Consider the following 71,174-nt stretch of genomic DNA (forward strand, 5'->3'; position numbering starts at 1 on the left):
CATAAATCCTACATTCAAAGCAGTATCCGTGTTGTTAATTTTGCAATGTAATTCAATAGTCATCATAACAATTTGGGTTAAACGAATAGGCTTCATTCCATTAATTTTTTAAAATTTATATATTTTTCGGAAAAGATTTTCAATCAACAAAACCTTACACCATTAAAATCTAAAACAAACGAAACTTAGGGAAGGCTTTCTTGAATCTCTTTCGTACATCCGTGACCACATTCGATTTCTTTCTGTGTTTAACTCGGTTTCAAATGGTATATTGCAGTTAATTGTAAATAGACAACCAAAGCCGATCGTGTGACAAAAAGCATCTCAATTTGGGGCATCTTTCCTACGTTAAACCTTTTAACAGAAGCAAGTAATGTGGGGAGCTAGCGACCAATGATAATTTTTCGCGTTGAAACCATTGTGGAAATCCAAAGGCGGTGCCAATAATGGTACCCGGCCAACACCAGAAGGACGGCCGAACAATGGCTAGGGGCGGACTAACTAGATCTCTAGGGGAGGCCATGCATATTCCCACTCGTTTCGATGCGCACATTTGAGTCGATTTGCCAATGACTGAAATACGAGACGATTGCCGGATCGTCACTTATGATTTGCCGAGTCAGGTTACCAGTTTGGCTGGTAACACATTGTGAAATTCTCCGTTGACTGAAAAACAAACCAAAACAAACAGGATCAACCAGCCAGGCAACTCAAGCGCGATGGAGGAAAACTGTACACTGGTCGTGCGAGGTTGACAAATGGGAAAAAATGTATCGAAAAGCGCCCCCGAAGAAAATGCGAAAAAAACAAACACAAATGGCGGCACGGTAGTGTCGTAGGTTCACAAGACGGCGTGTATTTTGTTTGTCTCTCGTTTCGTTCTATTTAAAAAAATGCATCCTCAAGGTCGCGGTCCGGCGGCCGCGTGCGCTACGTTGATTAGCATTTCGGCGCCACAACCTGACCGAAACGTCAGCGGCCGATGGTGGCCGTGTGGTTTTGTATGGCATTGTTTTGGAGGCTTTCTCGGAGGTCACCTCGGTCTGCGAGGTAACTGAGAGAACGTGGCAAAACACAATCGAAATACGAAAAAGATGGAAAAACATAATCGAAACCAAAGAATAAACATAAAAATAAAACACTTTTCCTAAATGGATCCGTTCGTGTTCGATGATGAAGCGTGAAAAGCGTGATTGCCTGGCAGTTATGTGAGCAGGTTCGTCGCTTAGCAAACCGCAAACCGGTGGTTCGGCGACTTACATCTCTTTAGCTATCGTTTTGGGGCGGAAAGGCTGCCAAGGGTACGAAGTGGCGTTTCGATGGCGCTCCGTCCGTCCTAGAAGAGTCCGTTCGTGTAACGGCGCTGCTGTTGGTAGGTGGCCAGGGTGTTCTGGGGCGGCAGGTACGTCGGGGCGCAGAACGTCTTGGTGACGGCGGGCAGCGTGACGGTGCTCGTCTTGTAGACCGTCTGATACTGTAGCTCGTCGCGCTGCACCTGCGTTTCGGTGACGTAGACCGTCTGCACGCCACCGGGCTGCGTGTACACGGAGCTGACGGTGCGCGTTACGGCCGGAAGCGTAACGGTGCTGTAGATGGTCTGGGGAGGCAGTGGAACGGCCGGGAGCGTGACGGTGCGCGTATCGGTGACCGTCTGGTAGACCGGGGTGGCCGTGGTGTACACGGATGTGCTGGTGCGCGTGACCGGTGGCAGCTGGACGGTGGAGTAGATGGTCTGAGCAGGAAGCGTTACCGGAGGGAGCGTTACGGTATCGCGCACTGTGCTAACGGCAGTGCTGGTGCGCGTTACGACGTTCGTTTCAGTGCGCGTTACTGGAGGCAGCTGGACGGTGGAGTAGATGGTCTGCGCCGGGAGGGTCACTGGGGGCAGCGTGACGGTGCGGTAGTCCTGGACCGTCTGGATGACGGGTGTGGTCGTGGTGTAGACGGAGGTTTCGGTGCGTGTGACCGGTGGCAGCTGGACGGTCGAGTAGATGACTTGCGGAGGAAGCGTTACCGGGGGCTGTGTAACGGTACGCGTGTCCGTAACGGTCTGGTAGACGGGCGTTGCCGTTACTACGGTGCTAGTGTACGTCGACACTACCGGCGGAAGCGTGACCGTGTTGTACACCGTGCTGGGTGGCAGCAGCGGTGGTGTTACGGTGTAGGTGGCCGTACTGGTAAGCGTCTGGTAGACGGGTACGGTAGCTGTGTAGGTGGACGTGATGTAGACCGACGACACAACCGTCTGTTCATCGCCGTACACCGGCGCTGTAACGGTTTCCGTGTAACGCTGGTAGTCGGTTTCCGTCTGGGTGACGTAGACCGTCGAGGGGAGGGCACAGTCCGGCTTCGGGTAGAAGTATCCATTGAACTGCTCGGCCCGAGCACAGGCCAACACGGCCAGCAGAAGAAGACACACTTTCTGCTGCAAAAGAAACAGAAAATAGACATGAAGCAACCCACAAGGACATTAGTCATCGGATAAGAAAGTAGCACAGAATCTATAATATTGAGATTCCGAAAAATTCAGAAAAGCAAAAAGCAGGTTAGGCTGTCTGCCTGCAATCCTTTTATTGGTCAAAACAAAAAATCGGCACCGTCTGCAATAGAAGACGTCACCGAACGAGTCACGGCATCCGAAGGAAAAGGTGTAGCATCTATTAGCATAATAGTGTTGCAATATTAAGGCGAGCGTTATTTTATCAATAGTCACGATGCGGCTGCGTTCGCCTCGTTAGGCTTCGAGATGAATCGCTGAATGTGCGGACGGATTGAACTGCTTGGAAAATGCCACCAAACGGCAAAATGGACTGATATCAATAAATCATTTCCTACGCGATTCTGTTGAAAGCAAGTCTCATCTTCATAAACAGCGCCAATACCGATTAACACCGACTTCTCCCGCGACCTTGGCCGTGGATTATCAGCAGGCAGGGGCATAGTTCGGTAGCGATACACTTTCGAAGCTGAAGCGGTCTATAACGAGCGCCCTTTTTTTTTTTTTTGGTGGCAAACGCAGGTGTCCCTAGGAGTATTGACCAAGACGAATATTCAAATGATGCTTGCTGGTGCCTCTCAGGCATTCGGTTGGATGCCTTGGGGCGTAATCGAAAAGCCAAAGGTACTTTCATCAATGATGAGGATGATCACCATCATCATCATTAGTCAAATCGAAAGCGGAACGGATGGAAATAAAGGTTAATGGTTTCGAAAAGTTTGTTTCAACATTTCTTATGAATGAAAAAATGCGACTAGATTTCGAGAAATGTAAACCAAGTTAAGGTTACGATGTAATCGATCAAGTTAGGGGCACAATAAAAGAAAAAAAAAACATGATCATTGGTAAAACCGGATATAAACGCCTTATTGTAATATGGTAACAATTCCAAGTTTGACTATTTATGAAATTTCTAAAATTTGCTGGCAATGTTGTTCGTTTTCAATTTTAAAGCACATTTTTCATTTAAAATTGTACGTTTCATCAAAAAGTTATGTTTGTTTGAAAATTGTAAGCCTGTTTTTCTTCGATAGTTGTTTGTCTTTCGAAAGAAGGCCGTATCGTATTAAAATCACAATTCAATTTAGGGTCACTTCACTTAATACAAAATTGATTATTACGACCTTTTCACCACATCGCATTGGTTTCACTTTCTGTTGGTGCTTTATGACATATGGTTGGGAAATCAAACCATCCTTGGTATTCGATTACTTCTCCAATCCTGCCCGAAAACGATACCTTATGCAACCAACCCCCGTGAGGTCACTGTATCACCACGCTCGGGAACTTTTGAAAATTTGCAACTTCACTTCGAAAACCGTTCCGTTCACAGCACCGCTCGAATAAGTCGTGCAAACAACGTCGTCCACGGGGCTTCGACGACTTCGACTCACCATTATCGGGCAGATATGATTGCTTAATCCAAGCGACTCCAAATCTCAAAACTGTCAGTACACAAGCGCTGGTTGGAAAACTCTCCGGTATGTTCGTAGAGCTTCCCGGATCCGGCTCACTTTCGGTAGGCTACACTTTCGGTTTCGATACGCCGCGGGTATCCTTTTGATTTTGGATCCTTTGATCGATTTTCGGTTCGAGGCACAGCTAGCCAGGCCGAACGTAAGACTGATCGCCCCCGGTCTACCGGTCGATCTTTTTATATGATGAGAGTTTGCAGAGATGAAGATCGACGTCGACGACGCCGACGACGAACGGATGACGACGTCAACGATCGGTGGCTTTTCGTCGTGGTCCACGCGCGCACGCGCAGAGTGCGAATCTAGCTGTATTCTTCGTTTCGGTTGCTTCTTATTTCCCTCATCTCACGCGGCGTGCTTTTTTCGGGGGAAGCCCGTGGTCGGGTTGGGTCGGCGCCCAGAGAAGAAGTGTCGCGAGAGTGGAACATCATCCGCAGGACGCAGGTGGGGTGCTTTTGGGCTGTCCAAACAGTAGACTTTGGGCAAGAAATGTTGGTTCTTTTTTGTCGGAAAAGAAGTGATCGCCGAATCTCGTCCCATCTCGGTCACGCACCCCTGCGCACCCCATACCAAGTGGACATCGGTTGTGACGCTTCTGGATGTCTTGGGCATTATTATAATCTAGCTTTTTTCTTCAATCGGATCCACCTGGCAGCGACAGGGTTGGCCACGAAAACGGTAGAGGATGCGGCCCTGTCCGAAAAGGGGGGGTGATGGTTTTTATGTGGGAATATTTCGTTCTTTACGGACTTCTTTCGTTTAAAACTGCTGTGTGCATTTTTCATCATAACCGTTTTCGCTCATTCGGCTTCGCAGCCGTCTCGTCTGCTCGTAAACAGTTTTCATCATCGTCCTCAGTGAAATAATCGAAAGACACACGTCACGGAATCGTGCCCCGGAGATGATCCGTTTAGCGCGCCTGGTATCCTACAACCTTTACAACCTGAACTCGCGACCCTGATTCGCATCTGACGGGCACCGAGAGTTTGGCGCGAGAAGAAATTAGCTCACACTCCTTAGCCGCACTCTGTGCGACAATGATTTGTGCATCATCTTTTTCTTCTTTTGTTTTGACCGAGGGGCAGAAGCGCGAAATGGTGAGAATACGCGGTTTCTGCGGTTGACAAATGGAGAAAGATTGTGCCCAGTAAAACGGTCAAACGGGTTCGATAACATAACTAAAGAGCTGACAAAAGTGTTCTGTTTAAGATGCAGAAGACAATTGGTTGTTAACAGTAGCACACGTTGTTCTCTTATCGCTGATCTATTGTTTCAGCAAATGAGTTTGTTGATTTGTTCATTTAAAAAATATGTTTTCCTACACTCCGAACTAGCGGAGTGATGAAGAGCTACATTCGAAAATAAAATTCATAAAAAAATAGTAATAAAATGTACTAAAAAGTAAAATAACATACTACTAAACATGTACCAAACATATCAGAAAAACGGTCGAAGTTACAGATTTTTAATGAAGAAGTTGTCAAATTGATCACTCCAAAGAATTTGGCTGTAGTTCCGTTTTTTTGATTCGATAATATCCCTTGTTTTTGCTTGACGTTATATTCAAACGTTATCTAGATATTTGAGAACGAAATTTAAAACCGTTAAACTGATCATCCGTTGGGTCCGAAACAGTGTAAAAAAAAACAACTCTAAAATAGTATGTCTTTGAAAAATACTTTCATTTTAGAAACAAAATTGCAACTTAACGGTAAAATACGGAATTGATTTCAGGTACAGGTATATGACAGGAATGATCGTTCTCTTCATGAGAATATTTGTTGATCGGTATTGAGAGGCCTTTCAATTTTTCGGTTACTCTTCGGTTTGCTTTTGATGTTATCACCTTCTTTTTTACTCGAATATACACCCATATTGAGATATGTTTGCCTTTAGCTTCCAGCATGATCATGTCAGAAATTTTCTGTCCTTCATCGTCAGTTATTTTATGCAATGTTGATATTTGTTCGACCAGTTGTGCGACAGGCTTGCTTGAATCAAGCCTTTTATCATTCAAATGAGAAATAAAGCGAAGCGAATGAACGACTCCAATGTTGAGCAAATATTTCAGTTTAACTTTTGCGTGGAAAGCTGTTTTCCAAAATGACCGCAACGACTGTCAAGTGGCTTCGGTCAAAAGCGCCAAAATACCCTTGATGAAAATTTAAAACAATGGGTAACTTTAAGGCAACTTTCGGTCTGATTTATCAGGCTGGGAACGATCTGCGAGCACGAGGCAGTCAGGCCGGTCCCTGACGCTAACTCTGCATTTGCGTTCGTGGTGGCATTTTCCCTACCATACTTAAAGGCGAGCGATGAGCCCTTTGGTCAGCCGAAGGAAAAACCTTCAAACCCTCCACGGTGTATCAATTATATCTTCATCAAGGCAAACCCAAGCGGTAAGCGGAGGGCAGCCTCGGTCGGGGCATCTTCCGAGCTGCAGCAGACGGTGCAGATTTTCACGGTATGGCAATTGAAAGGGCGACAGGGGCGGAGGTTCCCTCGACCACACAGTGGGTGAACCGCATGTGTATGGGAGGTCAATAGTGTTATGTGATGGATTTAACTTTCATTACACTTGTTTGTTGTTGAACGGGAGACTTACCAATTGAATAGAGTTTTCAAGAAAAGGTTTCACTGAACATTGGTTTTTCTTAATATAAAAAAAAAAATTAATTAATACTTGGTGCAGACGGTTATAGAAATCAGTTAATACGACTAAAAATAAAAGTTCATAATTTACAAAACTGTTAAAATAATCTTTACTTACTCCTTACCTTCACCATCTTGAGTTGAATTAAAAACCATACATTTCGTGATAAACTACACGTTACTATAGCAATCCGATCATGTAACGCCAATCTATTTAATAAGGGCTGCACTGCATAACATGTACTCCCCTTAATCATCTTATAAAAATACGGCTAGAGTTCGTGAATGCACCTTCTTCAGCGAACATTCTACAGAATTCCCACGAAAATTTGAGAAATGGTTTTTCCACTCATATCCGCATTGTGTTCGCACAGTGGATCACCGGGGAACCACCGAAACCGATGCTATGGACTCATCGTTTCGAGAGCGAGAAGGCACACGAGTGAAACGGAGCTAGTTAGGATACCGTAAAAAATCATGTTAAACTAAACTATGGCATATATGCCACCACTCCTCGATCGTATGCCGCGCCGATGGAGATGGCATGCTGGCTTGGAGGACCATTAGCGATTATAATTAGTTTGCCATACAAACATGGGGCGAGCGTAGCGCGCGTGCGACCACAAATCTCCACACTGGCGACAAGGCTGGCCGGTAGTCATCGCTCTTCGGCCTCCTCCCGATGGCGTCCATCGTTCGAGTCGATGATAATGGGAAACTAATTTTCATGGCCTACGTGGACGGGCGGGGAAGCTTCCAGTGGTGTGTGAGGATGACTCGGTAGTAGAAACCGTGGACTACTAGATACTGACCGCTTAGTTCCTAACTAGTAGCTCTATTTTCAATAAAAGTCTGATTAGTTAACGTTGCGCAAGGATGTTTTCGTGCGAGGGATTAGGTTAATGTTTGGCAGCCAATATAGACCGTAAGGATGTTACAGGACGCTAAAGCTGTTGGAATCGGGGTGACAGATTACTGAACATTTAGATTATTCCTCGCGTGCCAAAGGGTGTCTGCTACGTGCCTGCCATTTGAACCTGTTCATAAGTTGGAATGTTCCATGAACTCAGGAAGCCTGAAGAGCTGCTGCTTGTGGACGCACGAGGTGACGGATGGGGCTTTTGGTTAGCTGCGCATGACCTTTAGGCCGAGATGCATGAGGCAGCAACCCGCGGAAGACGCTGCCGAGGTCGAGGCAACTGAAGACTGCAGGCTTATCTGCCCACAGCGATCATCAGCACTCAACATTTGGTTCACCCGAAATCTTCGGCAAACGCTTGTTTGATCACCTGAAGTGTTTAAAAAGCCCTGGCGATTAAGTGGGACGTTGGCGTTCGACGGGGTTTTATCTTTTTTTCTACTCAACGCCGCGTGGCGGTTAGTTTGTGTAGCTTCCTCCTCCTAAGTACGTCTTATGCAAGGCGGTAGCTGCATTAGTAATTGAAGATCGTCAAACCCCTCCGCTATCACCTGCGGATGACTTTGCAGATGCGTCGAGCCACGAGCGGCACATTCTGGATTGAAAAGCGAAACATTGTAAACCGCCCGAGTGCGGTCCTTCCTCATCCGTTAAACGATACCCGTTACGGTGCGTTACGCTATTTCTAGCGTTCTCCCCTCCCCTGACCGATGCTAATGAAAGTCAAGGTCGGGATCATTATTATGCGATAATTTTTTGGCATGAATACATCTTCGCGCGCAAATATTGACCCGCGTCCACGTACGGTGTATTCCGCGTCGGAGTGGCTAAGAGAAGCGAAAGGCAGCGCAGTTGAGGCACCTTTACCGGTACGGTAGCGATTGGACTGGGCAAATAAATCGACATCGCGATGGTAAGCAAGATGGTTCGGTTTTTCTTGGAATTTACCTACCGCGGCATCTCCGAACGCGTTTCGGACTGGATGGATGGGGGGATCTTGGGGAATCGGCCACACGCTCATCTGTTGATCCGCTGACCTCGGGGACCTTGAGCTGAAGTTAGCACCGGTTGCAAGCGAGTTGCAAATTGAGCATATCCTTGTTACCGTTCCTGTACCTGATATTGCAGCCCACTGCGGCCTATGGCTGTGGGCTTGGCCTCCACAATACTTAACACCAAACGTCATCTAAATGACGTACCAAAGCAGTAGTGTGAGTTTATGTTTAGCTATTTTCGCTGTGGCCTGTGATAGGAAAGGATTGCAACAATGTTGCTCTTTCCCGATCATCCCGGATGTAGTCCCAGGGTGAGTTTTATCATGCTTGTTCGATGTAGAACACAATTTTTCACTCAATTTTTTCATACAGTCGTTAGAAGAAGTGGAAGATTTAAGGAGACAGCTTCGGGGCGACCCTTTGATCGCCTCCGAAAACAACATCAATCATCAAGTTAGTACCCATCTTAACTTTCAGTCTGAATCGATCCCGTTAAGTCTTCCCTACCGTCCTTCGGTTACGTTTTCTCCCTACCCTTGTGGTTGAAGCGCACACGGAATCACTGTCGAGTCGCTCAAGGAACTTCAAAACCAGATAGAAAAACGAAACAAGCAATACTGGCGATGTATAAAAGGGCGTTCGGATTGTTGAAAATTCCCTCAATCAATTCCCTCCCCGGGGGCCAACCGCAATGTCTTCATGCTGGTGGCACTTGTGAACAAGTACACCGCGTGTGACCTTTAGACGAAAATTAGTAATTTCATTAGGCGTTCAGGCGTTTTGGGGCTACAAGTACAATCAATCACACAGGTCCACAGCGGTCGAACTGGAAGGCCAAGGAAGGCACCAGGTGCAACGTTCTCGTTCAATGTTTGTCTAGGTGTCGAGGCGTCGCATAGAGAATAGGTTAGGTATGGTGTTTTTTTTCGTTTTAGGAAATCTGGTTTCTTCTTCACCCGCCCATATAAAATTACCCACTACAAGGGCAAATTACTTTGACATTTCGATTTCCCCACCATCGGTGCGCCGGGGTGTTTGCGCATCATCTGAGGCGTTAAGATTTTAAGAATGATTTATTTAATATTTGCAAACCACAAACAAGGACGCGCGCGCGCCCGCATTCTGCAGGCACTTTTCATTAGCTTTTCAGCTTGTAATCCCTGGAACAGCTTCGAGCCAGTGGGTTGACAAAGTTGGCGAATTATAATGCAAAAGAATATTCATAATTCATATCGAAATCCGGGAAGCATCCGGCTATCTCTTTGATGGGCGTCATCCGGATGAATGCCCGTCAATTCATTCGTTGAATCCGCGCAAGTCCTCAGTCTTTCGAGTTTCGGCTGAAGGGTTTCGGAGGTGTTAAAACATGCATGTATAACCCTTACGCTTCTGATCAAAAGTTGTATCAATGTATTCAATTTATTTTTTAGCATGCATCTGAAGTTTTTGAGAACATACATTATTAACTGCTAAAATGGTTAAATTTTTGATGTCATCAACACTAAAGATGAAGAAGCATACAAATATTTTCACGATTATACGAGTATTCTGTTCTAACCATTAACTTTTTGTTAAGATGATGTTTAATTAAAAAAATAACATGCTCTAAATTGAATGTAAATAAATACTGAATTAAATCAGCATTTGGTCACAAAATAAAAAGGAAGGAAACGTATACAGTAAATAGTAAGGGGTAAATGAATAAAGTAAATAATCATTCAAACTGTATACAGTATAGATTGACTATAGTCAATATTTACGCTGCAAAAATTAATCGATCTTCTTGATCTTATTTTCTTTTCAAACTTTAGTTATATTTACCATAAGAAATATTTTTATTTATGTTTTGACTTTTTCATATTGCTCTATTACTATGCTTTTAAGAAAACATTTTAGTATAACAAGTGACGAGTGTGCTTAGGAAGGTATCTACTCTCGTGGAGGTTTTTAATTAATATTGAATTTAAATGATTCAATGCGTGCATGCGTGAACCGTCGCAAACATAAGGGTTAACGTTGAAGTTGGCAATGGCGTCCATCCTGAACGACGTGTGGATTTTTCGCGGAAAACCCATTGTGCAGAAATTCCCCTCCCCAAGAAGTAACCGGAAGCCGAATAGAGGCGAGAAGCAGAGTGCAAACAAACGATCAATCCGCACCCGGCGATGCCGACTTCTTTGCGGGTCTACTCGATCTACTCTCTTGACATTTTGGGGAATGATTACCTATGTGCGTGTGTGTGTGTTTGGTAAGAAGAATTTGAACGCTCGTATCCGTGACGAACGGGGCATGACATTTTGATACGTGGTTTCGGCGCTGGGAGGATGCAGGCAAACGGATTTCAAAATGGGATTTGCACTGCCTCATCCTTGGTGCTCTTCGGTGACGAACCGTGACGCATACGGCGATCGGAAATAACTAGGAAGCCAGGGGTTCGGACTGGGGGATCAAAGGTGTTCTGTCTTCTCCTCGGTCCTTTGTTATTCATACAAACCGCGAATAAGTGGTAAAACGACCAAAAATGGAATACAACGAAATTTAGCAGAGCGCACAAGAACACTAGACTGGATGCTTACCGTGCGGATCGCGTTTGAATCCGGGTTGCTCATTTGCAGGAATATTTAGCAAACCGGATCCCAGCGCCAATTTTTCAGAGCGAACGCGAAAACTCACCCTCGCAAAGAAGCACGAGTGGACTGAAAAATGAAGACATTTGTGCGACTGTCTGTCGTTTGAAGCGACGTTCGAAGGGAGGCCGGGCACTGGTTTCCTTCTTACGTACGCCCAAGGCCGTCCCACTGTCATCGATGTGTGTCTATTTATTTGGGTTGCATTTTGTGTGCGCTTCTTCAAACGAGCAAAGCAAAGAAAGGCGGAGTGAGGCTGCAGACGGTGCGCTTCGGGGATAAACGTATGGAATGAGATTGCCATCATCATAGACGTTCCTTTGGTCCTGGAGCGCCGTTTACGTTTATCTTTTTAATAAAAACGTTTTGTTATCTATTGCCAATGTATGCTTGAGAAAAGGCTTGCCATTAGCGTTAGGTTTTGTGAACATTGCTTTGAAGTTATTGAGTAAAGAATAAAATCATCTAAAGTAGGTTTCCTAGCATTTTCCAATATGTCAACTCCTCTAGTGAAGAAGATTTTTCATTTTGCTAAACTGATTTGTACAATGATTTTTTGTTTACTTTTTGCTCACTGAGACTCATTTCGTGGATTATAAAAGACAAGATATTTCGTAATATAATAAATTTAATTCATCAACCTTTGTACGGGATGATAATGCATATATCGAATGAAGTACAAAAGAAAACAACAGTAGATTAGATATGTTACAAACTTAACTGACTGTGCTCATTCATGAACTAAAAAGGGGTTGCTATACACGCTAAAATACGGTAAACTCGAAACAGTTCATTTGACAATTTATTTAGTGGTCGAGAAAAGAGTTATGCGTACAAGATTCGAAAGAACATTTATTTAATCCCAATAAAACATGCTATACCACAGAAGAAGAAGACCACAGAATTTAGGTAGTCACACATTCAAGCAAGAAACAATTTCAATAGTCCTATCTCCTATTATCATATCATCTTAACTCTTTTCACCATTCTTGCTATGAAACATCATATAGAAGCTGGATGTTTTGATCAGAATGATACTTCATCATAAAATATAACTTTTCTAACTTACAATCCAAATAAAATAAAAATAAAAATATTAAAGGTACAACAGGACTCTGTAAAATAAATCAGTCCCACAAGTTCAGCTGCAATTGGACTAGATTGAATGATAGTCTTTTTCGAAAAAATCTTGTTGGTTCGCATGCATAATGGAGGCTGCATCATGTTGTATTGTTCTTTTATAGCTATGATGTTTGAATTTCGCAGGATTTCAGATGCGCCACATTCGTTCCGTGTATAAATGCATCAAACATTTGATTTCTGCCATTATCACCGATCCTTTGGCAAACTGTTTAACAACTGTTTAGGAAATGTGATCAAGGCGACCGCCTTTTTGTGCTGGGAATGTCCTACTTTCGCCTCCAACACTCGGTCGCACTCTTCGCTTGTTCTTACCCCGTGGTCGCCCTACCCCAGGCTGGTCTGTGTTACGTAGTGTTTGGCAGATTGGGACACCGGTCCATTGCGATCGGAAAGGAATTGCCCAAAAACATACAACGTTTGGCTGAACATCACTCGAAGAGGGCCAGCTTGTTTGTGCAGCTAATTGTCACTTCGGGGTAGGTTTCGACCAACCGTGTCTCCCGGTGGCCGGGAAGTGGCAGTGGCCACTTGCGGGCGATGCGTCCGGCGCGGCCGTATATAAAGTCTAACGGTATATCAGGGCCCGGTATCACATCCGAACGGACCTCAAGTCGAAGACGAGTCCGAGTACGTGTTGCCGAGCGTTCGTCTGTGGCTAGAGCGTGTTCGTATATCCGACGTAAATCGTGCAGGTCCGGTTCCGTCGCCAAGCCCGCGAAGCTACGTATATCCGGAAGGTGCTAATTTGGCCGCTAATTGTGCCGTAATCGGTTGAAAAGCGAAATTGAATACGTAATCAGGCGCGTACGAGCTGTTATCGCAAGCCGTATGATGGTGGTAAGTGGTGTGTTCTTGGCGCCCGGGCGACGTTCTACAAAGGATCGGTCTGTTTGTGTTCTGTTTCAGCGTAACGCCGTGTGGTTGGTGCTGCTTGTGGTCGGTGCGGCGGTGGCCGAGCCGCAGGAAGGTTACTTTTACCCGCGTCCGACGCCTCAGTGCCTGCCGCAGGTGTTCACCGAGACGGTGACGGACTACGCCACCGAAACGCTGAACCACTTCTTCACGGACGTCAACACGGTGTACCTGACGGACTATCTGACCTCGACCGTGGTCAATCCGGTCCTCATCACCTCGACCGAGTACTCCGTGTCGACGTTGCTGGTGCCGCAGGTTGAGTACATCACCGAAACGACCACCCTCGTCCTCCAGCCGAGCCCGGTCGTGCAGTACGTGACGGAAACCTTCGTCTCCACCGTGTTCGCCCAGAGTGACTTCAGCGGAGCCGTACAGCCGGTCCCGGTGGGTAACACCTACCTGCCACCGTCGGGTCCTCCCGAGCCGAACCCGGTGCTGATTAACCATGGCATCAACCAGCTCCAGCAGCCGCCACCATTTATTCCGCCACCACGCGTATCGCTGCCCCCGGTGCTGGACCATCCCGTAACGCACGAACCGTTCCTTCCGCTCGACGTGAGCTCCGGTGGCCAACGCACGCTCGGAGAGCCGGTCGAAGAGCACGCGTTCGGAAGCGGAGTTTATTCACTGCCCAACGTTGGGGCCGTGCCGCCTGCATTCGATAACGGTGGCTATCGCTACAAGCGAAAGCTTAACCTGCAAGCTTCGGAAGGACCGTCTTCGACGACGGTTGCTACGAAAACGGACAAATCGGTGTGAGGTGTTAAATGTTGTCCACCTTGCCTACCTTAAGGCGCTTTTCCCACTGAAATTGATCTAAGCCCGTTAGATGTTTAAGACGTTTGAGCTCGTTAGATGTTGGTTCGCGTAGGCTATGTTTTTGTAAGTAAAACTCGTTCGCAATAAATACTCAACTCAGATTGTACCAATTGAGTGACAACTGTTTTAGAAAAATACCTTCCACACGCATAAGTGGTGAAAAATGTCGAATTTTATCTCTGTTTCATTTATGCAACATGATTTTGTCTAGTTCGCGAATGCTCAGGTGCGATCAAACTGACCGCTAACTCTCCAATGTTATGTTTTATACACTCGTTGACTTATTTAAGATATTTTTTGTCTTTCGAAACACATCCCCATGTTTTAGATACTTCTTCTTCTTCTTCTTATGTGGCGCTACAACCCCTGAGCGGTCTTGGCCTAACGAAGCTCCATCCGAAATCGCTCACGGTCGTTCGCCACTCTGGTCCAATTCCGTATCCCGGCTTTATTGGCGGCTTCGTCTACGCCATCCTTCCACATCAATTCAGGCCTACCACGCTTCCTCTGTCCTTAGGGACAGCCTAAAAGGACTTTATGGTCTGTGTCGTCCGGTGCCATTCTCATGACATGATCAACCCACCGGAGCCTGGCGAGTCTAAATCGCTGTACGACAGTGAGGTCTCCATACGGCTCGTCATTATATAACCTCCTCCATTGTCCCTCCTCACATACGGGGCCAAAAGTCCTTCTTAGCTACTTCACTGATTGAAAAAACATGACTAATTTAATAATTGTATTTCAACGAAAAACTATATTTTTACATTCCACAGTTCCTAGTTCCAAACATTCCATATCCATGCTCTGTTCGATCATTACTCATTGCGTTATGCTGTTCCATTACGTTATGCCGTAAGCATTGCGAAGAATTATTTTAAAGGTGCACTTTTTAATCGTCGTATAGAGACATCAATTTTCTTTACCCAAATATTAAAATATTTTAGATGTATTCCAACTTTCGGTTTCTTCGTACGGAACCATACAGTGTAAGTTTTTCTATGCAAGAAACTTACATATTTCTCAAAACGATTTCAAACGTGATATTATGTGGGAGTGTAAATTCAGTACTTCTGACGTTGAGTTATTTAAAAATACAATTTGATAAAGTATTTCAAACTAGGCTTAGTAGGCAGCGCACGAGCGCATGGATAATTTTCCTAAAAGTGAAATCACATTTTTCAATTGTTCTTCTTTGAAGATAAAATCGTTTTATTCGTGAAATCATAATGCACATCACACGCACACACTCACACACATACACATATAAACATGCTAAAGTGATACACAACCATTGCTGGTACTACGTTAGTCTGCGCTTTCGTGCAGCCGAATGGTAAGTGTCAGTCTAAGCGTTTGTTTTGTATAAATTGTTCTTCGATTTCCCGCATCGGGTGGGGGCAGGGGACGGAAACATTCCCCGGCGGAGAGGGGTTGAAACAATTCCATTGATCAAGCTTCTTCTCTAGGGGCTTCTTATGTACATTAACGGTTTGGGCCTACGAACTAATCACTGGCCAGGTGAGCGTTACGGAACTACTACTAGGAGTGCTTATAACGCATCACCTCACCACCGTGAGGGACGGACGTATGAGTATTTGTTATCATTTGTTGTTCTCTACTTCGGGGAGTCGACAAAGTCGACATCGCATCGGTTACCGGTCCTTAGGCGTTCCAGTCCAGATCGTTACGTTCTTGAGCCTGCGGTGGGAGCACAAATCTTTTCAGCTCGGGGACGTTGGCGTACGCGGGAGAAAACGAATTGGCGGCCACGGTCTGCTGTACGGGTAGGTAGAGCCCGGTGGGCGTGCAAAGGATCTTAGTGTGGACGTACAATTCCGTTTTCGTAACGGTCTTCGCCGGCGTGTCTGTAACCGGAAGGTAGACAGTAGGCGGTCGGCAATAGGACGTGCTAACGGTGGTGTAACTGGTCGCCGGAGGATCTAGCGGTGGCGTAATTGTGACGGTTTTAGTAGTTGTTTTGGTGCTGGTGATACTTTCCGAGGGTGGCGGTCTAAACGTTTGCGTGACCGTTGAGGTGATTGTAGCAGTTTCCGTGCTGACAACGAAGGGCTTGGAAGTTCGGGTGACGTTTATCGTCGCTGCCGTTTCCTTGAAGACATTCCTTGGTGTAACAGTACTGTGAGAGAAAAGAAAAGTGAGAACAGTTTTAATACCGTTACGTGAGTTTCTTGTATTTTTTGATGCACCACCAACCTCTTTACGGTTACGGTAGTATTGGCCGTCAGCTTTACTAGATAGGTTGGCGTAATGGTGCGCCTTTGCGTTAGAGTACTGTTCAGCGTTACAAGGACGATAGAAGTCGGTGTAACCGTCCGACTGGTGGTGACTGTATCAGCATAGATCAGTTGAGTAGAGGTCGACGTAAGGTTTGTGGTGGTATGTTGAGTATCGTAGTAAATGGAAGAGGTGTAGGTAGGTGTTACAGTGCGATTCGTTGTCGTCTCAGGGAAATAGTTCGTGTTGACGAACGTCGGTGTTACGTTTCGAGAGATCGTGACCGTAGGGTGGTAGATGTAGCTCACAGACGTCGGTGTAACGGTTCGATTGACTGTAGTCGTTGGTGCGTAGAAGAGATTAGTGGACGTCGGTGTGAATGGTGTGGTTGTGGTTACAGGTGATTCGGTAATGATAGAAGTTGAAGTTGGCGTTACGGTGACATTGGTCGTCTTTAGAGGTAACGTCGACAGGATTGTAGAAATTGGTGTGATTGTCCTGCTGACCGTCACTGTAGTGCTAATGGTGGAATAGTATATGTATGTCGGCGTTATGTTTCGACTGGTTGTCGAGTAGGGCGTTAGGGTGCTGATGATGGTCGTCGTTGGTGTTGTCGATGTAGTGATCGTAACGGGTGGTACACGGGAGGTGCTGATGGTTGTCGTTGCAGGCAGCGTCGTGGTAATCGTCTCCGCTGGTGGCGTGAAAGTGCAGGTATGTGTTTCTGAAATCACCGGCAGGTAGAAGTTTGGCGGCATGTTGGTCGGTTCACACACGGATTCCGTCTCCGTAACGGTGATGGTATTATACACCGTTTTTGTGATCTTTTTTTCTCCACCGGGCCACGGGCAGGGAGGCTTTACAGACGGGTAGCCACACACTTCCGGACCACCGACGCACGGCTTAGGCGTGGGAGGGCCTGGAGGCGGGTAGCCACACACTTCCGCACCACCGACGCATGGTTTTGGTGGTTCCTGCACATATCCTTGCGACAGCCTTTCGGTGGGAAAAACCAGTGGTTGGTTTGGATTCCATTCAGGCGCTAGTTGGTAACCGTTGATGGTGCATACTGCCAGAGCAAGCAGCGGCAGTAGTATGCGTACCTTAAAACAGTAGAAAGAAATTTTGTTATCAATAAACTGAACGGCATGATTGACATCTGTGCGTAATGAAGAATAAAAAAAAAGTTGACCAAGAAAGTAAGACGCAACAAGATTTTAAATCGAAAGCCATTGGTAAGCGCATGATTTCTATTTTGGCCCGTATTTTATACGGCATTCCTACACGTCAAAAGGTTTATCGCATACTTCTGTTTTGCATAACGATCGCCTGGACCACCGTCTTCCTGTTATGCAAAGTTTTTTAAATGATGTTAAATGAATGATGAAATGATGATGAAATGTTAAATTAAATGATTTCATTGACATATCCCCGCTGCGTGTCACCTATCAACTCACTTTTATTTAATGTTTGTCAAGAAAACTTTCTCGAGCCTAAACACTGTCGACTAAACATCAAGATAAATGACTACAGCTGCATCCACGGCAAACGTAACGCATGCTATACTGTTTTACATAACACGAGAATTCACAAATTCACGAAATTAATTCAGAGGTTTATCAGCATCGTGGAAACGACATGGTCAATAATTTATTTTAAAACAAGAAAAGACGGATTGACGAAAATAATTGAACAAATACAATAAAATCAAAAGAGGTATCACTTTCCATCAAAGAAACACGTTATCCTTCAGAGTTACTTTCCATGTTGTATGCTCCAACTAAACCCCTTCTTTGATAGACACTTCTCCTAAACATCCGACAGGCTCGTTCCCTTTGCGGGTCCCTCCATCCCTCTCGGTGTTGAGTTGAGGTTGGGTTGGTTTGATGCTTGACCAATATTTATCCGCCCTGGTCCGCGGATCGACCTCAAACACCGGTTGGAGGTGGTTTTCCTTCCGAAAGTCGCCACTAACTGAAATGCGGGTCGCGGTCGCCGAAAGGTTAACGCTGTTTGCTACCGTTGGCGGGTAGTTTTGCAGGAGGCGAGTAATTTATCTACCAATTAGAGCCACGTGATGCGCAAATGCGTGAGAATGCGTTCGTAAAATAAACACCACGAGGTAGGCAAGCTTTGCAAAAACTTGTGAGTCATCTTATTTTGCAATGGCAGTTAGTGGACTTGTCGATAGATTTTAGCATTAAATACAAAGTAAGAAGGGAAACAGCTCTGCAGACTGCAGGTCAGTTCTCCATTGATATTAATTCGCTTCTTATTACCATAAATCAAGTAAAAAAGATGTAAATACGTTACATCTTCAACGTTTGCTAAACTCCAAACTCATAGATCATTCGGTTGATGCAGAATCGACGGGTTTTGGAAAAGAATACGATCAGGGACGGCATTAGGTAAACATTCACAAGTTTTCGTGTGAAGACGCAATCAGTCTTCGGCTTGCCCGCGTGCGCAATTCTGACCAACCTTTTATGTTGCAGCTCATCTCTTGATAGAGATCTCATCGTACAATGTTTACTGCACTAAGTGTGCACAGTTTCGGTTTGCTGTGATTCACGTAAGCGGCAGATGCAGTCGAGTGGTGTGAAGGATGCACTTGCAATCCAACACGCCGACTAGCGCCGGATGGATGACGGATCTACGCATGCAAATGGGAGGCCGTTTAGTAGTAATTCCCGCGGTTTCCCCCTCCCCTTAGGCTGATGTTATTTGATTTCAGCTGACCAATGGGCAATGAATGTGAAATAGGGGAGTCATGTAGCGGCTTGCACGGCTCGATGCCGATACGCGCCCGTCCACGACGGATTCGCTCATCTTCGCCGGCCTGCGTCGAGATGTGAATGAAAGAATCCGGCCTGCACCGTACCGGATCGTAGTGACTTATCCGGTTTTTGTGTGGCGTCGGCTGGTTCGTTTGCAATTCGCTTTTTATAACTAAATTAACCATCGAGGTCGCCATCGGTGGCCGGGACTTGGCTTTCCCTGGGCGTTGGACTGTGGCAAGTGATTTGTAGTTTGATTAAGCACCTGGGCAACCTTGGCTGCATCCTTTCTCGATTATGAAATTCGCAAACAAGGAAGATGTACGAGGGGAAGATCACTTGGCTTTAAGGTGGCTATGCAGATGAGTTTGTAGGCAATGTGATTTGATTGAAATCAATTCGATGCTGGAATGTTGCTTTCAATTCGGTAACTCGATAGCGATATTAATAAGCCACGTGGGTTATTCAAAACGGTGGAATACATTGTAGTTCACCTTAAAACCTCTTTCCAAACAAACCAAAGTAGCTTGAAAATCCGAAAGAACTTATCTTAATGTTGTTTCCCCTTCCAAAAATCAAATCAGTTAGTAATTTGTCAATATGTTGAAAAAAATAAGGAAATAAAATCCTACATATGTACGACGCAAAGGGTGGTTCGCCTTTGGAAGCAAAATAATTAATTTCAAACGCTAAATTAAGCGACACCCCGAAAAACAAAACATCATATCAGTCCTAAAAATAAGTCTCCCAAAGCCCCGAACGACGAAAAAGTCCAATGAACTGACAAACACAACCAATTCGCCGCTCGAAGCACGTACCTGTGGAGATACTAACCTTCGAAGCGGCCGGTTGTTAGAAGATGCCAATGTCAAGGTGTCGTTACCATTGGCACGACCCACCTGCGTCTTGGAAGCGCGATTTCGGAACGTTTTCGTGCGATTGATCCTTCGGCAGAGCTTCGAGCTTCGACAGCAATCCCTATGAGGTACGGAAAGCATGTGTTTACTAACCGGTTTTCTCTATATTTTAAGTCCTCATATCGTTTCTCGATTTTTTCCTTGCCTGATGAGCATCTCTATCTTCAGAATCGAACAGTTTTTTTTCGCAACACCATGCGGACGTTTCATCCAATGTGGGTTGATGGCAAAATTAGCATTTTGTTATCACAAAAATAGCCAATCGATAGAAGTACAAATTTGAAAATATGCGCAGATCTCAGAAAGGTAGAAAATTCAAAATTAGCTCCGAAGAATAAGAGTCGAAGAAGAATATGTCTTCCGTTCAATATGCAAATGGCGTTTCCTCCTCATTCGCATGTTAATGTTTTCCTAAATCAGATAGCCTATAATTCACCATCGTATGGCATTGGCGTTCTGTTACCTAGCGTTGCTTAGATAGCTTTGACTTTGAGGAAAATTGAAGCGTGATTTATCTGGGAAAATCCCACTTGTGCACGGGATCTTCCCTGGAATTTTCATCGAACCCTGATAGGAACAAAATGGAAGTTTTCGCCTCATTGAAGTCGATTGACAATGTGTTTCATCAGTTGTCCATCATCTTCAGATAGATTTATTGTAATGAGCTGCGGAAGCTTACCAAGAAGTAATGTTGAAGGTCAAGTTCGTAGAGCTGAGAGAGTTCATAGGGAAGGAAGAACAGACAAGTTGTGTGTTGGGAGTTTGTTTGCTAATATTCCACATTGGTTCAAACATTGGTTCTTCTGGACCAACATTTTATAAAAAAAAACTAAAAAAAAAACCCCTCAAGTGATGCCAAGCAACGCAATGTACACAAAATGTAAAGTAAACAAAAATAAATTAAAATGCCGAAACATGGGCCGGATAGCCAAAAGTGCGATGGCATTTCTACACCAGGGTGGCGCAAATCATCCCTCGAACAAGTGTTCCATTCGCCGCAAATGGATGTCTCCTTTGACGTTTAAAATAATTATTGCACATTAATCACGGCTTGCAATTTTCGCATCGATGAGACAACAATCTGCATATAGGATTCAGGTGGACACGGTCCGGAGGCATGAACATTGTAATTTACTGTTGACCGAGGCTCTGGAGATCACTATCGGTACTATCAGGCTTTAGTTTGCAACGCTGATTCAAACTAATTATGAAGCTGGAAATCGACAGTCGCCTCATGGCGTGGTTTTTTAGTTGAGGTGGGGATCAAAATGATGATGACGATCGTCTCTATCGGATGCGTTACGTTACTTGAGCGTGTGTAAGATGGCGACGAGGACCCAGAACTTCCTTATCTGTGTGTATGTATCAACTTTGACCTAAAGCTGAAACGTGGAACGTGCGTATTTCGCTTGATTACTTCCTGTTATGTGGAGTTTTTGAAACGATTGTTAAGCAAAATAATTCCATTGACTGATGCCCACTGTGTGTCAACTATCAACAACATTATTGGATGATATTAATTTTCGAGATTCGCACGGATGGAGTTTAAATTTAAGATTTTTCTTAATGAGCTAAAGGTAATTTAACTTCAAGCTAAACTAAATGTCAACAAAATAATACTATTCGTTTGAAGTATGGTATCATCAATTGATAACCTGTTAGCATAAACTATTTATAGCTACAATTTTTAAAAATGGTGGCCAACATATAGTATTAGCTGAATAAAAAAGAATGTTCAGCAGAAAAATAAGCTGGACGGCTAATCCGTAAAACAGGATCTACTAGTTTTTTTTATATTTTCAAGTTCGGTGCCACTGAAATATGCCAATAATAAACATATTATCATCTATTAGCCGGTTCCATATTTCAACGGTTTAGACTTCAAAAGGATATGTGTATTTCGAAAATATATTAATAATCACGAATATTAAAATAACGATCGATCTCTAAGCGTATCGGACCCTAGTTTTTCTTCCGCCATCACTTTCGATTATTGTTCAATCCTATTTGTCGCAAAAAGTTGTTAGTTTGTCCGATAAAGGTTCGTCTCGCGCAACCCAACCCGAACCCCGAAGAAGAAGGAAAGAACCCTTTTTCCAACGTAAGCTCTTAGTATCGACGTTTGCCTGTCACTGTTACTAAGAAGAATACTGAGATGACACGTTGACATTGAGCGTTTTGGGCTCAAATCGGTTGAATAAATAAGCGAACCAGGAATCAACGGTCGGTCATCGCCGGCGCAAGGTTCGTCGGTGTTGCGCGTGCGGCCACAGCCCCGCGCAAGCATGCGGCCTTGAAGATGTCTCACCTGCCCACGAATCTGCCGCCGTGAACCAAGAAAACGGCCCAATGGAAAACCTGTTTCTCTACGGACTTCATATTTTGCTGTCGATCGCGGCTGTCGATTGTGTGTTCTTTAGATAATAAAAATGGTATGGTGGGGTGTGCTTCACCTCTTCTGATCATTTTGTTTGATTTTGGGCGTTCTTGGAGAAACTTGAAAAATATTCCCAGCACGCCTTAAGACAGAAAATTCATATTATTGCAAAAAGAAAACGAGCGGTATTTGTACTATAAAATGGCGTCATGTTTATGGCGGGAAAATTCGTTGCATTAGCGCCGAAATTCGTGATGCCATAAAATATTTAACAGTCGTATCTTAGATTGTTTTGTTGGCAAGCGACTATTTTTCACATGATTTTTTGTGTTTGTCGAATAATTTAAAAACAAACAGGTGACTCATCCAGGATGCAAGGATTTGGCCGTCAATGATGCATGGATGTTTGATAACTCGCCGTAATTAATATCCAAAAAGCTAATGGATCGAAAGGAACAACATATACTCCCGCAGCCGAATGGGGAATGCAAAACGGCATCGCATGCAGCTCATTAGCATCGCAATCAATTTTCCTCCCGACATCCGCGTGCTGAGACGATACACATGCTGACCAATGATAAATCAATTCCCGCGTCGGTGGATTGCTCAAAATGAGTTTCCATTACCAATCTAACCTCATAAGTTGACACCCACGGGGTTTGTTTTTTTGTCGGGGACACTCATGAGTTTTTTTGTCGGGGACACTTTTGTTTTTGTCGTTCAGATTTGTCTGTGTGCAATGTGAGCTTGATTTAGACAAATTGTTCTTGATGATATTTCCATGATAAATAAACATAATCTGGCAAAAAGTATTTCTATGATAAATGAACATAATCTGGCAAACAGTATTTGCCATCTCGCCCGATATTCGATAGTTTGAGCGATGAAATGACGTTTCTTTGACTTTAGTTGAGCATAATGGAGGACCCTTGCTCTGTGATTTGTCTCGAAAGCAGACGGTTTCCCTTTCGACCTAATTTTATTCCCAAATCAGTCGAATTGATCATCACCGTTTTGGGTTTGCGATAAACTTCTCTGATAAAAGACAAACGATGTGACAGGGTATGCAGGAATGCTATAAATGTTTCCACTAGCGTACACCTTCTACCTACATCTGCGACAATCATCGTTCTCGTCATGATTTTGGCAAATTTCCCACCCATCCACGCCACGGGCGGCTCGTTACCGGTTCGTACGTGTGTGCTGGTGATGGATGGAATGGATTTATCATCACCCGACAAAGGCTTGGTGTATACAAATTGGCGATTTTTGCTTTTGTTTGTTCACGGTGTCTGAACCCGACATGTGCATCTGAAGAGGTTCGTCACTTGTTCGCGCGTTACAGTCTTTCTCCGCCGAGAACCGGGTTTCGGTGTCCAGCGTGGCCGAACCCGTACGTACGTGACCCTCGGTGGTTGTGTGTCAATGTGCGTTTATCGTATGATGGCGGTTGGGATAAAAATGTCCCGTAGGTCAAAGAATACACAAAAAGACAAATAAGTCAAAAGCAACAGAAGCAAAACCACGGAACCTGTTGAACTTGGGAACTGTGCACTTTAATTTACGGAGATCTTTTTTCTCGCCAAACTGCTCACTCGGTGATCATCTGTGTACCATTTTAATGTCTGCCAGGGGATCCCTAGAGGGGCACCCATTTAGGCTGGTACGAACGGCTGGAATGAATGCTATGGACGTAAATCGATCGGAGTTCCCTGTGCGATCTGTGTAGCAGCGATATCTCCAACAAAGAAAACAGTCAATATCGTCTCTTTGAGAGGTCGATTTCACAGCAGGTTCCTCGGGGTGGAGCTTCGAGGGGAGCAATTTCGGACGATAAGCTCCACGTCACGAAGGTCGCCGGTTCATATAAGCCTGCGTTCCGAAAAGGAGCCACTTGAAGGGGTCCGTCCTTAAATGTGATTTGTGAAAAACGGCGCTATATTTTATTTTATTTCATATCATCCGCACCTATCGAGCCGTCCTCTTGAGTCTCCTCGCGAAGTATGACCCTGAAGGAAGCAAGCGTGACAAACCCACTCCGCCACCAAGTCGGTCTGATGGCAAAGATACGCGGTTTACGAGCAAACGACCGATGTGAAAATGCAGTGAATTAATATGTATGACGCAGTATTTCGGGGCACCGGTCCTGGGCCCATCACCATTGTGACCCCTTCGCTCGGGTAGAGTATGATTTACGCAAAACACCGCCGGCACGCTGTATGGTATCGTGAGAATGGCGCACTGGACACGCTTTGGAAGCTACCAGGCGGGACTCGAGATCGTTTCCGACATGGTTTTCTTGTGTTTGTAAAGGGCCTGATCGTGCCCAAGTGCAGAAAAGAGCCCATGATGGCGCTAATTTAAGGTAACGGTTGTCGTCCGGTAAGTAGGAACGTCGTTGAGGCCAAAAATTGTATTCGTTACAGCTGCCGTACTGCTGGGACGTGCCAATTATGGATGCATCTTGGGTGTGTGAAGTTGTCAGTGCTCGGGTGGTTAAGAAGAGATGAACATTAACCACAATCGAAACGATGTATTTATTTACTTTAGGAGTTTGTTTCAATATTTACCCAAATGACGAGATGGATTGTACTAATTGGGAATTATTTATTACCGGCTTGTTGTGAGTCTTGAGTGCTTATTTCAAACCATTATTATCAAACCATTTCTTATGAAAGGCGTTTCTTTTCTCATTCGATAAATGAAGAACTATACATAAACGTATATGAAACACAACCAAATGAAATCTGCAAAATAGGGATACATATTTTTCTCCAGCAAAACAATACTGGCTGCCCGAAATGGAGCTTTCATGGTTATTGGAATGGGGATGTTAGGCTCAAATCAACAAATTGTTGTTTTATGATAACAAGCATACAAATGACGATCACAACGATAAGGTTGTGATAATTTGCAGAAAAGATAAATACCTTGAACGAAACATCATTTGCTAAGCATGATATTTGTATGCTCACGAATGTAATAAAACACACTTAGAAAAGGATGCAAAACTGGAAATGATAATACTGAGCATCAGAAAACCGATGTCCCCGCCCAAGGATGCTCGTAAAACTTCTACTCCAACCAGCAGCATAAACGATGCGAGCGCGCGCGATCCGTGAACATTTAGCGATGCGAAAAATCGATGCGGTCACACCTTCCGGCGTAGCTCCAGATTAAAGTTTGCTAAAAGCCAAACGTGATGGCCTTCTTCCGAACCGGGGGAGAGAGGCCTTGCAAGGGGCATTAAATTAGCGAAATTAGCATCCCACGTAGCGATCGAAGGCAACGGGACTGAACGCTGTCAATTGTCACCAGAGAACGTCAACGATTCTTCGGGTTATGGTTGGACGGATATTTTCTAACTGGTTGCGAAATGGGAAGCGCTGAGGTGAAAACACAAAAAATCACACGGCTTGAGCATTTTTTGCCATATTCGTGCTCGAACAAATGCATGCACATGCAGACAGCTTGTCGCATTGAAAATCACCGCTGAGCCGTTGAAAACCATCGTTTTATCGACGGGATGTGCAGATACAATCATTATCTTACGATATTGCTAGTTTTAGTGAAACGAATAGCTGGGGTCAAAGTTTTCATATAATTCAAGTTTAACTTTTTTACAAATGGATAAGAATGCAAAACAGTTTCAAACAATTTGAATCAGTATAACAAATCCTTGAAAACGTAAGTTAATTTTTTATGTGGTAGAATTTCTCCATCAATGTTGCTCAATTTATTAAAGACTCTTAACTATGCAGGTGAAAACAATATTTTGAAGTGATTAAATCGTACACTTAAAGTTTCACAACAGCATCAGTTTTATTGGATGAAATGCATTCAAACCCGTCTCATAAGAAGTAAACTGCATGAGAATTGATAGTTTGTTCTATTAGTCAACTCTGAGTTTCTAATTTGTGCACTAAAGCATCATATCGACACCATCACCACAGCACATGCGTCAGCAATAACTTCACAGAACCGTGACACAGTATCGCAGGTGGGAGTTTGGCCCTGTATTGTGACGCTCCCTGTTTGTCCACACGATGAAGCACTTCTATTAGCTAGTCAAGGCGGTGCTAAATAGCCACCAGCAGCTGATGATGGCCTCCCTATTGGGTTTGTCCAATATTTTTCCCTCGCGTCATGAGCACTTGACATTGCACATTGAATGCAACAGACGCCAAAGATGTGTTGGCTTTAATTAATCAAATTTGACACATGAAATGAAGTGTATATGCCAGGAGGCAGAACCACTTTGGACATCCTTACGAAGGTGAACTTGCTGACGGTTGACATTTGAACTGGTCAACTCGAGAAGGATGAGACGAATTGCGATCTCACTCACCATGATGCACTGCGACTGCTGTACTACCACTTGCTCGCGCGTGCCTTTCCTTTGGTATCCTTTCGAAACTTGTCAAACGGTTGGTTGACCACAATGTTCTTCAAACTGCGCACAAGCTCTACGAGTAGAAAAGTACGTTCGGGCGTTAAACGACGGTGACTACGACGGACCGTGGAACCGGGGCCAAAGCACGCGGTACTGACCAGTGTCCGATCGCCTGTTTGCGCGTCCCGAACCAATCGGCTCAGAACGGATCGGCACGCGGTTGTGCTGTCGCTTGCCGAAAAGTGAGAAACGAACTGAAATTTCTCCATCGGTGCGGGATGCTTTTATAGGCGCGTCCGAGCTGCCCGGTGAGATGTTAGGGGCGAGTCTCGCGCGGATCTTCACGCTTCACGCTCATCCTCACTCGATACTCCCGATGATAGTGCTCACAAGTAGTGGCAGGGAGACCGGGGTTCTCACGAGCTACTAGAAAGAACATTTGACGGAAATTCATCGGGAAGGTGGCTGGTAAGATTAGTAAAAAAATCAAGAAAGATTTATCAGTTTTAGGTAGTGTAGTATCCACGGAGGGAGATAAGTAAATCCACGTCTGTTCTGCTCGCTATCCACAGTGCTACTGCCGTTTATTCTCTTAATTCACTCAGTACCGGCCACGAGTTCTCGTGAGAGCTATCTCACGATACTACATCACTTTTCCTTTTTTCTTTTTTTTTCTTTTTTTTCTTTTCCTTTTTTTTTTTTGTTTATACATAATTTTGTAGATGCGTTGGGTGTCGTATAGTCCTCTTGGTCCTTGGTTCGGAATCTGCTCCTAATTTATTTGGCTGATTTAATTGCCGTTGGGAGCCACTGTCAATCAATCCATCATCGATACGTTGCAGGTGGGAAACGTGTCTTCGATACTTCAGCCCTGAATTTTCGGAGACCACCATAACGTCTCCCCCCTTCCTTTTAACTACTTTAAACCGCTCCGTGTCGAAGTTCGGCGACAGTTTATTGGTCTTCAACATTTTCCGAACCAGTACTATATCTCCTTCAGCGATGGGGTTCGGCTTTGCATTACGTCGCTCATCGGCGTATGTTTTGCCTTTAGCTTTCTTCTCCTTATCCCTATCCATTACTTCCTCATCAACTTCCTTTGGCTGGCTGATCGATGGTAATCTATCTCGGATGTTGAAACCAAGAAGCATTTCCGATGGCGATTTTCCGGTTGTTGAGTGTGGTGTAGATCGGTACATTATGAGGTACTTATTTAAATCCTCCTTCCAATCTGAGTCAGTTGCCTGACTTATCGTGAGCCTTTTTAAAATTGACCGGTTTTGACGCTCTACTTCACCGTTTTGTTGCGGCCAATATGGTGTAGTGTGAATCAGTTTTATGTTATTTGAATCGCAGTAGTCTTGAAACTCGCTGCTGATGAACTGCCGCCCGTTATCTGCTGTAATAGAAAGGGGGAAACCGAACCTTGCAAATATAGGAGTCAACCGTTTGATGGTTTCTGTGGAGTCCGTTTTCATCGTGATTTCAATTTCAATGAAACGACTGAAATAGTCGACCACCACAAGTAGCTGGTGACCTGTAGGGAGTGGGCCAAGATAGTCGATTGCCAGGTGTTGCCAAGGCGCTGATGGAAGTTCTCGTCGTTTCATCGGTTCTGGAGCGGCAGGAGCTGCCACTAGTATACATCCTCGGCAGTTTTTAATATATTTTTCGACTTGCGCATCTAGCTTCGGCCACCATACCTTTGCTCGTAGCCGCTGTTTCATCAATGAGATGCCAGGGTGGCCTTCGTGTGCCAACTCTAGTGTTCGCTTTCTTAAGGTCTCTGGTATGACCATCCGCGTTCCTCGTAGAAGTAACTTCCCGACGAAACAAAGCTCGGTCTCAAACGCCTTAAACGGAACTGCCTCTTCACCCCATTTGCCTTCATCCAGTGCAATTCTGACTGATTGTATTTCCTTGTCTTTTTCTGACTCTTTTTCGATCTCAGTCATTCTTAAAGCGACTGGAGCTGCATTCAAGGCTACCCATTGTACGTAATTTTCTGTATAATCCTCGAACGGCTTGCCGTCCATCGCAGAAGTAATAGCCAACCGTGACAAAGGATCCGCGATGTTAGATTTCCCGGGTCTATAAATAACTTTTCCTTTATATGCCTGTAGTCGAACTACCCATCTTTCAATTCTCGCCGACGGTTTTGATCTTGGTCCGAAGATTGTTTCCAATGGCTTATGATCTGTAATTAATTCAAATGACCGGCCATACAGATAGTAGTGAAATCGCTCCACGGCCCAAACTAATGCAAGCGCTTCTTTTTCTATTTGAGCGTAACGTTTCTCCACGTTCGTGAGGCTTCGGCTCGCATATGAAATGATTCGTGGGCCGAGACTGTTGATCTGGATGAGGACAGCTCCGAGACCGACTGGACTTGCATCGGCGATTACTTGCGTCCGATCGTTTACATTAAAATATCCTAGTGTTGCCGGATTTATCATTGCTTGCTTTAACTTCTCGAAAGCCTTTTGGTGTTCTAGGTTCCACACAAACTTTTGTTGTTTTTGTAACCGTCGAAGAGGTTCCGTCTGGGTCGCTAGATCCGGAATAAACTTGCCTACATAATTCACCAGGCCCAAAAAGCTTCGAATTTCTTCTTTCGAACATGGCTCTCGAAAGTTGCGTATAGATTCCAACTTATCCTCATCCGGTTTTATTCCCGTAGCAGACAATATATGCCCCAGAAATTTTAATTCTGATACGCCGTATACGCATTTCTCATTTTTAAGCTTAATGTTGCTTTCCTGTAGCTTAAATTGCACCTTTTCCAAGCGCGTGTCGTGCTCCTGTTGACTTGACCCGTAAACCACTATGTCGTCAATAAAGTTTACGCAGCCTTCGCACCCGCTCAGGATTTGTTCCATGATTTTTTGGAACAGCTCAGGCGCGCAGTTGATGCCAAACATCAAGCGCGTGTATCTATAAAGACCTCTCCGAGTGATAAACGTCGTTATCTCTCTGGATCGCTGAGATATCTCTACCTGGTGGAAGGCATTTTCTACATCCAGTCTGGAGAAAACTTTTGCATTCGCAAAAGCTGGGAGAAAATCTTCGATGGTGGGTAATGGATGGTTTTCCCTTTCTACTGCCTCATTTGCCCGTCGCATGTCGATACATATGCGCACATCGTTACCTTTAGGGACAACGACTACCGGGGACACCCATTTAGAAGGTTTATTCACCTTTTCAATTACTCCTTTCTTCAACAGGATGTCAAGCTTTTCCTCCACTAGTTTCTCCAATGCAGCTGGAATACGACGGTACGGCTGAATAACCGGTACTACATCTTCCTTAATCGGGATGTCAATTACAATATCCTTGATAGTTCCTAGGGGGTCATGCGCATTGACGTTGTTGACGCTTATTTTTAAAACTCCCATTTCTGTCGCCGTATCGCGACCAATCAGGACTTTTCCCTCTCCTCCGATCACGTAGAAATCCGAATCCAGGGTGTTTTGCCCTACCGTGAGGGTTGCATTAAATACCCCGATGGTTGAAAGTTCCTTTCCACCGTAGGCTTTGAATACTTTGCCAGTATATTGTTTTTGATATTTTACTACGACTTTCCTTGCCTTCAACTTCTCCCATACTGACTCACTCAGGAGATTATATTTCGACCCAGAGTCGATCACGGCGGATGTTTTTACTCCTCCGATTTCGCAGCTGACATCGCCGTCCTTGTCAGCGGTTGTCAAGTGAAATACATACTCGCATTCACGATTATCCACTTGGTTGACCGTATCGGAAGGGTTTCGGTGGTTTCCCTTGTCAGTAATTTTGAAGTTTCTCTTGGAAGATTGCATCGGGAGCTTACGTTTGCGGCATTTTCTCGCAAAGTGGTCCATCCCTTGGCATTTGTTACATGCCTTTCCTTTCGCGGGGCACCTCTCATCTCTCGCCATATGACCAAAAAACCCGCAACGATGGCATTCAATATTCCGCGCTTCTCTCTGGCCTCCATGGGACGGTCTCATGTCTATTTTGTTTACCTCGCTAACTTGAGGTTTGGGGATTTCATTTGAGAAGGATTTCTCTTGTACCGCTACAGTTTCGAAAATTTGTGCCACTCGTAATATTTCGGTGAGGTCCGCGTCACCCCGCTTCAAAAGTTCCCTACGTAGGGCTGGCGATTGGCAATTTCCTATGACTTGATCCTTGACGTTTTCCTCCATCTTGTCACCGAATCCGCACCGCTCTGCTTGGATTCGCAGACGCACCGTAAACGCGCCTACTGTTTCGCCTGCCCCTTGCTTCATCTGACGAAGCAAATGCCGCTCGTAAGTGGCATTTCCTTTTGGAAGGAAAAATGCATTCAATTTGCTCATGGCCTCTTCGTACGGGGTCATGCATGGTGTATATGTCTCCACGTTAGCCATTGGCCCCCGCATGTCAGTGCCCGGCAGATCTGGCAACGACTCGAATAGTTGCTGAACATTTGAGCCAGCATAATGGAGTAGCAAATCCTTCTTCCACTCCTCGTCAGTGACGCGGGCTGCTCGCACCATCGTCTCGAAGGCCTTGAGCCATTTGCGCCACTCGTCTCCTACATTCCCATTACTCGTGTAGTAGTTAAATGGTTGCAACTGCAATCCGAGAGTGCGAACCATATCTGAAAGGGAGAAAGATATGTGTGTATATATATATACTTTTTTTTTTTTTTAAGATCGCACTGCTTTATTCAAAAGGCTCAGAACGCAATGTTTCGATGCCTAAGACCAATTCTTTCATCCACCACCACTCCACCACATCACATTCACCACAAAGTTCTATCACACATCGCCTTTGTGAGCCACAACCAACTATCACACTTTCTTCTTCCCGTCCTCTTTTAACTAACAGAAGGTACCGCAGTCACGACGAATCGGTCGTTAATCATCACTGCTGTGATGCTGTGCACTCCCTCTCTTTTCTATTTGCACGGTAGTTTAGCCACGTTGCCAAATTTGCCTTCCAACACCTGCCTTCTCGAAACCACGTTTAATCGACTGATACTCAGATTGATAAAAAATTTTTTTCTTCCATCACCTGCATTTTAAGCAACAGATCCGTTGGATCGGACTTTCCTTTCTTTTCATCCGCATTCAAGCGACAGATCCCTTGGATCAGACTTTCTTATTCTTTTCATCCGCATTTAAGCGACAGATCCCCTGGATCTGACTTTCTTATTCTTTTCATCCGCATTTAAGCGACAGATCCCCTGGATCTGACTTTCTTATTCTTTTCATCCGCATTTAAGCGACAGATCCACTATTGGATCAGACTTCAGATTCGTTACATCCGCATTTAAGCGACAGATCCCTTGGACCAGGCTTTCCTTTTTTTCATCCGCATTTAAGCGACAGATCCACCGTTGGATCAGACTTTCTTAATTCTCACACGCTTTACACTATCTGCATTTAAACACCGTTCCACCACCTTTTCCGTACCCATTGAATTCTCCATTTCCTTCTTGCTTCTTCTATCCTCGTCGCCAATTGTAGTATCCACGGAGGGAGATAAGTAAATCCACGTCTGTTCTGCTCGCTATCCACAGTGCTACTGCCGTTTATTCTCTTAATTCACTCAGTACCGGCCACGAGTTCTCGTGAGAGCTATCTCACGATACTACAGGTAGCAATAGGCAATACGTTCATTTTGGGCAAAACCTGAAAACGAAATGACCATAAAAATGTGCATAACCCTTAAATATGCCTAGTATTTGGATTTAGATTATTCAGCATGACTTCACCCGTTTACGGCAGTTAAAGTCATATCTGTTGTTAATGTGTAATTTAATAACTACGTTACATTACAGATCAACAAAAGATTCTTTTTCATTCGCTTTAAAACTTGTTTATATTTGTATTTCAACCTGGCCTAGCGATGGTGATACTGAACAAGCTGATGTAGGCAACCGACTGTCGATATTTTGAATAAAACTTAAACTCCCTCAAAACTACCTCATTTATAACACCGATGCTTAGTTCTTACAGTAGTACAGTAGTTTCATTAAACACAACCTTGGTATTTAGTTTTTTACGGATGTTTTGACGTATTTAAAATACTCACGATATCTACAATCTACAGTTGAAAATACATATTTCCCATCCATAGTTATCAATATGCCAGTCTTGACCATTTGACCCCAAATCTCGTTTCTATGCGGAGGATCTTCTCACCCTGCATGAGAATATATCTTGCTTGAAGATCTCGAGCTCCCCACTGTTGTTTCTCTCAATTTGTTTTTAAACGCACACATTTAAACACCTATTTGAGTCGCTCTCTCGCTCTCGGGGCTTAGATGCTTGATCTTATCTCATATAAGTCCACCGGGGTGGCATCTTTGTCATATGGAGATGAGTACGCTTATTCTTTTAAGACCCTTCCAATGCTTACCTGAGGATGTCATCACATGTGCTTTCATTAGGACATTGCATTTCGTGCTGATAACGAACATTTCCTGGCGAAAATCCTATTCTTAGACATCGGAATATTCTTACCGGAGAAAGAAGGAAAGGCGGAACATACATCCTCCCACTTTATTACGTGATTGCAAACCAACGCACGATGACTCATCCAGCGATGCTGGTGTTCTCTATGTTTGTAACAAGAAATGTAATCTGCCCGATGGTGATCTTGATCTTAAAAGAGGCCGGTAAGCGAGCGAAGCTAACGATGGTCCTAGTTTTTATGGTCCAAAAATAAAGAAAGGAATATTGTGATATGCACCAGGGTTAAACCAGTTTGAATATCAAGGCTGTACGATTGGGACGGAATTTGGCTAGGACTTGCCCACCCGGATGGATGAGCTACACAGCGAAGGTGATTTGACCTCGAAATAGCAAACCTCAATGCTAGACCAGAACGGGTTTGTTCCTATCTCGAAGACTTTTGATAAAGTTTGCATAAAACATAAAATTGAAACAAACTTTCTTCCCGTTGAAAGGGTTGTGAAAAGTAGATAAGCTAGGACGGATTTTCGCAAAGTAGAAAGTTTGCGATTTTTGTGCGTTTATCAGATATATGTTTTGCAAATGTGTTTTTTTTTTGGTTTACTCAACTCGGACAATTTACGACCAATTAAGAAAGGAACTTATTTTTCCTACTATTTTCGCACTATTTCGACGTCCTTGTTGCGTTTTGCTTTTCCGCCCGAATCCGGTTTGAATCAAAGCAGAAAACATAAAGATCGCCAGGCTTGCTAAACCGCCAGTAATTTATTCAAAATGGGATCCGCCTCTACACAGGTTGGACTCCGCGAATCCTGTTTCGACAGATCGTTTCAGCTTGTGCCTAATTTTGAGCCGTTCGCCAAGCGGGTGGAAGAACTCTTGGTGGTCGAATCAAGAATACAAGATGTTGAAATAAAAAACAAGTCTGTGAGGATGATCAAATACAACGCATCGAGTAGAAGATGGTCACCAGATTTTGGTTGACTTCGGGCTTGGGGTATCGACTATTCTTAGAGAGTATTCTTGTTTGGTTGGTTTAAAAATAAGTTCGATGCGCCCAATGTATCTTTGAACCCGTTCTATCGTGACATCGAGAAGAACTGGATCAGGTTCGGCATTACCATTCTTGCTTTAAGATAACGGTAGGCGACCACGAGTTGGCGTGTGAACTATGCAAATGTGGGGAATTTGTTATTAGTTTGCTTGTATTCCGGCTGATGATCTAATCGCTAATTGGGTCATTTTCGGCTGTTTCTAATGAAATGGGAAAATATTTGATTTTGATTGTTCGTGAAATGTATGTTGAGTGTGAGCAAGATAAGAACCAACCGTTTATTCCTACTAGCTTGGCCAACCTAAAAATAAGTTATGACTAAAGATCAAAGTTTATAGCTTCCTGGTGAAGGTCTTTGTCTTTCGCCGGTGGGTTTATATCATATATCATCATCAACACCAAGGAACCGCAGCAAGCCGACGGTAGGAGGTCCTGTTTACGGCAAAGCTTGGGAACCCATGCGAGTTTCTAATTTTTGCGAATCGAGTTGTTCCAGCCATCCGTAAGTGCATATACTAAACGATTAAGTGGAAAAAGAAGATATTCGAATTTATCTTTCGCAAAAAGAAGAAGTTTTAAGTGCACAGCTAGAACCGGTTTAAGTGCAAATCTGGACTACGGTTGCTGACAAAGAAAAATAATGCATAATCCAGATAGTAAGATTCTTCAATGCCGGTTTGTCGTTTTTCTTCCACCCTCTGTGTTGACACCCTGTTCCGACAAACCGATGCCTCTTGCCCAGGAACCGTACCTACTGGAGGTGATAATTTTATGCGAAAATGTTTGATTATTTGTTCGGTTGCTGATGCTATTTGACATCACGCTGAAGACGCCGAACCGGGTGTCCACCGCTTCATGATGGTGCGGTCATGGTGGGTAACTCCAAGAGTTTTGTGTGGTTTTGAAGCTGATTTTTTACGACTGATAGGACCAATCGGAGTGGGTTTTTGGGAATTGGACGTTTTCGATGCGGTTGAACGCCTGAGGGAGAATCGATCGTTTCAAGGTTGACATTTCAGTATTTCATACGAACCCGAACTACACCAAATGTGAATATGAATGCAAATGGTCTTGAGAAGACCGTCAACAATATTCGTTGGAATGGTTGTTTATTTTGCTCTTTGAACCTTTTAAAAATTTTAAGTGAATGCATTTTAAAAATGCAATCTCGACGCGGCATTTATGAATCAAATAGTAAGGGTATCTCATCCGCCTACGAACATGCTCAAGAGAGACGCTCAACGAACTAAGCAGGTTATAACAAAATGCATATCTGTAGAAATTTGGTATGGGAAGTAGTACAAATCAAAACAATTTAAAATGTTTTCAAAATATTTATTGCACCAGTTTAAGATAAAAATAATAATTTACTCTATATCTAGTTGTATGAATGTTACTTGAGCATTTAGTTGTATAATATGTTCCTTGTTGTTTACATTATAAATGATAAACGGAGTCCAAAATCCATCAAATTGGATTGTTGAACGGTTCACGAATTGAATGATCCATTATTAGACATTTTTAGGCGAAATCAATGATGATGTCCATATCTTTATTTCCACGATAAAACTTCGGAATAAAGAATGCCCGCTTGCTAAAAATCGATCGCAAGGGAAGACGACTGAAGGAACGACCTGTATAAGACACTTCAGTATAAGCCTACATTGCAGTTTAAAGTTTGAGTTCCGAGACATGACGAACAATTGCAGTCACAATTGTGGCTTTATAGCAAAGTTGTTATTGATGAACTTTTTTTGAGTATTGCAAGGTGACCGATGACATTTCGGCTTTGGTTACACACTTATGGGAATCCGGAGCACCCACTTGTTGAACATCGTCATCCAGTAGGTGAGGAAAAGGATAAGGACTGTGGAACAAGCGGAAAAGTTTGTCGTCTTTTATTATATTTAATTTATATAATGCTTTTAAAAATGATAAATTGAGTACACAACTAAGGGTTGTATTTCACTTGCTCATAAAATGACTGTAAGTAGTAGCTGGAAAGAAAATAATTAGTTGGAATAGTAATTGAGTTGGAATTGTAGGAAACTCTAGGAATTTGAAAAGTAAAAACTGTAGCCTCGTTGTGCCAAGCTATCGCTATGCACGATGGAGACGCCTAGTAGCTTCGAAGCTGTTACGGAGGCCAAGGAAACTTAAATAACTTTCGAATCCATCGGTAACTACTAGTAGTTACTAACCATCGGCAACTATTTGAAGATTTACACTTGGCCCAGAAGAACTCTAGCACATACACCCAAATAAAACGAAAATTACACATAAAATTCATATATGAACAAAACAGAAGGATAATGAACATAAAAAAACAGTTATGTGTTCATCCGAAAAGATTAGAATCAGGTGTTCAATACTTTGGGTATATCGTATACGGGATGCATTGTACTATTTCAAACGTTGGTATTGGAAACTCCAGAACAGTGCCGGTGTAACTCGACCAAACATTTGATTCATCCTCTCGCGTAAAAATGCATCTAATGCTCCAACGGCTGTTGCGGCACATTTTTATGGTCATGTCATTGGAATGTTGTATTGAGTATGTGATGCTCGTTGGTGAGACCATAACAACAAAACAGAAGTAAATCTACGAGACCTGATCCCATTGGTTTAATAAATAGTTTAAAAACCATGCTCCAAAAATAAGCAAAATTAAAAAACTAACCAATTCAAATGCTATTAATCCCAGCGTTATCTAGTATGACCGCAGCAGAAACGGTGACCGCGTGGTTCGGAAACTCTGGTGTGATGTTGAAAAGCATCAGTTGCCGCACAAGTAATCAAACATTTTCGCATAAAATTATCACCTTTAGCCGGCACCGATCCTATATCGTTTGGTCAGAACAGGGTGAAGTCAACGCCGAGGTTTGGAAGTCAAGTGATGGGCCGATGAATATTCGTCGGCATTGAAGAATCTGATTAGTTGTATTATTTACTATTCTTTTTAGTCGGACCGCAGTCCAGTTTTGCACTCAAACCGGTTCTAGTTGTGCACTTAAAGCTTCTTCTTTTTGCAAAAGATGTGTGCCAATATCTTCTTTTTCCACTTCATTGTTTAGTATATGCACTTACGGATGGCTCAAACAACTTGAGCCGCAAAAATTAGAAACTCGCCTGGGTTCCCAAGCTTGGCCGTAAACAGGACCTCCTACCGTCCGCTAGCTGCGGTTCCTTGTCGTTGATGATGATATATGATATAAACCCACCGCCGAAAGACAAAGACCTTCACCAGGAAGCTATAAACTTTGATCTTTAGTCATAACTTATTTTTAGGTTGACCAAGCAAGTCGGAATAAACGGTTGGTTCTTATCTTACTCACACCCAACATTTTACGAACGATCAAAAACAAATCTTTTCCCATTTCATTAGAAACAGCCGAAAATGACCCAATTAGCGATTAGATATTCTCGACCTCTTCATCATCCGGAATACAAGCAAACAAGCAACAAATTCCCATATTTGCATAGTTCACACGCCAACTCGTGGTCGGCTACCGTTATCTTAAAGCAAGAATGGTAATGCCGAACCTGATCCAGTTCTCGATATCAAGATAGAACGGCTTCAAAGATACATTTGGCGCATCGAGCTTATTTTTAAACCGACCAAACAAGAATACTCTCTAAGAATAGTCGATACCCCAAGCCCGAAGTCAACCAAAATCTGGTGACCATCTTCTACTCGATGCGTTGTATTTGATCATCCTCACAGACTTGTTTCTTATTCCAACATCTTGTATTCTTGATTCGACCACCAAGAGTTCTTCCACCCGCTTGGCGAACGGCACAAAATTAGGCACAAGCTGAAACGATCTGTCGAAACAGGATTCCAACCTGTGTAGAGGCGGATCCCATTTTGAATAAATTACTGGCGGTTTAGCAAGCCTTGCGATCTTTATGTTTTCTGCTTTGATTCAAACCGGATTCAGGCGGAAAAGCAAAACGCAACAAGGACGTCGAAATAGTGCGAAAAAAGTAGGAAAAATAAGTTCCTTTCTTAATTGCTCATAAATTGCCCAGGTTGTATAAAAAAACAACACACATTTGGAAAGCAGATATCTGATAAGCGCACAAAAATCGCAAACTTTCTACTTTGCGAAAATCCGTCCTAGCTTATCTACTTTTCACAACCCTTTCAACGGGAAGAAAGTTTGTTTCAATTTTATGTTTTATGCAAACTTTATCAAAAGTCTTCGAGATAGGAACAAACCCGTTCTGGTCTATTATTGAGGTTTGCTATTTCGAGGTCGAATCACCTTCGCTGTGTAGCTCATCCATCCGGGTGGGCAAGTCCTAGCCAAATTCCGTCCCAATCGTACAGCCTTGATATTCAAACTGGTTTAACCCTGGTGCATATCAGAATATTCCTTTCTTTATTTTTGGACCATTTGGACCGTCGTTGGCTTCGCTCGCTTACCGGCCTCTTTTAAGATCAAGATCACCATCGGGCAGATTACATTTCTTGTTACAAACATAGAGAACATCAGCATCGCTGGATGAGTCATCGTGCGTTGGTTTGCAATCACGTAATAAAGTGGGAGGATGTATGTTCCGCCTTTCCTTCTTTCTCCGGTAAGAATTATCCGATGTCTAAGAATATGATTTTCACCAGCAAATGTTCGTTATCAGCACGAAATGCAATGTTCTAATGAAAGCACATCATTGTGTGGTGTCTTAAAAGAATAAACGTACTCATCTCCATCCGACAAAGATGCCACCCCAGTGGACTTATATGAGATAAGATCAAGCATCTAAGCCCCGAGAGCGAGAGAGCGACTCAAATAGGTGTTTAAATGTGTGCGTGTAAAAACAAATTGAGAGAAACAACAGTGGGGAGCTCGAGATCTTCAAGCAAGATGTATTCTCACGCAGGGTGAGAAGATCCTCCGCATAGAAACGAGAGTTGGGGTCAAACGGGCAAGACTGGCATATCGATAACTATAGGTGGGAAATATGTATTTTCAACTGTAGATTATAAATATCATGAACGCCATGATTGTTTCGTACACAACGAAATGCCAAGGTTGTGTTTAATGAAACTACTGTACTACTGTAAGAACTAAGCATCGGTGTTATAAATGAGGTAGTTTTGAGGGAGTTTAAGTTTTATTCAAAATATCGACAGTCGGTTGCCTACATCAGCTTGTTCAGTATCACCATCGCTAGGCCAGGTTGAAATACAAATATAAACAAGTTTTAAAGCGAATGAAAAAGAATCTTTTGTTGATCTGTAATGTAACGTAGTTATTAAATTACACATTAACAACAGATATGACTTTAACTGCCGTAAACGGGTGAAGTCATGCTGAATAATCTAAATCCAAATACTAGGCATATTTAAGGGTTATGCACATTTTTATGGTCATTTCGTTTTCAGGTTTTGCCCAAAATGAACGTATTGCCTATTGCTACCTAAAACTGATAAATCTTTCTTGATTTTTTTACTAATCTTACCAGCCACCTTCCCGATGAATTTCCGTCAAATGTTCTTTCTAGTAGCTCGTGAGAACCCCGGTCTCCCTGCCACTACTTGTGAGCACTATCATCGGGAGTATCGAGTGAGGATGAGCGTGAAGCGTGAAGATCCGCGCGAGACTCGCCCCTAACATCTCACCGGGCAGCTCGGACGCGCCTATAAAAGCATCCCGCACCGATGGAGAAATTTCAGTTCGTTTCTCACTTTTCGGCAAGCGACAGCACAACCGCGTGCCGATCCGTTCTGAGCCGATTGGTTCGGGACGCGCAAACAGGCGATCGGACACTGGTCAGTACCGCGTGCTTTGGCCCCGGTTCCACGGTCCGTCGTAGTCACCGTCGTTTAACGCCCGAACGTACTTTTCTACTCGTAGAGCTTGTGCGCAGTTTGAAGAACATTGTGGTCAACCAACCGTTTGACAAGTTTCGAAAGGATACCAAAGGAAAGGCAAGCGCGAGCAAGTGGTAGTACAGCAGTCGCAGTGCATCATGGTGAGTGAGATCGCAATTCGTCTCATCCTTCTCGAGTTGACCAGTTCAAATGTCAACCGTCAGCAAGTTCACCTTCGTAAGGATGTCCAAAGTGGTTCTGCCTCCTGGCATATACACTTCATTTCATGTGTCAAATTTGATTAATTAAAGCCAACACATCTTTGGCGTCTGTTGCATTCAATGTGCAATGTCAAGTGCTCATGACGCGAGGGAAAAATATTGGACAAACCCAATAAGGAGGCCATCATCAGCTGCTGGTGGCTATTTAGCACCGCCTTGACTAGCTAATAGAAGTGCTTCATCGTGTGGACAAACAGGGAGCGTCACAATACAGGGCCAAACTCCCACCTGCGATACTGTGTCACGGTTCTGTGAAGTGATTGCTGACGCATGTGCTGTGGTGATGGTGTCGATATGATGCTTTAGTGCACAAATTAGAAACTCAGAGTTGAATAATAGAACAAACTATCAATTCTCATGCAGTTTACTTCTGATGAGACGGGTTTGAATGCATTTCATCCAATAAAACTGATGCTGTTGTGAAACTTTAAGTGTGTGATTTAATCACTCCAAAATATTGTTTTCACCTGCATAGTTAAAAGTCTTTAATAAATTGAGTAAAATTGATTTTCAATGCGACAAGCTGTCTGCATGTGCATGCATTTGTTCGAGCACGAATATGGCAAAAAATGCTCAAGCCGTGTGATTTTTTGTGTTTTCACCTCAGCGCTTCCCATTTCGCAACCAGTTAGAAAATATCCGTCCAACCATAACCCGAAGAATCGTTGACGTTCTCTGGTGACAATTGACAGCGTTCAGTCCCGTTGCCTTCGATCGCTACGTGGGATGCTAATTTCGCTAATTTAATGCCCCTTGCAAGGCCTCTCTCCCCCGGTTCGGAAGAAGGCCATCACGTTTGGCTTTTAGCAAACTTTAATCTGGAGCTACGCCGGAAGGTGTGACCGCATCGATTTTTCGCATCGCTAAATGTTCACGGATCGCGCGCGCTCGCATCGTTTATGCTGCTGGTTGGAGTAGAAGTTTTACGAGCATCCTTGGGCGGGGACATCGGTTTTCTGATGCTCAGTATTATCATTTCCAGTTTTGCATCATTTTCTAAGTGTGTTTTATTACATTCGTGAGCATACAAATATCATGCTTAGCAAATGATGTTTCGTTCAAGGTATTTATCTTTTCTGCAAATTATCACAACCTTATCGTTGTGATCGTCATTTGTATGCTTGTTATCATAAAACAACAATTTGTTGATTAAAGCCAAACATCCCCATTCCAATAACCATGAAAGCTCCATTTCGGGCAGCCAGTATTGTTTTGCTGGAGAAAAATATGTATCCCTATTTTGCAGATTTCATTTGGTTGTGTTTCACGTTACGTTTATGTATAGTTCTTCATTTATCGAATGAGAAAAGAAACGCCTTTCATAAGAAATGGTTTGATAATAATGGTTTGAAATAAGCACTCAAGACTCACAACAAGCCGGTAATAAATAATTCCCAATTAGTACAATCCATCTCGTCATTTGGGTAAATATTGAAACAAACTCCTAAAGTAAATAAATACATCGTTTCGATTGTGGTTAATGTTCATCTCTTCTTAACCACCCGAGCACTGACAACTTCACACACCCAAGATGCATCCATAATTGGCACGTCCCAGCAGTACGGCAGCTGTAACGAATACAATTTTTGGCCTCAACGACGTTCCTACTTACCGGACGACAACCGTTACCTTAAATTAGCGCCATCATGGGCTCTTTTCTGCACTTGGGCACGATCAGGCCCTTTACAAACACAAGAAAACCATGTCGGAAACGATCTCGAGTCCCGCCTGGTAGCTTCCAAAGCGTGTCCAGTGCGCCATTCTCACGATACCATACAGCGTGCCGGCGGTGTTTTGCGTAAATCATACTCTACCCGAGCGAAGGGGTCACAATGGTGATGGGCCCAGGACCGGTGCCCCGAAATACTGCGTCATACATATTAATTCACTGCATTTTCACAGCGGTCGTTTGCTCGTAAACCGCGTATCTTTGCCATCCGACCGAGTTGGCGGCGGAGCGGGTTTGTCACGCTTGCTTCCTTCAGGGTCATACTTCGCGAGGAGACTCAAGAGGACGGCTCGATAGGTGCGGATGATATGAAATAAAATAAAATATAGCGCTGTTTTTCACAAATCAAATTTAAGGACGGACCCCTTCAAGTGGCTCCTTTTCGGAACGCAGGCTCGTATGAACCGGCGACCTTCGTGACGTGGAGCTTATCGTCCGAAATTGCTCCCCTCGAAGCTCCACCCCGAGGGACCTGCTGTGAAATCGACCTCTCAAAGAGACGATATTGACTGTCTACTTTGTTGGGGATATCGCTGCTACACAGATCGCACAGCGAACTCCGATCGATTTACGTCCGTAATATAAATTCCAGCTGTTCGTATCAGCCTAAATGGGTGCCCCTCTAGGGATCCCTTAGCAGACATTAAAATGGTACACAGATGATCACCGAGTGAGCAGTTTGGTGAGAAAAAAGAGCTCCGCAATTTAAAGGGCACAGTTTCCAAGTTCAACAGGTTCCGTTGTTTTGCTTCTGTTGCTTTTGACCTGTTTGTCTTTTTGTGTTTGCTTTGACCTGCAGGACATTTTTATCCCAACCACCATCATACGATAAACGCACATTGACACACAACCGCCGAAGGTCACGTACTTACGGGTTCGGCCACGCTGGACACCGAAACCCGGTTCTCGGAGGAGAAAGACTGTAACGCGCGAGCAAGTGACGAACCTCTTCAGATGCACATGTCGGGTTCAGACACCGTGAACAAACAAAAGCAAAAATCGCCAATTTGTATACACCAAGCCTTTGTCGGGTGATGATAAATCCATTCCATCCATCACCAGCACACACGTACGAACCGGTAACTAGCCGCCTGTGGCGTGGATGGGTGGGAAATTTGCCAAAATCATGACGAGAACGATGATTGTCGAATGGCTGATGAAGGTAGAAGGTGTAAGCTAGTGGACAATTCATAGCATTCCTGCATACCCTGTCACATCGGTTGTCTTTTATCAGAGAACTTTATCGCAAACCCAAAAAGGTGATGATCAATTCGACTGATTTGGGAATAAAATTAGGTCGAAAGGGAAACCGTCAGCCTACGATACAAATCACAAAAAACGGGTTTTCATAATGCTTAGCTGAAGACAAAGAATCGTCATTTCATTGCTCAGAATAGCGAGGCGGGATGGCAAATACTTTTGCCAGATTATGTTCATTTATCATAGAAATACTTTTTGCCAGATTATGTTTATTTACCATGGAAACGTTATCGGGAACAATTTGTCTAAATCAAGCTCACAATGCACACAAACAAATCTGAAAGACAAAAACAAAAGTGTCCCCGACAAAAAAATGTCAAAATTTGCGAATCGTAAAACTAATGAATTCCTATACCTCAAAATGTGCAAGACCGGGTGGGTGTCAACTCATGAGGTTAGATTGGTAATGGAAACTCATTTTGAGCAATCCACCGACGCGGGAATTGATTTATCATTGGTCAGCATGTGTAACGTCTCAGCACGCGGATGTCGGGAGGAAAATTGATTGCGATGCTAATGAGCTGCATGCGATGCCGTTTTGCATTCCCCATTCGGCTGCGGGAGTATATGTTGTTCCTTTCGATCCATTAGCTTTTTGGATATTAATTACGGCGAGTTATCAAACATCCATGCATCATTGACGGCCAAATCCTTGCATCCTGGATGAGTCACCTGTTTGTTTTTAAATTATTCGACAAACACAAAAAATCATGTGAAAAATAGTCGCTTGCCAACAAAACAATCTAAGATACGACTGTTAAATATTTTATGGCATCACGAATTTCGGCGCTAATGCAACGAATTTTCCCGCCATAAACATGACGCCATTTTATAGCACAAGTATCGATCGTTTTCTTTTTGCAATAGTATGAATTTTCTGCCTTAAGGCGTGCTGGCAATATTTTTTCAAGTTTCTCCAAGAACGCCCAAAATCAAACAAAATGATCAGAAGAGATGAAGCACACCCCACCATACAATTTTTATTATCTAAAGAACACACAATCAACAGCCGCGATCGACAGCAAAATATGAAGTCCGTAGAGAAACAGGTTTTCCGTTGGGCCGTTTTCTTGGTTCACGACGGCAGATTCGTGGGCAGGTGAGACATCTTCAAGGCCGCATGCTTGCGCGGGGCTGTGGCCGCACGCGCAACACCGACGAACCTTGCGCCGGCGATGACCGACCGTTGATTCCTGGTTCGCTTATTTATTCAACCGATTTGAGCCCGAAACGCTCAATGTCAACGTGTCATCTCAATATTCTTCTTAGTAACGGTGACAGACATACCTCGATACTTACATTGGGAAAGGGTTCTTTCCTTCTTCTTCGGTGTTTGGGTTGAATTGCGCGAGACGAACCTTATCGGACAAACTAACAACTTTTTGCGACAAACAGGATTGAACAATAATCGAAAGTGATGGCGGAAGAAAAACTACGGTCCGATACGGCTAGAGATCGATCGTTATTTTAATACCCGTGATTATATTAATTTATTTTCGAAATACACATATCCTTTTGAAGGCAAACCCGTTGAAATATGGAACCGGCTAATAAATGATAATATGTTTATTATTGCCATATTTCAGTGGCACCGAACTTGAAAATACAAAGAAAAACTAGTAAATCCTGTTTTAAGGATTAGCCGTCCAGCTTATTTTTCTGCTGAACATTCTTTTATAATCAGCTAATACTCTATCTTGGCCACCTTTTTTTTTTTAAATTGTAGTTATAAATACGCTTACAGGTTTACGCTAACAGGTTATCAATTGATGATACCATACTTCAAACGATAGGTATTATTTTGTTGATATTTAGTTTATCTTGAAGTTAAATTACCTTTAGCTCATTAAGATAAATCTTAAATTTCAAATTTTCAAAAAGTTGTTGATAGTTGACACACAGTGGACATAAGTCAATGGAATTATTTTGCTTAACAATCATTTCAAAAACTCCTCATAACAGGAAGTAATCAAGCGAAATACGCACGTTACGTTTCAGCTCTAGGTCAAAGTTGATACATACACACAGAAAAGGAAGTTCTTCGTCCTCGTCGCCATCTTATACATGCTCAAGTAACGTAACGCAGCGAATAGAGAGGATCGTCATCATCATTTTGATCCCAACCTCAACTAAAAAACCACGCCATGAGCCGACTGTCGTTTTCCAGATTCATAATTAGTTTGCATTAGCGTTGCAAACTCAAGCCTGATAGTACCGATAGTGATCTACAGAGCCTCGGTCAACAGTAAATTATAATGTTCATACCTCCGGACCGTGTCCACCTGAATCCTATTTGCAGATTGTTGTCTCATCGATGCGAATATTGCATGCCGTGATTAATGTGCAATAATTATTTTGAACGTCAAAGGAGACATCCATTTGCGGCGAGTGGAACACTTGTCCGAGGGATGATTTGCGCCACCCTGGTGTAGAAATGCCATCGCACTGTTGGCTCTTCAGCCCATGTTTCGTTCTTTTAATTTATTTTTATTTACTTTACATTTTGTGTACATTGCGTTGCTTGGCATCACTTGAGAGGTTTTTTTAGTTTTTTACAAAATGTTGGTCCAGAAGAACCAATGTTTGAACCAATGTGGAATATTAGCAAACAAGCTCACCACAACTAACTCCCAACACACAACTCGTCTCTTCTTTCTTCCCTATGAGATTCCCTCTACGAACTTGACCTTCAACATCACTCCTTGGTAAGCTTCCGTAGCTCATTACAATAAATCTATATGAAGATGATGGGCAACTGATGAAACACGTTGTCAATCGACTTCAATGGGGGAAAACTACAATTTTTTGTTCCTATCAGTGTTCGATGAAAATTCCAGGGAAGAAAACAACATCTCGTACTCTCGTGAGATTTTCCCAGAATCACGCTTCAATTTTCGTAAAAGTCAATCCTATCGAAGCAACGCTAGGTAACAGAACGCCAATGCCAGACGCTGGTGAATTATAGTCTATCTGATTTAGGAAAACATTAACATGCGAATGAGGAGGACACGCCATTTGCATATTGAACGGAAGACATATTCTTCTTCGACTCTTATTCTTCGGAGCTAATTTTGAATTTTCTACCTTTCTGAGATCTGCGAATATTTTCAAATTTGTACTACAATCGATTGGCTATTTTTGTGATAACAAAATGCTAATTTTGTCATCAACCCACATTGGATAAAACGTCCGCATGGTGTTGCGTAAAAAAACTGTTCGATTCTGAAGATAGAGATGCTCATCAGGCAAAGAAAAAATCGAGAAATGATATGAGACCTTAAACTAGAGAGAAAACCGGTTAGTAAACACATGCTTTCCGCTTCTCATGGGGATTGCTGTCGAAGCTCGAAGCTCTGCCGAAGGATCAATCGCACGAAAACGTTCCGAAATCGCGCTTCCAAGACGCAGGTGGGTCGTGCCAAAGGTAACGACACCTTGACATTGGCATCTTCTAACAACCGGCCCGCTCGAAGGTTAGTATCTCCACAGGTACATGCTTCCAGCGGCGAATTGGTTGTGTTTGTCAGTTCATTGGACTTTTTCGTCGTTCGGGGCTTTGGGAGACTTATTTTTAGGACTGATATGATGTTTTGTTTTTCGACGTGTCGCTTAATTTAGGGTTTGGAATTAGTTTTGCTTCCAAAGGCCAACCACGCTTTGCGTCGTACACGTGTAAGATTTTGTTTGCTTATTTATGTCAAAATTGTGAAAAGTTACTAACTGACTCGATATTTGGTTTTGGAAACAACATTAAGATAAGTTCTTTCGGATTTTCAAGCTACTTTGGTTTGTTTGGAAAGAGGTTTTAAGGTGAAATACAATGTATTCCACCGTTTTGAATAAACCACGTGGCATATTAATATCGCTATCGAGTGACCGAATTGGAAGCAACATTTCAGCATCGAATTGATTTCAATCAAATCACATTGCCTACAAACTCATCTGCATAGCCACCTTAAAGCCAAGTGATCTTCCCCTCGTACATCTTCCTTGTTTGCGAATTTCATAATCGAGAAAGGATGCAGCCAAGGTTGCCCGGGTGCTTAATCAAACTACAAATCACTTGCCACAGTCCAACGCCCAGGGAAAGCCAAGTCCCGGCCACCGATGGCGACCTCGATGGTTAATTTAGTTATAAAAAGCGAATTGCAAACGAACCAGCCGACGCCACACAAAAACCGGATAAGTCACTACGATCCGGTACGGTGCAGGCCGGATTCTTTCATTCACATCTCGACGCAGGCCGGCGAAGATGAGCGAATCCGTCGTGGACGGGCGCGTATCGGCATCGAGCCGTGCAAGCCGCCACATGACTCCCCTATTTCACATTCATTGCCCATTGGTCAGCTGAAATTAAATAACATCAGCCTAAGGGGAGGGGGAAACCGCGGGAATTACTACTAAACGGCCTCCCATTTGCATGCGTAGATCATTGCATGCTTACGTGAATCACAGCAAAACGAAACTGTGCACACTTAGTGCAGTAAACATTGTACGATGAGATCTCTATCACGAGATGAGCTGCAACATAAAAGGTTGGTCAGAATTGCGCACGCGGGCAAGCCGAAGACTGATGACGGCTTTACACGACAGCTTGTGAATTTTTACCTAATGCCGGATCTGGTCGCATTCTTTCCCAAAACCCGTCGATTCAGCACCAACCAAATGATCTATGGGTTCGCAGATCAGCTAGCGTTGAAGATGTATGGAATTTACATCTTCTTTACCTGATTTATGGTAATAAGAAGCGAATTAATTTCAATGGAGAACTTACCTACAGTCTGCAGAGTTGCTTCCCTCCTTACTTTGTATTTAATACTAAAATCTATCGATAAGTCTACTAACTGCCATTTCAAAATAAGATGACTCACAGGCTTTTGCAGAGCTTGCCCACCTCTCGGTGTTTGTTTAACGAACGGATTCTCACGCATTTGCGCATCACGTGGCTCTAATTGGTAGATAAATTACTCGCCTCCTGCAAAACTACCCGCCAACGGTAGCAAACAGCGTTAACCTTTCGGCGACCGCGACCCGCATTTCAGTTAGTGGCGACTTTCGGAAGGAAAACCACCTCCAACCGGTGTTTGAGGTCGATCCGCGGACCAGGGCGGATAAATATTGGTCAAGCATCAAACCAACCCAACCTCAACTCAACACCGAGAGGGATGGAGGGACCCGCAAAGGGAACGAGCCAGTCGGATGTTTTGAAGAAGTGTCTACTTTTGTCTACCAAACAATTGATTTGGTTTTCAATACAACACGGGGAGACATTGTAAAGGATAGCATGACTTTTTAGGCAGCTAAATGACTGTTATATTTGCCGAGGTATATATGTTATATAACAAGATATATCTGTTTGTTTTAAAATTAATTATTGAACTCATCTTTTTTATGACGCTGAGGCCAAGAAGAAGATTATTCCTGCTTATATTTCTATAATAAAACGTGCACTTGTATTGCATGTCAGATTTCGATGTCGTGGATGGATGCAACAGTGGCCATTTTATTACAAAAATTTAAATTTTCATGGCATACGGCATTCGTAAGCAATATTCTCTATTTTATCAAGGGAAAGAAGGCAACATTTGTGCTGCGTAATAGACCTCGTTTTGCATAGATAGTCCAACGTATACAGTTTCTACCAGTGTAAATCCTCTTATCTGGGGACCAAATTGGGAGTGAAATTAAAGTTGATAAAAGCTTGTTTCAAACCACGATTTCAAACAGATTACAATTTTGCATAATTTTATCAACAGAAGGTTTGTTTTAGTTTTTGGTTACGATTTTGATAAATGCTGTTATTGTAGACAAATATTCATTCGTAAAGGTTTTGAAAATGCCGTCAAACTTACATTTATCAACATTTCTTTCTGTTTCTTTAAGATACTAAAACTGCTACCATGGCTTGCTCTCCTAGGATGCACCAATGCCAATTTTCAAATCATCGAACTTGGGGGGAATCCCAACTACGGAGACCCTTCCGTTTTACGAGATGGCGCCCTTTATCCCAGTGAAAATGCGATTCCAAACCTGCAATATACAGAAAGGCCACCGCTGAATATTCTGCCTCAACGTTTCGAGCCTCCTCCGCCTCGACCTTGCGAAGGTGGCCCGGAAGTTTGTGGCTACCCGCCTGCAAGGCCTCCTCCTCCTGAAGAGTGCGTCGGTGGTCCGGATAAGTGTGGCTACCCGATAGAAAAGCGCAACTGTTCTTGGGATGGTGGAATAACTGAAACGACCATCGATGTCAGTACCACCACCACCGTCTACGAGTCGACCATTGAGCCAGCGTTGTGTGATGATGAGCAGATTATAACCCCGTCAATCTTATATATGTCGGAGCGGCCGACCTGCTCCTCCAGACCTGCCGTAACTACCACGACGCTGCCACCGAGCATAACCACCTTCACTGAACGTCCACCACCCATAACTAAATATGTAACGATAACGCCGACGACTACCATCTTAATCAGCAAAACGCCCTACGTTACGATTAAAAGGAACGTAACTTCGACAGTCACAAGCCTCTCCACCCTTGACTCTACCGTGACAATCAGTAGAATAATCACACCAACCACTACGTATCTTACGACAACGTCAACGGCTACGGTCTCCCGGAACGTAACGCCGATTTCAACGAACCGCTTTTACGCCGCAACTGTGGAAACCACGAGAACGATCACACCGATCGTCGTTATCTCCAACAAATTTCCACCGGTCACAGTGAATCGAACCGTTACACCGACATCCACCAACTACTTCTCACTGGCAACTACCACAGTCGCTCAAAATGTAACGCCGACGTACACTAGCGTGAGCTATTTCCCCGAGGTGACCACAACCCGCAACGTAACACCTGTCCACACCGAGTACATTTACTATCCCACGGTAACGGTCTCAACGAATGTTACACCAACCGTTATTCATAGAAATATCGTCGGTACGGTCAGCATCAACCGGACAGTTACACCGACTTCGACCATACTTATTACGCTCGACAACACCCGTACAGAAACGCGTAGTATCACACCAACCTTCTTGGAGCAGCAGACGGCCGATACGAAAACAGCAACGACGTGAGTTACGCTCGAAAAGCTGGCATTAAATAAACGTAACGTTATTAACATGTTTCCACCTTCTTCCACAGAATCTTTACACCAAGGATTATCGTCACGGAAACAGCCCCGACGACAAACGTCACCCAAACTTACACGCCCACCTTTTACACGACGACGACTCTAAGTGAGACCGAGACTAGAAGGACCACCGTTTATCCAAAAACCACGAGTACTACCACTTTACCCCCATCGGTGCGCACCATTTACTCAACGGAAACGGAAACCAGCACCACAACGTTGCCGAATAGACCATTACCTCCCGTTACCAGCACGCTTACCGAAACTTATTGCCCACCGAAAGCGACCTACCTGCCAGTTCCAGGTGAAGTAACGCACACCGAAACGAAAACGGAACTGTTCGTCACGACTATTATCAGCTGCACGCCTACCGGACTCTATCTACCCGCCCAGCAGACCGTGGCCGCCAATTCGTTTTCCCCCGCGTACGCCCGCGTACCCGAGCTCAAACGGTTTGTGCTCCCACCTCAGGCCGACGAGCAAAACAATCTGTACTGGAACGCCTAAGGATCGGTAATCGATGTGATGTCGACTTTGTCGACTCCCCGAAGAAGAGAACAACAAATGATAACAAATACTCATACGTCCGTCCCTCACGGCGGTGAGGTGTTGCGTTATAAATACTCCTAGTAGTAGTTCCGTAACGCTCACCTGGCCAGTGATTAGTCTGTAGGCCCAAACCGTTAATGTACATAAGAATCCCCTAGAGAAGAAGCTTGATCAATGGAATTGTTTCAACCCCTCTCCGCCGGGGAATGTTTCCGTCCCCTGCCCCCACCCGATGTGGGAAATCGAAGAACAAGTTATACAAAACAAACGCTTAGACTGACACTTACCATTCGGCTGCACGAAAGCGCAGACTAACGTAGTACCAGCAATGGTTGTGTATCACTTTAGCATGTTTATATGTGTATGTGTGTGTGTGTGCGTGTGATGTGCATTATGATTTCACGAATAAAACGATTTTATCTTCAGAGAAGAAAGCTTGAGAGTATTATTTTGGCTTCAATGTGTAGATTCAATTTTGGCGTTAAGAAGTTTTTTGAATAAAAAAGTTTAAAGTTTTACTAAATTTAGCTTTAAAAATCTCTTTGATTTTTCTTCTTCTGCCGCTTCGTTGTAAATGTATAATTCTATAAAAGAGCTTCTGTAAATAGCTAGTTAAAAGGCTTTTGCATGGTAAGTTTTGTAGTAAAGCATTGCAATGAGTATCTATCAACACTTTGATCCATATCGTGGGTGATTGGAAATTCAATTCTTGTCCCACTATTAATATGTGAAAATTAGAAACTTAGTATATTTGTTCCAATTGAGAAAATTTAGCTAGGCTAGTTTTCCAGTTCATCTTCTCCAGTGACCTTTGGGCATAATGTACTGTATTCAGGCATGGTCGAAACACTTTGTCCTACTTCGTGAAGTATGTTTAGGAGATAGATTTTCGAGATATTTATAATACTTATCAATAAAATGTTTCAATGGCGGGGTGAAGTAACCGATTTCCTGCTAATAGTTGTCAGATAGCGTAAGACACGGTACACCATCCATGTAGCTCCTGGTGTCCAGTTCTGGGTCGTGATGTCTTGATGGCTGGTCTTGACTGTCGTTGCTAAGTGTTTCTTAACTATATGATCACTTGTTGCCATCTAAATAAGGAACGAAGTAGCCACTGTGCCTTCAGTCTTTTATTTTAGCATCTGTTGCACTTTTCAGTTCCCCAGCTCTTTCATTCGTTCGGTCTTCCGAATGAGCCGTTTGGCTTCCTTCATAACGAAACAAACCATCGAACAGCTTCACTATTTTTGCCCTAGCAGATTTAATTGTAGTGGTAACGCTGTCACATTTGTTCGAAATGCAACTTTTTGTGATATTTTTAGTAGACGATTGCTGGCTTTCTTGTTTTGTGTTAGAACACTTGTAGAAATTAGATTTTCTTTTTATGTCTAAGTATTACGTACGCCAAACAAAAACTTTTAATAAAATCCAAACCAACAGCATTGATGGCCAATTAATATTTTTCCGAATATATTTCACATTTTGAATCGGCTGCTGATTAGTACACGTTTTGCCTTTCTTCAAGCGTTTTTAGTTTTTTTCTATAGATATCTTCATTTCTCATCAATCCAACTAGCCTACACATATTTAATCCTTGATAGCCTTGATATTTAATCTATCCTTTTAATCCAAACACAAACAACACATTGCTTTCAATAATGATTACGTGATTTGATTATTTTTTATTCGTTTAGTTGAATTTAATGCCGGTTTAAAAGGGAAGAGGTCGCAGGTGGCGATCCCTCCCAGTCGGAGATACCGCTAGATGAAGTTACATTGCAGTTGAGGGTTTTATTTACGGGACACCACGAACAACTGCAGTCTCAATCGCGGCCATAAACATTTTATTACTTGTTGCAACAACGCCAGATGACATTTCGCGTTCGGTTTACACACACATGGGAATTCGGGACGTCCGCGTGCTAATGATCGAGCTAGTTGAGGTGACGGAAAGGGTGATGGTGAAGGAGGTGGTGGGCTGTGTAACGACAGTAGTGGTGACGGTGATGACGGCGGGCACGAGCGGTGGCGTGGAAGTGACCGTGGATGTAGTCGTCCTGGTGATCACCGTGCTCGGAGTGATCGTGCCCACCGTGGTCGAGATGGCAGAGGTGGACGTCTCAAGCAGCAGGACAGGCGGTGGCGTTACGATCGTGTAGGTACTGACCGTGTTGGTGGTGGAGGTAAAGCTGGTGGCAATCGGAACCGTCGTTGTGACGACGGGCTGCGTGAACGTCTTGACACAGGTCACCTGCTGGATCTGATTCTCGTGTGAATGGTGCAGATGAGAGAAGTGGGAACCGTGGCCACTGGGTAATCCTAGCGTTAGAACTAGCGCTACAACATGTATCAGCTGCAATAAAACAATAATTGAAGATTGGTTTAACTTTACCTAACATTGTTTGGCTTAAAAACTTACCGTTCGACGCATGTTATTCAGAACGCCTCCACCGAATTACTTCACGAGCGATGCGTTTGAAAGTAAGCACAAAAGTAAACTGATTGCCTCTGACTCTGAATCTGACTGAAGACTGACTGCAACGGTATGGACAGGACAAGAACCGACTGCATTTTGGTGTTTGACCGAAGTTCAAGTCCCCAAAAGCAAGCCAGTTTTATGTATTCCTTATTTCATCTGAAATGGGTCGCAGACTGGCAACATGAGTAACGCAATTTTATTTCAGTGGTAGAAAGGACGACGTTTGAATATCAATCCACCTAAACATCGATGGGAAGCATGGATGAGAATGTGTTGAAAACGTCCCCGATTTGGTCGCAATGAGTTTATATTTGATCAATTTATTAACCTATGATCACATCTTAAGGTAAGTGAAGCAAAATTATGGTGGTATCTTTAACTACTAGTCACTTTAACTTTTAGTTTCTAGTGTATCTTAAAAGGACAGAAATAAAGTTAACCGCTTCACAGTTTTGCCCGGGCCTGACTCGCTAAAGCGGATGGAATTTGTGCTGCTTTCGAGTGCTTCTGCTTCGAATAAACGTTCTTATGTGTTTTTAAAATTTAATTCATTTATTTGATACTAATTCTTGCAATTGAATCAAATGTTTGCTTATTATTGCCAAATTACTGCTGATCGCGATCACAAATAACATATAACATAACAACATATAAAATGGTAGAAAAATAAAAAAATGCATAATTGCTTACAAACTCCATCATTTCATGAATAAAATTATAAAATATTTAGGGAACACATTTTTTTCAGTTTTAGGCCAAATACTATACAAAAATGTATGACCATTTTTTGAGTCAATTTCCTGACTTGACTGGACGGAATGTTTTTTAGAATATTGACTAATTTTTTTACAAAATGAACCAGGCATGTTTCAATACTTGTCATGGTTACTTTCTTTTCGCTTTGTTTTAACATCATTTCTCCTCGATCAGCACTTTGGGTCATGCGCAGGATCGCAATAAAGTGAGGGAGATGATGTTAAGTTTGGTTTGTTTTTGTGGCTTCTTGGGCCAACTGAAAAACCGGTATTTTGGGTAAGGAGTTTCCCTAAAGCCGTTGAACCCTGGAGTGCCGACGATGGGTTGAGAATGTCCGTTTAGTTCCGCGCTAACCATCAAGCAGACAGGAAGAACTTTGACTGGAAAATGGTACGTTGTGAAGTATAGGAACGTAAACCTTAGAAAATAGGCAACTTCTAACCAAAGTGGACGATAGCGTTCCCAGTTGTTTGTGCTTTTCATTTTAGTGTGCGGTGGCTTGTGGTGGCCAGTCGAGCTGCATCTCTACCACACGCTGCTGCACTCGAACGAGTATAGTCAACCGGTTACCATTTGTTTGCCCATGACGTCCACCCTGGAGCCATCAACGTCCACTATCAGCACGACGGAAACGGCCACTCTGACTGCAGTCACGAGCGTTACCGAAACCGTCACGCTAGTGCCAAACACGGAGCTAACGATATCGGTTGTAACGTCCACCATCCCGGTAACGGTGACGCTGCCAACGCAAACGTCGTTGGTTTCGGTAACGCAGACCACGACCACCACGTTGCCCCCGTTCACAACGACCTCCACCGTAGTCGTACCGTCGACGCTCACAGTTCCGGTGTTTTCAACCACGACGATCACGACAACGGTCGCAACGATCACGACGCGGATAACGACCACCGTTACCGAGTCCTGCACACCTACTGGTGGCTAAAAGTGGACGGTTGTGGTTTTCCTTTCTTTTTGTCAATAAACAAAGCTAATGCTGTGCTCTAGTAAGAAGGTTTGGGGTTTCAAATCTTGTTTTCTTTTTTATTGCAAATTATTCGAAAGTACATTCGTTTGTTGGAGAAAAAAAATCAAAAGGCCGGCAGAAGATTCGAGTCCGTTACTTAGGACCGTGCGATGACGGTGTTCTTGAACGTGACCGTAATGGTGCCTGTCTTCATGTTGCTGTTCGGTGCGACAAAGTCATCCAGGGTGTTAACCGAATCCTCCGTGCGCCGATCGAACGGATAGCCCATCGGGCGACGATCCGGGAACTTCTTATCGCGCAGACCGCAGAACGAGTGTGCATCGTCGCATGGTGCGTTACTATTGTGGTTGACGGACGTGGAAGAAAGAAAGAAAGCGGTTAGATAAAAGCCCCCATTTCAGGCCACCCCATCTTGTGGGATACTTACGGATCGAGCTCCTGCTCGACAGCGTCATCGGCATAGTCCGTAACCATCGCGAATATATCGAACTGGACGCCCTCGGGGGCACCCTTCGGGATAAGCATGTGCTGTGGCCAACCGCAACCGCAGAAGCGGAACTGAGACAAACCGGCTGCATCGGTCGGTACGGACTTGGTGCCGATTGCTCGGAAGGTGCGCTCGTACGGAATGGTCACACTGGATTGGTCCGAACGACGGACGATCGTGTTCATGCCCGGATTGACTGGCGTGAATGGAAGGGATAGATTAGAACTTGGTTACAGAGTATTTGATAATTCGTCAGACAAAGTTATGGTGTCTCAATAATCAATGAATTATTTGACATTTGACTAGTTGCCATTTGAGAGAAAGTGACTCGATTGCGCTTTAAACTTTTACTAGCGTTACATGATCGGGTTGCCACAATAACTTCTTGCCAATAAAAATGACTTATCATTTCATCAATTAATGCCGTAGGGGATTGGACATTTCATTTGTAAAGGATAGTTCGTCACGTTCGTTTGAAAGACAAGGTTTTTAGCAGTACTTACGCGTAACGGTGGAGGAGTCCATCTCGACGAAGAAGAGACGCTGCTCGCGGAACTTGAGTGCCGTGCCACGTTCGTCCACCTTCGGTGCGATCCAGATACGCAGCGTGCCCTTCTTAACCGCTCCGGACTCGTTGTTGACCTCGACGCGGAACGAGAACGGTGCGTGCTGGAGATGGGTGAAGGACGCGTACACATTGCCCTGCGGTCCGAAGTCAAGCCCGGCCGCCAGATCGACCTGCGAGCGCTGCCAGTAGGTGAGCAGCACGTTGGCCGGAGTGTTCGCACGCGTCAGCTGGACACCGACGGAAGTCACCGAGACGCCCGGGTTGCCGAGCTGCGCCGCCGTGTATGGCGTCAGGAGCTCCTTGTGCCGGCGGAAGATACCGTCGATCATGCCGTGCCAGCGGTAGAAGATGGGATCGCGCATCGCCGTCGTCACGTCACCCATCACACCGTAGTCCTCCAGGTAGCGGTAGTCCGGATCGTGGATGTACGCGATCACGTTGTGGCCCATGTTGTGCAGGCTGCCGTACAGCTGGCGATTGGGCGTAAGGCTGGAGGCTTCCAGCACGTCACCGAGCAGATCGATACCACGCTCTTCGTCCAGTGGAATCCGATTACCGGCCTTGTCGAGCAGGAATCCCTGGTCGATGGCCTCGTGGATACGGTCACGCCAACGCTCCAGGTCGCTCACTGACACGATCGTACCGTTGTCGATGCGGTCCACATCCTGCAGGGTCACGTTGGCACCACGGGCCGGGTACGAGCGGTTGTTCGAGCTGCGAATCATCTTCGGGAAGTACGCCTCCGGGATCTGCTCGCGGAAGTTGGTCAGGTGGCGCACCTTCTTCAGCTTGTTGCAGAACCGATCGAGGTTGTAGCGGGCGATCAGCTGACTGTGCATGTAGAAGAACAGCTCACCACGACGGTCCTTGCGCACGACCGCGTCCGGACCGTCTCCCGGGTACACCAGATGCCAATGCCAGTGGTGCATGTTAACGCCGATGTCCTCACGGAAGTACGCCATCCGTTGCTCCTCCTCGCGATCGGACGCGGTGTATGCTGGTGGAATATCAATCACCATCTACGGTGTGGAAGAATGGGATAATATTGATGTTCTATGTTAAACTTCCAAAAGTCTCTCCTAATTTTTTATGTTCACTTTACAGTTCACTTCACCAGTTCACAGTTCAAAAGGCTCCAGACCGGGGAGGAATCCTTTTGGTTGTTGAGCAACTACTCTCACTTACCCGATTTTCCTGCTGAACCGCAGCTCCCTCCTCACGCAGCTTGGGAAACACAGCCGGATCGACGAACTGGTCCGGAAACAGCGACACGATCGACGGAATGTTGACGTTCTTCGTATCCTCACGGTGCTGCACGGCCACGGCGAGCGAATACTGGAACAGTACAGCGTTCAGCCGATCGCGACAGTACGTGGCCACGCTCATCAGCGACGGAACGTCCGGTTGCTGGATGAAGAGGTTAATCAGGGCGGCGGCCGCATCCCGGTGCTTCGGCACGAACAGCGAGAAAGCGCCACGCTTATCGATTCCGGCCGCAAACGTCAAATCCGGCAGCGTCACCTTCTTCACCGGAATGCGCTGCTCGGCGTCGTTCGAGAAGCGCGACTGCAGTTCTGCCCCGATCGGTCTGTAGCGATCGGTCAGGAAGTCCTCCGGCAGATCGATCACCGTCTTGCCATCGTCCTTCGGGAGGAAGGTAGGCTCGAGAGGCCGCTGCAGCAGCGCCAACAGATCGTTCGCATCCGTCATGACGACTTCCGGAGGGTTTTGTTGAGTATCAGAAGTGTGTGAAGTGTAATCTGGTAGATTGTTTCCGCGACGGAACTTTACGGGACGCACTGGAACACTGAGGAAACTGTACGCGCGTAAGCAGATGTCAACGATGAATGACAAACGCTTGCCTCGAGTGAACAGTATTTTATACCAGCGAAGAATGCCACAAGTTCTCTATCGTCGTCCTATCAGCAAAGTGAATGAAAACCGCAACCAGAGTCGCTTTCCACCCTGATATCTACAATTTACTTTTTTACTACCGCATGGAAATGAGGTCATTTTTCGGATCGTTATACAATCAGACGCCTTATCTGCCATAAGTAGAATTCAGTTTCGGGCACTTCTGCCACACATTATATTTATTATTATGTCACTTCCGTAAGCGAACGAGCTCCACTACATGATTTGGGCTGCGCGTGTTTACAGCTTGAACGTATCGGTGATCTTCTTTCCGATCTCAGCTGCCTGCTCCTTTGCCTTGCCGGCGGCATCCTCCACCTTCTTGGAGGCATCCTTCGGGTCGGGCGTAGTGACAGCATCCTTGTCGAGCTTCGGCACATCCGTCGGCAGGCTGGCGGCCTTATCCTTGGCCTTATCGCCTGCATCCTTGGCTGCGTCCTTGGCAGCATCGGCCTGGGCGTACACGGCACACACGAGCCCCAGCAGAAGGAACGCGACGGTGAGTTTCATTTTGCTGCTAATCGGTCTACGGACTTGCACGGAATTGACGGAAAAATTAGATCGTTTCTTGCACTACAGCTAGCAAACCCGTTCAATCGAACACTGTTGCTGACACTCCCGGAGTTGGTAGTTTTTATAGCCATCACCGCAGTGCCGGTGGGGAGGTTTCCGGCGATATTCGCAAATGGAGCTGTTTACATTCGATCACGCTATCGATAAGTCCGATCGGGCGGAACTAATGGAACGCACGGAAAGATTCCCGGTGCGTTCAATTAGAATACAATCATTGTGTGTGGGAAAGCTCGTGGGACCGTCTGGCGGTTGCATGCTGGGATACATTTTTCCGGAGTAAATTTTTACGCGATGCACTTCCTCGGCCGTTGGAGAAACGTGATTCATCTGCCAGTTCGTTTAAGGGGTCACGACGAGACTTTCTGCTACACTGTCATAGTCTTCATAGATCGGTCAGAACTTTACGCAACGCACAGTGCGCATTGCGTGTGAAGCACAATTAAAAGGGCAACGTGCATCGCTAACCGGGGAGATTTCCGTGATTCGGGCATCGGGTTCATTGTGAAAATCTTGCCCGGCCCTCTTATTCTCGTTAATGAATGGTTCAAGACTTAAATTTGAAATGATGTTCTCAGTTTGACTTCTTTTAAAATACATTTAAGCTAATTCAGACTGTTTCCGCTTTAGTTTACATCGGAATGAAATCTTCTCTATTGGAGGAACTACCGAACGATCTCATTTTGAACTCGCCGAAAGCCAAATGTGTTATTACGGACAAATTATAATCTATTCCAAAATCTCGTGCAATTTGACATACACTGATTTGATCTTTACATGCTCTGCAACAAAGTTGCAAGATATAAATGAAATCGACTTATAATTCGCCTATTTCATTCAAACTTCATTTTCAAAATAAGAACACATTTTATATATTTTATGCCTGACATTATCATAATGATAACTCAGCAGTATAACATTGATAACGATCTGTAAATTCTAAAGCTACCTTGTGACATCAGTTTTTAAAGATAAAGAAGAATCAATATCAGATTTGGGTGGTTTGAGATTTGGGATGTACAACCGGTTTTATTCATCTACTCAAACTACATTTTGGGCATATAATATGGTACGCTTTATAAAGTAGGTAATTTAATAGATTGGGGTTTGTTTAAGAAAATACGAATGCAAGAAAAATATATCTTATTTAGCATTCGTCATTCTTTAGCCAAAATATTGAAGTGTCTACAGCTACATATGTATTTTTTTACGATAAATGAGCGCATGTTCTTGAAATAAAATCAGATGATGTAGAATCCTTGAATTTGTATTTTTTATGTACCGAGTAGGCGGTAGGTCGGGCTTTTACCCCATTCTACACTAAAGAAATCCAAGGGCTTCAAACAGCTACAGGTCATCTCGTACATTGAGATGTTTATAGCTACTTATGCTCAAACAGTAAAGATAACAAATAATAGTAATGCAAGTAAAATAATGTTATTTTAACCTTCAGATCTACAACCGCCTACCTGGGTAAGTTTTGCCCTTTTATTTTGAAATTACTTCGAATTGAACAGTTATATCGACTCAAAATTCCTGGAATGCCTCAAGCAACATGTTCTCTATCATTCTGCCGAAAACCGACTTTTTATTTTTATTCTAAGTATTTTTTTACACCATTTTTCTATTTATACCCCTTAAATCTACAACCGCCTACCCGGGTACGTCATACGTTTTGTACGAGAGTTTATATTTTTCTGTACCAAGACAAACCACCAGTAGGTGAAAGGAGGTGCCCCTCGGGTTTTTCTTTTTATATTTATATTGAAAACAATCCAAATTTATCTAAGACACACTATGAAAGACTGTTTTACTCCTCGAACTCCTGGAACAATTAGTAATGAGATAAACTCGAAGACGTTCTACAAATATGCAAATTATGCTACATTTTGGACCACACAGCGGCAACGAAAGCATTCTAGGTGAACTTTCATCGTTTGCTACACAAAATAATAATTTATTAATTGCAAGAAAATCATGATGCAACGGGTTGAATTAAATACAAAAGAAACTGCTATCGTTTGAAACAAAACGATCGAATTTATGTATATGAGCTAAGTTTTAAAATGTTAAGGCATAAATATCAGATGTAACAATGTATAATGAAGAATTTCCTCCAGATATGCCACTGAATTTACTGAGGAACATGAACATTTCCTAAACGTAAAATTTAATAGAAAAATATTTCTACATCTTTGAAATTTCAATTTATAAGCAAAAATGTTGAAGGCACCAAGAAGTTACTTCACCAGAAACTTAAGAAGTATAAACAAACACAATAACCTATTGAAAATGTATGGTTTACAGAGTTGACGATTGTAGATCTATGGGATAAAATATATTTGAATGTAAAAATTACTTACTTATCGAATTTTTAATATTATTATTTGAATGGGATGTGTTAGAAAACATTCTTAAGTATCATTACTGAAAATTTCAACTCACTACGGCATCTAGAACAAAAGATATTAGCTTTGAAGCACAGCAAAATGCAAACCCCCATACAAAACGTATGGCCTACCCGGGTAGGCGGTCGTATGTTAACGTAGGTATTTTTGGTCGTAGACCTGAAGGTTAACCTTCTTTTAGCCGTTGAAAATTATTCAAATGCTCACCACACTTGATTATATTATTCACAAATTCAGCTAAGTGAGTCATAAAACATATTTTTGTGAGGCTCGCGTGAGCGAAGCCCGAAGTTTATGCATTTATAGGTTTGGCTTTGTCAAAAATACAAACATTGGGTTTTCCATAACATAAACAGGTTGCTCATTTAAGAAAATCTTTCATTTGAGTAGTCTGTTGCTGAAATTGACCGAGGCACTAAAAAGTTATTAACAAATTAGCTAATTCATTCATTGTTTGAAGCTGTGACCAAGGTTTTTGAAGCTTGTTGGCGTGCTGCTGCTTCGTTCTAGTGGTGGGTACATCGAATCCCCAAATCCGAATCCCAATCCATCATACAGTCGCGATACGATATACAGTCTGTTCCCGAGTTACGCGGATAATGGGGACCAGGGAAATCCGCGTATCTCGAATTTCCGCGTATCTCGAATATTGCTTGACACATAGTTTATACTAGGAGTTAAGAGATCGAGCTCTTGTGTACATGTATCATAGAATATTCAAAATTTTTCTTTGTTCATTAATATGAATGCAATGCAAGCGTATTCAAACAACATAAATTACAACAAACGAAATAAAAAGCGTAAGTTATGCAAATGTGTAATTTACATATTTATTCGTGTGGTTGTACATCTCAGGAATTTAAATCGATGTAATAAACCCAATCTACTGTCAAATTTTGAAAACCGCGTATCTCCGAATCCGCGTAAGTCGAGAACCGCGTAACTCGAGAACAGACTGTAAACCATTCAGTGCCGGTTTGGAAATCGTTTATCCTAATCTGAATCCCCATCAAATCACCACTGGTAACTCGTTTTGTCCGCAATAAAAACATGAAACACATTTTCGATGTGAGCTTCACCGTTGTTAGCAGTTCTGTTGATCATAAAAATGTACTAATGTAACGATGTTCTTCGCAGGTATTGAAAAGCGGGCACGGTTATGTTAGCATGTAATATTGTCTAAGAAGATTATCAAAACCCGGTTAAAAATGTAAATCAGGTGCTGGTCTGCATGATTGTCACTACGGATACGAATACGGTATCCGTTCTACTGTATTTCTTTGTTGAAAATAGGTTCATGAATGTTTTTCGAGCCTAAGTTAAATCGAGCAAGAACCTTTATCTATGGCCAATCCATTATAACCAGCACTCGAGTCGCGTAAGCTGAAATCAATCACATTGTCTATAGATCGACTGGCTACGTGACTAATTCGACTCACCTCGTGTCCAAATCGAGTCACATCAAATTCAAACAGATTGAACAAACAACAAAACAAACAAATCAAATTTTTAGAATCCGTCAAATTGGATCAAAATCTGTAGAATCCGTCAAGGGGATTCGAATCTTTGTAATCCGTCCAGTGATCGAATCTTCAAATCTTCCCAATCCCGATTCAGCCAACACTAGTCTAGTGTTGGGATCGGTAAAATGCGACGAGCCCCTTCGTCGAGTGTAGTGATGAGAAACCTCCAAAATTTCAGGAGCAGATCAGATCATTTGCTCTCAGTCAAAGATCGGATCAGATCAGAAGAGCATAATCGTACTCCAATGCCATGCCGCTACGGGTAATGGCGTCACTAGGATCATAATGGAGCAGATCAGATCACATCGCCATAGGTATACAGGCAAAGAGCATATTGGATCAGATCAGAACACATCGCCATACCGCTACGGGTAATGGCGTCATAGGATCATAATGGAGCATTTGCTCTCATATTTTCGGATCAGATCAGATCATATAAACAAGAGAGCAGATCGGATCATAAGAAGCTATTCCTTCTTCTCATCACTAGTCGAGTGCATCGTTTTCCTTTGCAGTGCGTGTTTTGATTAATTTCGCTTGAAAATTGGTCGCCTCCGTGTTTGCCCCAAAAATTATCGTTCCTCGCAGTGGCCATTCGCGCAATGGCGTCAGAATCGGTGCAGTGTGCAGCGCTTCATCGTAACGAGGTTCGATAGGTTTCGCGTTTCGGTGTCGCTTTCGCTTTCGCTTTCGTTTTCGTTTGTGCTTGGCATCCTAGCGCTGTCCTATCGCTGGTGAAAGGTGGAAAGTGCGTGAAAGGCGTGAAAATTGTTAGTGAAGCATGGGATTATTTCCCGACCCCCCCATAACGCCGAGGCTCAAGAAACGTCTGTTCGGTGGTGGCTCGCCGCGGAAGAGTGCAGCGGCGGCTGGCGGTGAAGCTGGTGGAGGAGGTGATGCGAGTGCATCGGCAAGGGGCAGTGGTGGTGCTGATGGGGGTAGTGTGGCCGGGAGTAGCGGAGGAAAAGGTCGCGGTGGAAAGAACGAGGAGCGCGGCGGTGCATCGGGTACTTTGTCGAAGTCTTCGACACCACAGCAGCTGTCCACGTCGTGGGAGTTTATCCGGTAAGTGCACTTTTCCGAAGGAAAACTCTCATTTTCCAACCCTGAACGAGCCTCGGGAAAATTTCATTTACATACCCAGAAGTTTGATTCTTAACAGCGACTACGCTTCCGCCATTAAAAGACGACATTAACATTCTGCCCTTCGTGCATCAAAACCCAACGGAGAGTTTTCACCGAGGAAATGAGGCGCTTCCTTTCGCTGGATCCAGCGTCTAGCGGCAAGTTTTCCGCATTTTCCGCAGTGTCCTTACCACATATTTATTTGTCAGACAATCCGGTGCCGCACGTCTTTGCCGGCAACCATTTTCTTTGCCGGTCGGCTTTCGGCACCCCATGAGGAAATGACAATTTCGGTGAGATGTTCGTCGTATGCAGGCCGTGGGGTATCAATGGACGATGTTTTTCATTTTTCCTATTCTCCCTCCCTCCCTCTCTATGCCCGTTGAAACTACTTTGTCCCAATGAACTCGTTCCGCTGCCGGGGGCGAGTTTTCCTCGTAAATATTGCCTCAGTCGTCGCTCGTGGCTGGCGCCAACCCGCCCTTACAGGCAGTAGGCTCTGTGTGTGTGTGTTTGGGGCACGGAATCGATTTGACCGAGATTTATGTTTATGCATATTTTGTTTTTGGGCTGCGGTGTGTGTTTTTTTGTTCACTCTTATTATAACTTGGTTTCTTTTTGCAGCACGCTTCACGTGCAAAGTTTATGTTTCGCCGGGCGCCGAATTATTTTCTACGCTGTGCCAAACCTACGGTGTCGCTACGGGCTCGTTCCCTTTTTGGAGGGCACTACCGTGGTGGTTAATTTATGGGCCGGGCAATAAATTTTGATTATTTCCTCATTGTGGCGCGCGGAAGTGACATCAATTCAATTCGACTCCGAGAAACAAGGAGGCCCTACGGCAAGGCCCGGGTCTGCGGGTTCACGCCCCCCGTGAAAAGCACTTCAATGGAGACATCCTGGAATGACTTTTATTGGCGTGTCCCGCAGTAGTTCCTCGGGGAATGCATCGCGAAGGCGTTCGTCGTCGTCGTCGTCGCGTTTGTTAACAATCGCATCATGATCGCACCGAATGAGGCAGCGAGGTTCAATCGAAGTTCCGTGATAATCTTCGGTCTGTTTGATACGAACGTGTTAATAATCCCTGCTTGCTATCAAAAAACCCGGCCGATGGATTGATGCCACATTTCGTTCCCGTTTGTTTTCTTCCCATTCTTTCCAGGGAAACGACAGATTACGCAGCGAAAGGTTCGTGCGGGTTGATAAGGAGTAGGGCGGTGGGAGGACCATTGGATGGGAGCTGGAATGATGAAATGGCCCACTTTTCGTTTGGGCTGGGACGTAAGCTTTTTTTAATCCCGATTCCAAGAATTATTAACTCATGTTTTTTCGCGTTCACTCCTTTTCACCTTCACTTTGTGTATTGGATTATATAATCCATATAACATATGTTTTAGTGGTTTTTTATTTAAATTTCAACTATCAACGATTCTGAATTTCTTAGGTATATTTGTTTTAAAATTTATTAAATTGGACTTTAACTGGATTTTAATTTCGAAATGATATTCTACAATTTTAATGATATACTAGAGCATTCTTTCCTATTTCCTTTTCCCATTTCATACTTTCACTAATTTCATCATTTGAATCTATCTTTTATTTTTCCGTTTGCACTTGGGAACTTTCGAAATCAATTTATGATCTTTTCTACTTGTTGATCAAGTGTCTCAGGGTAGTGCTTCTGATTACACAACTTACGCCGTGTTCTCGCAACAAACTGTGACTGCATAACGGGATGGCAGAAAGGCATCGACCAAAAAAGCCCCAACGCCAACGATTGCTTCACCAATCGGGCTCGGAACCCATTGGAAGACGTCGCGTAATTTAAATCGGTGGCGTTTTGCTACAGTTTCGTCTGTGGTGTTTGGTTGACGAAGACCCTCGCACAGATGTCGGCATTAAACATGTGGTGTTGTTTCACTTGACATCCACGTGGGGAGTGCATTTTTTCCCCCGCAACGAACCAACAACAAGTTGCATACGCAAGCAGATGAAACGTGAGAGGCACAGGACCGAGCAACTACAACCGCAGAGCTGGTTGTGGCATAGACATAGAAGCAATGTGTTGCAATGGCACATAGATAGTTGCATGATTATTTAATTCATACCAAAGCGAATGGTGCTTCAGGAGGAATCTTTGCTATTATCAAGGCAAAGAAGTATAAACTACATAATACTATATTAGCCCCATGATGAACCTCTGAACACAAATACCAGAGGATGTTCTTGTCTTATTTATATTCTAAAACAAATCACAACCTGCGGCTTTGTGGAGACTTGCCGTGACTTGAAGAATTAATGCGATGTAATCTAGTGGTAACTTCCCATCGAAAAAAGCAAACCCGTCAGAATATGACTCTACTGTTCGTTTCCCAAGAAAGACCCGCGAAATCGCCTTGAAACTAGAACCACAAGAACCCGATACCAGCCAGCCTCGGTCGTCATGTGTGGCAGCCGAACATCGGGCTTGTTTTTGTTTATCTCCTGTAACCACTTGAACCAAGAACCGGCGAGCTGCGAAAACAACGTTGCCTCGTTCTATTTCGATGACGTAGATGCTTGTCCATCAGCATAATTCTCGTTTGAATTCGGATCCGGGTATAGAACAAAATGGTCGGACGACACCGTGCGTGGTCGTCGTACGTTGGGCGAATTCCACCGAACCAGAAAGGCCGGGTTATTCGATACTCCATGGGACAAGTCTGTCAGCGGAAAGACGGCACGGCCTAATGTCGTGCGCGACGCAATCTTTCTGTACCTTGTCTACTAGCTGGGACGCGAGATAGAACGGGATGGTTTTTCTAAATCAATATGTCATTAAGATCATTGTAGATTTTCGAGTGAATGATCGACAAAAGTGGGTGAGATAGATGTTGAGCAATCGATTAAAATAGGATATAGTGGCGTAATATTTAACCGAAAGCTTAAGCTGCGGAAATAATTACGGAGATAACACCCCAAAACAACTTCCCAAAGGAAAGGAATTTCTTGTAAAAAATACTTATACAATGTGGGACGGATTCATCTCGGAAAATTTGATAATTTTTTTCAAGAGTTAAAGATTTCTTCAGTTTTCTTGAGTTACATTTACCTTGTTTTTATCAGATATTTATTTTGTCCGTCTAACATTGCTCAAAAGTTGATATAATGTTGTTATAAAAGCAGATTATCATCGTATCGCCGAACGCAAAAGGATATTTTATCGATAACTGGAAGAAGGGATTGCTTCATAAAGAGAAAAATTATTGAATCTAATTTGTTTCTTAGGTTAGGAAGTAACCCAAAAGACAACAGAAAAAATTGTCTGTATTATAAGTTGTATAGGCACTTTTTCTTTTACTTAAAGTATATAATGCTAAACTATATGTATTAAAACTGTCGAAGAATTGTAACGATCTTCTGCATTGATATTGATAAGAGTTACTCATTTAAATTAGCCATTAGACTTTATAATGTTATGAATTATGTAAAGGGATATTTATGATAGATGTTTATGGCAATGAAAGCAAAATTGAACATATCGAAACTTTGAAAACTCGCAACCAGGTATTCAACTAACGCAACCCCATCGCCTTTCTTTGTCCAACTGGGCCGCCACAAAAGGGAGAAACGTAAAGTAGGCCCCATCTACCAACCCCCGGGAGCCCATTAAAGGGACGTTGTTTTGCAAAGATTAGCTGTCGAAAAATATGCAAAACGCGCTACTTCCCGAAAGGCGCCCGTCGAAGTTCGCATTCCCGTGGAGGAGGCCCGGGGTCAATGGCTGGCGTCAACCGGGCCCCTGGTTCACCTTTCGCTCGCTGCTGTTGCACTTTGCTGCTGGGTGGCATTTATTTGGCGAGGTTGCAAAAAAATGAAGACAACAGAAAAAAAACGAAGAAACATCACCCACCAGAACACCTTCCACCGGCGTCCATTTCTTCGATTCGGGAAGCTTGACAAGAAAATAAGGTTCGGCCGGGGGGGAAAGAAAAAGGAAATCACACAATCCTCGTTCAGTTTCTTCGTGCGCCAGGACTTGCAGCTCGGATTTCTTTTTTCTCCTTATACTCTGTGTACTTTTGTTTCTTTTTGTATTGTGTTTGCTGCCTCTCGTCAATAGCAGCCGAAGGGGAAGTGGTTTGTTGTCACTTGGTGTCATTTTCTAAGACAGTTGCAAATGAGGTGTCCCGTTTATGTGCGCCGCCGCATTTATGCTCTTGCTTCCCCTCGCTCGGCTCGATTCCGGATCGGCGTCCGTATCCCCTTGTCCGTTCCATTCTTATCGCACATCCGAAACCTTCCCGACGTCTTTGGCTTTTGGGTGGACTGCGTTTGTTATTCTTTTTCTTGGCCGTCCGTTTCTTTTCGTCTCTGCCTCGGTGCCACCATTAGGGCTGGGTGCTTCGGTGCCGATAAGATGCAGGATCCCGAGCAAAGAAAGATGGAGTGAAACACCGATCGGAATCGAAAGAAAAAAAAAAGAATCCATCCACAAACAAGTTGCGCTCGAAAACATGTTCCAGTGGTGCTTCCTCAAACCGGTACAAGGGGCCGGACGACCGATTCCGGCTTTATTTCCTGTTTCCCTGACCCACCATCAGGACTCCCCGAAAAAAGTAGCTGCGTCGTCATTGACAACATTAAGCATCCAGTCGAGACCCCCGTGGGACCTGCAGAAAAGGAAGGAAATGGTTCTGGGTGGAACATCTGCCGTCGATAAAAGCGGAGCGGGGCGATAGCAGTGAGCCTTGTTGAAGTAAATGGCACGGCTGCTATGGCTTGCATAAGCGTCTGTTGGATGGCTTAAAAACGAAGAAAGCCGGCACAAATCGACCGGCATCAATAATTGTACGCTTTTAGTTGATCTTATTCGGATCAGTCTCCCCTAAAAATCCGGTTGGATAATAAAGTGAATGGACAATTTTGGCCCCGGACTCGGCGGGGGGAAGAATGATGCAGCATAAGAATAGGACAGGAGGATTCGCGAGGAGCTCTTGGTGGTGAAAATCCAGACCCCGCGCACGGTACGAAAAATAATTAACGCTGATAAAATCAAACCCGACAAAAATTGTAAATGGCCGTCGGGTGCGCGGATCGGAAAGGGAAAAGCTTCGGTGTGGCCTCCGGTGGAAATGGAGCCCGAAAAATCTTTTCAACAAACATGCCCCAACCGTCGCGCGGGGCAAGATCCGCTCGATCGCCCATGAAATATTGCTCGCTGTTGCGCGATCTCAAGCGAGGGCTTTACGGGGGGGTTTGGCCGGTTGAGTTTTGTAGAAATGAAACCAAATAGAGTAAGAACAAAACGAACGAGGAGATGAAGCGAACAGGTCAATGAATCCTGCATTTTTGGTCAATCGTCAATCGGCGCGAATGTTTGTGCGATCGTTGTGCAGAACACAGCCATACACACACACATACATCCGGTCATGGTTGCATGGGTTTTCGACAGTAAGAACGTTTCCAAAGCAAAGCCAATCTCCACCGGAAGGAAGTGGAAGAAATTATCCAATAACGTTTGTTTAAATTAATTACCGAATTTTCTAACGTCGCGACAAACGAAATTAAATCACAATGCGATTTGCGGACGTTGTGAGCTTCAGCTCTGGCTTGAATGGATTCTATGGTTAGTTGGAGTTGTTAAGCGGATGTTATGTATCTAGCTTAATTAGCTGGTGACATTTTGGCTGCTTATTATGTAGGGTCATAAATTTGATTGCTGGTTTATTGTTGTGCTCTTATTCGACCAACACCGTGAGGTGATCTGTCGTGATGAAGTTTGTGATTCACTAGATGTTGGACAAACTCTCGCGTACGTAACTTTTGGTATTAGTTTTTCCGAAATAAACATAAAAATTTGAAACTATTTAATAACATCATTTTTATGATTTTTGGCAATTTATAAAAAAAAAACTGTGCGTACAAACAATGCATTTGTTGTCATTAGCCATTTATCATTCGAACGCAGGATGATATTATATATTTTCAAAAAAGTACCTAATTGTTGAAGCATCCATTTATTTCATCGATTTGCCACTGTTTGTGAATAACAATGCTGTTTTTCCAGGAATGCCAGTGATGGTTTCTACATTTGCGTTTGTGTGTTTTATTTGCTAATCTATCCACAGTAAGTTTTTAAGACATCTTAAATCTGTAAAAAAAATACAATACAAACCAAATTTGAATTCAAAGAGAAGTAATAAAAGAACCAGAATAATTTTCTCAGATAAAACTCAAGCGGAACATAAGTATGATAAGCCATTGGGATGAAGTAAGATTTTTATGGAGTGAATGGCTAAACCTCAAACGGTGCTCTTCATAGAATGCATTTGATAAAACCGCATCCATGCCATCGAATAGTGAACTTGTATACCTCGTGTCGGGATTTTTCATTCCGTTTCTTCTTTTTATTCATTTTTTCTTACATTCGAATTCCTCACAATATTGCTCACTGCACGTGCGCATCCTTTCCCCGCCGTGCGGTAATCATAATCTTTGTGTAAACATTGACAAAACCGGCATAATTAGCGAATGGGCTGCATTGAACTCGCGGTGCGTAAACGCAATGCACCCAGCACCACCCGGTGGTGCATGTGCAGCGCCGATGCACCGCGTATCCTTCTCGCTCTTCTTCTCCTTCTCTCCGTTTCTGTCGCCCGAAAAACGCCGGTTGAGAGAGCGGAGCGTGAGAGCGATGAAAAGCATCGCGAGGTCGTTGGCTCGACCAGTCCGGTGGTTTGTTGCTCTTTGTTGTCGTTGTTTCGCTCGCCGACTCTCTTTCTCTCAGAGAGGATACTCGGTCTCTCGCATCTTTATGTTGGCGTGTTGTTGTTTCACTGGTTTCACGGTTCGATCTCGCGAGTCGCGTTTAGGCTTTCGGTGTGTTCACATCGCTGTCCTCCGTGTTTTTCCGTGTCGCGTGTGCCCGTCGCTTTCGCTTTCGAAGTTTATTTTACTGTAATTTGTGTGTTCAAGGAGCATCCTTCGAACCAAAATCGAACAAGTAACAAACCAGGGAAAAAAAGATTCTCTTCCTCGTAGATCCCGTGCAAATCTGCGTCCCTTTATTTCCGGTAGTGTGTGTTGTTTGCTCGTACCATCGCGTTCGGTTCGCCGCTTGCCCCGTTAGCCGGGAGGAAAAAGGGAATTTCCCTAATTTCCCCTTTTTGTGGAAAACTCGCACCCCCTCGAGCGTGTTTATGGTCGACGAAAGGGAGGGAGTGGAGGGAGTTTTCAAGCGGGTGCTACAATATAGTTTCATTTATGATATTTTGTGCCTCGTGGTGCTCTGTGTGAGTGTTGTTTGCAAACGTAATCGATTCAGTGCTCCTTGTGTGTTTATTTGTTTGTTTGTTATGCT

At 43.9% G+C, this 71,174-nt stretch overlaps 8 protein-coding genes across 9 annotated transcripts in view; 3 read left to right on the top strand and 5 right to left on the bottom strand.

Annotated features, from left to right (window-relative positions):
* Nucleotides 1–1,336: 1,336 nt before the first annotated feature.
* On the bottom strand, nt 1,337–6,758 carry LOC131265153 (mucin-2-like). Its single transcript, XM_058267414.1, has 2 exons — nt 6,750–6,758; nt 1,337–2,425 (listed from the first exon to the last, which is right to left on the bottom strand). Exons 1-2 carry the CDS (start codon nt 6,756–6,758, stop codon nt 1,337–1,339), a joined length of 1,098 nt encoding a protein of 365 aa, XP_058123397.1.
* Nucleotides 6,759–13,139: 6,381 nt separating this feature from the next.
* On the top strand, nt 13,140–13,982 carry LOC131265154 (uncharacterized). The gene is made up of 2 exons (XM_058267415.1): nt 13,140–13,145; nt 13,215–13,982. Exons 1-2 carry the CDS (start codon nt 13,140–13,142, stop codon nt 13,980–13,982), a joined length of 774 nt encoding a protein of 257 aa, XP_058123398.1.
* Nucleotides 13,983–15,704: 1,722 nt separating this feature from the next.
* Nucleotides 15,705–21,207, bottom strand: LOC131265155 (mucin-2-like). Its single transcript, XM_058267416.1, has 3 exons — nt 21,107–21,207; nt 16,257–17,273; nt 15,705–16,179 (listed from the first exon to the last, which is right to left on the bottom strand). Exons 1-3 carry the CDS (start codon nt 21,205–21,207, stop codon nt 15,705–15,707), a joined length of 1,593 nt encoding a protein of 530 aa, XP_058123399.1.
* Nucleotides 21,208–48,633: 27,426 nt separating this feature from the next.
* LOC131265156 (mucin-2-like) lies at nt 48,634–50,972 on the top strand. Its single transcript, XM_058267417.1, has 3 exons — nt 48,634–48,654; nt 49,213–50,405; nt 50,477–50,972. The coding sequence occupies exons 1-3, from the start codon at nt 48,634–48,636 to the stop codon at nt 50,970–50,972; spliced, it is 1,710 nt and encodes a 569-aa protein (XP_058123400.1).
* Nucleotides 50,973–52,905: 1,933 nt separating this feature from the next.
* Nucleotides 52,906–53,448, bottom strand: LOC131265158 (mucin-2-like). The gene is made up of 2 exons (XM_058267418.1): nt 53,437–53,448; nt 52,906–53,370 (listed from the first exon to the last, which is right to left on the bottom strand). The coding sequence occupies exons 1-2, from the start codon at nt 53,446–53,448 to the stop codon at nt 52,906–52,908; spliced, it is 477 nt and encodes a 158-aa protein (XP_058123401.1).
* A 1,925-nt stretch (nt 53,449–55,373) lies between these two features.
* Nucleotides 55,374–58,002, bottom strand: LOC131267368 (phenoloxidase 8). The gene is made up of 4 exons (XM_058270233.1): nt 57,478–58,002; nt 56,228–57,311; nt 55,665–55,920; nt 55,374–55,575 (listed from the first exon to the last, which is right to left on the bottom strand). Exons 1-4 carry the CDS (start codon nt 58,000–58,002, stop codon nt 55,374–55,376), a joined length of 2,067 nt encoding a protein of 688 aa, XP_058126216.1.
* Nucleotides 58,003–58,376: 374 nt separating this feature from the next.
* On the bottom strand, nt 58,377–58,782 carry LOC131267370 (uncharacterized). The gene has a single exon (XM_058270234.1). It carries the CDS (start codon nt 58,714–58,716, stop codon nt 58,447–58,449), a length of 270 nt encoding a protein of 89 aa, XP_058126217.1. The 5' UTR covers nt 58,717–58,782; the 3' UTR covers nt 58,377–58,446.
* A 4,432-nt stretch (nt 58,783–63,214) lies between these two features.
* The window catches only part of LOC131263320 (uncharacterized), a 64,066-nt gene continuing 56,106 nt past the window's right edge, over nt 63,215–71,174 (top strand). For both annotated transcript variants that reach the window (XM_058265501.1, XM_058265502.1), the window contains exon 1: nt 63,215–63,772. In XM_058265501.1, the coding sequence (XP_058121484.1) occupies nt 63,489–63,772 (284 nt within the window). In that variant the 5' untranslated portion in view covers nt 63,215–63,488. The remainder of the gene's footprint in view (nt 63,773–71,174) is intronic.

This window comes from Anopheles coustani, chromosome 2 (genome assembly GCF_943734705.1).
Source record: "Anopheles coustani chromosome 2, idAnoCousDA_361_x.2, whole genome shotgun sequence".
Lineage (NCBI taxonomy): Eukaryota > Metazoa > Arthropoda > Insecta > Diptera > Culicidae > Anopheles > Anopheles coustani.

Excerpts from the sequence above, each read along its gene's own strand:
- LOC131265155 (XM_058267416.1), bottom strand. The coding sequence starts at position 21,207 with ATGAGGCGACTGTCGATTTCCAGCTTCATAATTAGTTTGAATCAGCGT. Across the intron at positions 17,274-21,106 it reads CTCCAGAGCCTCGGTCAACA|GCTGTCGCAAGGATATGTGC; the intron begins GTAAATTACAAT and ends TCCCACCGAAAG. Across the intron at positions 16,180-16,256 it reads ACTACCGTAACCGTAAAGAG|TACTGTTACACCAAGGAATG; the intron begins GTTGGTGGTGCA and ends TTTCTCTCACAG.
- LOC131267368 (XM_058270233.1), bottom strand. The coding sequence starts at position 58,002 with ATGACGGATGCGAACGATCTGTTGGCGCTGCTGCAGCGGCCTCTCGAG. Across the intron at positions 55,921-56,227 it reads GGACTCCTCCACCGTTACGC|TCAATCCGGGCATGAACACG; the intron begins GTAAGTACTGCT and ends CATTCACGCCAG. Across the intron at positions 55,576-55,664 it reads GTCGAGCAGGAGCTCGATCC|TAACGCACCATGCGACGATG; the intron begins GTAAGTATCCCA and ends CAACCACAATAG.
- LOC131267370 (XM_058270234.1), bottom strand. The coding sequence starts at position 58,716 with ATGAAACTCACCGTCGCGTTCCTTCTGCTGGGGCTCGTGTGTGCCGTG.
- LOC131265156 (XM_058267417.1), top strand. The coding sequence starts at position 48,634 with ATGACTGTTATATTTGCCGAG. Across the intron at positions 48,655-49,212 it reads TGACTGTTATATTTGCCGAG|ATACTAAAACTGCTACCATG; the intron begins GTATATATGTTA and ends TGTTTCTTTAAG. Across the intron at positions 50,406-50,476 it reads GATACGAAAACAGCAACGAC|AATCTTTACACCAAGGATTA; the intron begins GTGAGTTACGCT and ends CTTCTTCCACAG.